The following is a 72,089-nucleotide window of genomic DNA, read 5'->3' as shown; positions in this document are numbered from 1 at the left end:
GAAAATCCCAGGGTAATGGAGGTTACAGCTACTGCTGGCTCAGAAGGGTCATCTGAAGTGTCTATTACAGAACTAGCATGTTCTTTCTTGCACCGGATAGCGGCGAGGCCCAAAATTCTTCCATACATGGACATGGTCAAATGGGTACTGGATAGCACTAATATCAAGAATAGACAGTTTAAGACTCAGAGCCAAGAACGTATGAAGTCATTCTTTCCACAAAATTTAAGGTTTATATTAAAAGGCGCACAAGAGGCAAAAAATAGCATCAAGGAAGCCCAGATCAAGAAACCGAGGCAGTTTCTAATGCATAATTAGTGCCTAGCGCTAATCGCGCATCGATAGGAAAAACCTCTTAAAATCGAAAGCCTCTAATTGCTCAGCCGCCTGTAAGCTCAGAAATTTGTAGGAAAAAGTGCTAAAGGCGAAAGGTAAAACTTGAACTCAAAAACCAGTGGTATTTATCTTCAAGTAGTATGTAGATATCTACCAAATGTATAGCATCTACAGACAAGCTGGAGACAAAAGGCTCATGAAAAATCAGAGTCTATCAAAAGGTTAACCAAGTTGAATTGGGATTCTTACTGGACGTACTTGATAAAACCACACAGCCAGTGCATGACTCTCAAATGTATCATTAATTCTGTCGAGAAGATGGCACGAGCTCTTGCCGATTCCGTTTTCGTAGGACAGCTAAAGTTGAAAGTCGGCCAGCCAACTCTCCTCAAGCAAATGCTGAACGCTTGTGACTACAAGGAACAGATACATAGATAGTTAATTGTTAGTTTTAGTTTTAGATTCAGTTTTAGTTTTAGTTTTTCTTTATTTTTGCCTAAAGTGAGGACAGTCATTTAAACCACCTCCTATATTTTTGTAATAAACTATTTTTAGGTTTAGCTAGTAGTATTTAAACCCTTCTCATGCATTTAGAGAAGGGTCCTGAAATTTATCAAAATCTTGTCCTCAGAACATGCACTTTTGCACCCTCTGAGGAGGTTTTGATGAATGAATGGAACAGGATTTATTGATATCTACGTTTAATATCTACTACTGATGTTGCACTTTTGTACTCTTAGTGGATGTTGGATTAAGAAGAGATAGATCATTATTGTTGGAACTCATGAGTAGGACTCATTCTAAATGGTACTTTTATCTCTTAACAAATTTTGCTTATGTGTTATGGTGATATTCATGTTCAGTTATTTATGTATGAATGCTTAAATGTTTGAGTTATCATTTGGCACTTTTGTACGGTGATAGCCATTTATTTATGCTTAATACATGAGTGACTTATTATGTGATATGTTTTTCACAACTGTTCGGCTAACTTTTTATACAAAATAGTTCATTTTTATTGAATTCTTTTCTTATAGCGATTGAATGATCTTTATTACCAATTGCTGTAGAAACTATTTCAAATCGCATAATTGAAAGATCAAATCCTGGAGTAGTTTTAGAATTAGATATTTCTAGTTATTAGAATACAATTGCATGTCATTAAATTAGATTTAGAATAAAATCATTTTACTTATAATTTATTAGAAACGAAATGTCAATTCTCAACACACACACACATAAATTGGGAAACTAGTCTTTTTAGCTCTGCTGCATGTTGCTGATGTTCGAGGAGCAGAAGTAAACTCGGTCCTTGGTTTTGCTTAGAAAAGGTCTACACCGGATATCCTCACCCTTCTCCATTTCCTCACCCATTTCCCCTCTCATCTCCTTTACACATGCTTATCGGTTAAAAATCATAGTAAGCACCCTCACTCTTAAGCCACAGTCATTAAAACCCAAGACCCCATATAGCTGCACGCCTTCACAAACCCTCTGTCATGACCTTAACCGCTGCTCTCCACCACCCCCGATCCAACGTTTCCCTGTCACATCAAATGAAACCTGCGTGGTTTAGACCCTGCTGTCTGACCACCTACCACGCGATCCAACGGCAATCACTCCTCCCGCATCCGCAAACCAATGGCGCGATGAAAAGCGGTTTCGCCCATACCCCGCCGCCATGCATCACAGGTTGAATGGAATCGCGCACTCCTGTACCTTTACCGCCCGACGGTCCATGGCGATGTGATCAATACCACCCGCTGCCATAACCACTTTCCCAGACCATTAACCCCGGCACGTTTCCTCCGCCCAATGACCGTTGGATCTGCCCACCCAAGATCCAACGGCTCACGATCGTCTTGCCCTGTATCCTCCCAATACCTTCTGCCAAGCCATACCCGCCGTCCATTTGCTCAATCCAACAGCCAACCTTGTTCTTCTGATCAGCTCGTCCACCTACCATGCAGTACACGACCTTTGATTGTTCTGTGCTCCCGAAGGACGAAGATAGCCAGTCTTCGGTACTGATTGCAGTAGTTCCTCAACAACCACATTCAAGAGACAGTAAGGCCGAGAAGAAAAAGGACAGAGCTCGATCAAGCAAATGTATTTAACAATTATGGGACTTCATCCCATATGAGACTCCACCTGCCCGAGAAGGACAACTAAGCACCTGAGAAGATCAGATTTGTTCACTGAAGCAGGCAAATTGCACCAGAGACTACATCAGATATTTAAAGCGGTTGGTGCTCAATTATGACCTCCCCATACTTAGGGTGGCCGAGTGCCTTTGTATTCAAACTCTATATATACCCAAAAACAAGATGTAATCAGGGTTGATGGTTGTTGCTTTGATGTAAGGTTCAACTTCCGGAGACTGTAACTGTTTTGATACTTGCAGCATCTCATCTTCATTTTCAGTTAATACAAGCTTCTTTTGTTGTTAATTGCTCACTTTCCATTCTTCTTCTGTTCCAAGTTGTGCTTGATATGCTGCATTCTTGAACTCTTGATGTTTAGCATTAGAGTAGTTGTCATCCTACCTCTGTTTTAAAATCCTGTATGTATCAGTGAAAGAGATATTCAGGTTTCTCTTCCACTAGTGCCAGAGAGCTGTCAACCTGTTTGTGCATTAGGGGATTGTATTTGCAGACTTCTTTACTAGTTGCATCCAACCATCACAGGGTCCTGTGCATCTACTGGTGTGGTCAGTATTCTCCATATTCACCCAATCCTTAAACTATGAGTAATTGGTGGTCTAAAGCCTTGTAGTCTGGGGGTGTTCACATATGTCTGGAGTCAAGCAAAGTAGAAGTGGTTATCTGGCTTGAACAAGCATCATTCCTTCCATTCATCCATTTCCAACATTAAGTTGAGTTCGTAATGTTCTCGAGCATCTCTGAGCTACAACCTAGGAGAGTTTCTTGGGGTGATAACATTAATTGGTGCTGTTGCCGGGGAAAGGAGATTGAAGCTTAGATTCCCTGGGAGAACGACACAGTTCCAGCTTTTATGATAGACAAGGTCTGGACACATTTCTGGTTGTGTTATAGCTCCAAATCTCACTCTTATGGTTTGTGATGCTGTACTCATGGCCTAGGGCAACCCCTCCTTCCAGACCTGGTCCTAAAATTTAAAAAACAATGTTTTATCCCTTATACACAACATTGCCCTGAGTTAAACGCGTGTATACACGGGTCTGTGTATACCCAACCCGCGTGTATGTATTAAAACACTTAAAAAAATATAAAATTCCTTCTTTTCGGGCGGAGATCACGGGTTTTACCTGTTGATCACCTGTTAGTGCCCGTGGCCCAACTGTTCCCAACCAACTCCTAACTAAAAAACTACTTTGGAGATGGTATAAAAAGACCTCAAAGGGAAGGCCTAAGGGAGGATAGAGAGAAATGTTATTATGCTAAGATTTTTCCCTTGACCAGGTCTGAAGTCCCTTGAGACTTCTGCACTTCCCCCATTTTGTACAGGAAACCTTTGTTTCCTTGTGTGTTGATGTTCATCCACCATTTATGACATCATGGAGAGAGTCATGGAAGGAGTTTTGTTAAAGGCTTGAGGCTGGAACGGATCCGGAAGGAAGCTTTGCTTGGAGCCTGCTGAAGGTGACTCAGGTGAACATATTCCTTTTTATGTACTTTATTTGTCTATAATAAAAGAAACACATGTCTTGGTTCCCGAAATGAATCTTCTTTATGTTAATGATATTCATGTTTTGAATTCATGTGTAAATGGTTGTTTGGATTTCATAACTAACTTCCTTTCTTTATAACATGAAGATGGTCTCTTTATAAGTTTTTGTCCATGTACTGCTGTGTTCTTTGAATTGGTTGTTTTGCAGGACAAAAGAGAAGAAGGGAACTCCAAGAAGGGTTTGGACCCTAAAGGTCTTCTCAAACGTAGGACCGAAGGTACGTACCCTTATCATAGAATTTGCTTACAATAGCATAAGGGCTGTATGAATGCATGTTTCTTTGAATAGACAAATTTCAGTCTGCTAGGGTTTCACCCAAAAAGCCCTAGGGGAGTAATTCCCTCTACCAGGTTATAATCATCTATCTAGCAACGCTACTGGAGAACCTACCTAGTGGCGACTCCACATTACAGTTCTGGCTCAGTTTGTGAGGCATACTTGGAGAAATCCTCAGAAATCACCCGCTGACCCAGTGCCTGACCCTGAGAAGATTGCTAAGCGAGGGAAAACATCACAGAAAACAGCATCAGGATCAAGTAAGCCTAAGAAAACTTTTGCATCTCTGAAAGAGAAGGTTATAGCGGAGAATATAGTTTGAAGATATAGAGCCTAGCATTGTTAGTAAAGGAATACCTTCAAAGATTCATAAAGCTCCTTGTTCAGTCAGTTCCCCTTTGGATCTCAGTCCAAAGAAAGCCTCCCATATAGTCCATCATATTCCTTTGTGTCTGTCATCTATTTCATTACTTCCTACCATTCAATCTGCCAGTATCCTTCCACCTATCCCAGTCATGGCAGGCCAGCAAGCTCCCACAAAGATGGAAAGAATCATAGCTGCTAGGTATGGACCCCTAGTCTTGCCTGTTCCTTTGAATGCCATGCCTGCAAGAGAATATCAGAAATATATGCCCAAATTCATTGGTACAGAGGGAGTAATAGTTGAAGAACACCTTGAATCTTTTTATAGCTATGTTGATAACCTAGATATCGGTGAAGACAATGTGTGGATGAGAGTGTTTGTCTAGAGCCTTGATGGAGAGGCTAGAAAGTGGTTCAGATAATTGCCCCATAGGTCCATAGCAAACATTGAAGCATTGGATGATGCATTCCTGAAGCAATGGGGGGATAGGAAAGATCTACTCTATTACCATACAGAATTTGGAAACCTAAAGAAGGAAAATGGGGAATCATTGCCTGATTTTAATAAAAGATTCAATTGTATGTATAGTAAGATACCAGCTAAAGTAAAGCCTACCCCCACCTCTTCCAAGCTCACTTATGCTAATGCTTTTGACTTTTACTTCTGCCTGCTTTTGAGAGAAATAAGATGTACCACTCTAGCTGATATGCAAGATGCAGCCCTAGAGGTGGAATCAAATATTATGGCTGGAGAAAAGTTTAAAAGTCATGTTGATAGAAAGAAGCAGAGATGTGAGGCTTCTTCTTCCTCTACTTCATCTTTAGAACCTAAACTAGATAAAATGACTAAGATGATAGAGTCATTGGCTGCTGAGATATCTAAGCTGAAAGTTGAGAAGAGTTCTAGAAAAGCAAGGTTTCAAAACACATTTGCTCTAAGAAATCCAAATCCATTCAAAAGAGAAAATGAACAGTTGCAAATCATTCAAAGGGGTAAAGAAGAAGAACAAAGAGTAAAGGCTCCTTTCCAAAATGTAGTCATGGAGGAGGAGCAGTGTGAAGAAGAGGATGAAATCCATTGCATGGAAGACAAAGGCAGTGCTACCTTTTGACATTGACTGCATATGAAGAATCATTACTACAGGACCAAACCAGTCAAGAGTGGGACAAAGAGGCTATTCTGCAGACTGGTGAACAGCAAAGATATAATCTGAGGTCAAAAGCAAATATTGTCAAGGAGAATCCTGCCCAAAGAGCTATTGTCCAAACAGAGCTACAGAATATCAGATAGAAGAAGCCAGCAGCTGATCCAATCATCCTCAAAGCACCATCTCAAGAGGTAAGAGGTCCTGATAAGTCCCCTTCCCCTTTCAGCTTTGAATTAGAAGTCCAGAAGTTAAAAATATCTGTGCCTCTGATAGAACTTGTAAAGAGTGAAGTTTTTACAAAGCCTATCCTTGAGGCTCTTGAGCTGAAAGCCACACAAACCTCCACCGACTGTGTCAATTTGCAAGATGATAAGCCTACAGTCGTGCTTAGCCCAATGACTGAACCTGCTGATGATAATTCCCCATCATTTTATCTCTCCTTGACCATTCATGACAAAATCCTCCACAATTGCCTATTAGACACAGGGGCCAGCCACAATCTGATGCCTAAAGCTATCATGGAAGAGTTAGGCCTTGATATCACTAGACCTTATCATGACTTATTCTCATTTGATTCAAGAAAGGTAAAATGTCTGGGATTAATAAAAAACCTGGCCATTACCCTAACTCAGTTGCCCATGAAGAGCATGATGATGGATATTGTGGTAGCAGATGTCCCTCCCAAGTTTGGCATGTTGTTGTCCAGAGGGTGTTGTTGGGAAAAGTATCCAATACGGAATGACCCTATCCCACTCTAAGGGTGATAGTACCTCAGCAACAACTGATTGCAAAGCTATTCAAGATTACTTCTTTATGAGATGAGAGAGAGAAGAGAAAAGGGATCCACTAACCATTATCTTCCGCTAATGGTTGATCCAATCTTCCCTCTTGCTGCTTGCTCCTAGCTCCTTGCTCTTTCACCAGCCCAGCTACACAAAGATCCTGCAAAAGCACAAAGAAAGGAAACTACAAGAAGCATACATCCATAACTGATTCAAGGATTAGAATGAATCAAATATACAAGCATCAATTCACCATAGAGACACATGCATATAGAAGAACCTCAAATACTTTATTAATAGAAGAAGTAAAGTTCTGAGAGTGTTACAACCATAATAGGCCCAATCTAGCAACACCTCCCAGCAGAAAGAAATCTCCTCTTCACCTCCTTCAAAGCAATCACCCAATAGTTCTATGCACAAACCAACAGCACTTCCTTACATTCACAAGATTCCAGCCTCCTTAGACCTCATGAGAGAGCTCTATATATAGGAGTTTTGGAGAAAGGATGAGTCAGCTTGAGGCTGGCATGAAGCTGACTAGTTTCCTCTCCCACTTCAGTTATACTTCAGTTCTTGAGTCCACTTGGAGTTTCTTGCTTCCACTTGGAGATCTAGATCCTCTTACTCATCACAAGGCGAATTCCCTAATCCAAGTGTCATTTTGGAAGCTTCCTGGGCATTTGACACCTTGCAGAATGACTGTGCCACTTGGCCAAACTCGCCCAGCGCAGGTAGCCTTCATTGCTTTTGACATTCAGCGTAGGTACAGAGTGGAGCAGTTGACATTCAGCGCAGATGCTCAGTGGAGCAGCTGACATGATCCAGAAATAGCTTGTTTTTGAGTGTTTTCAGGTGGAGAATTGATTTTCAGTGCTGTGGTTTGCTGACCTTGTTCCTCTAGGGGTAAGAACAACATGTTTAGGGACTTTGGATCCCTCAGATTATCGACATTTCATGCTTCATGCTGTAAGGCACAAAAATGTCTATAACAGTTGCCCCCTAAAGTATGAGGTCGTTTATCGGGTGAAATGCTTTATCAGGAGGATCCGAAGTTCATTCAATCGCTGAGAGGTGCCCTGTAATAAAATACAATACAATACATTATTTTTTCATTCTGCTTTCATGATCTAGCTGAGGCGGGCATTCCCATGCTCAGCTTTATAAATTCATTTTGGTACATAGAACAGACGATCGTCTGGTGGTAGACTGATAATTCTCTGCTGAAATTATCATCCTTTGAGTAGGATGATCATCTGCTGCAATGATGTACATAACAAATGTCTTTATATCCTGAATATATATCGCAGCCCGGATGGATGAAATTAGATCCGGGGTCTTCAAACTCGTTCGATCTTCACTCTAAGTACAAGTCGATCCATGTGAGAATTGCGCTGAAGTCGAACATGGAAAGACATCGCTTGATTACCGGTCAATAATGTAAACCGTTAACAAGCACGAGAGGAATCACCGATAATGATAATGACCCTCAAGGTACTGCAGTACAATTCACGTGGCGTGAATAAAGGACTTGGCGTCGAACACCACGCAAAATCTTCTGGTCGAAGGTCATTGATGTATACCTGTCGCCGGAAGTGAGAAACTTGCCATTGAGGCATGCAAGCTTCAAAGTACTGGGGGTTTTGTTCCTAGATCAACTTCTTGGATAATGAGCTGAAGTCGACAAGAAGCGATCCGTCAAAGGAGGGCCTTAATGAATCCCACATCAGTGACACAGAACGGAGCTAATGACTTTAGTGGAGGTGAAAACAATCTGTGAAATATGATTCAGGGTGGCGATCATGGGTGGATGAAGGATAATGTATGGCAGTGGATGGGACACGGTTCACTCTTTCTGAACACATCTCTTGAACATATAACGACACTGATGTGATGGATCGGTAGCATTACCCCAAATGTGGATGGTTTGGCGAGGACCATGGTGATGAGACCGGTGAATGAAACAACCCAACCTGATGTGATACGGAGGACAAAGTGTCATGTTCAAGAGCGACTTGCTACCATTAAAGCTTTGAGGTTCTCCCAATTTTTCCCCAGTCATTTCTGACCAGTACCTCTTTATTTTTGTCAAGCTTGAGGAGGATAACATATGCTTGTTCTATAACCTGCCCTTCGGGCAAGCCCATCGCTATGTTTTAATGACCTTAGCGATAGGGAAACTCGCTCTCGTCTAAAGACAAGTTTGTCGCTATTTAATCATTTTAACGAGTCTAACGACAAGGAAAACTCGGTCCTTTTCATTTTTAGAGAGTTTGAAAAGGTACAGAAAGTTAACTCCAAAATTCCTTTTTCGTCATCTAATCCCTTAAGTCTGAAAAAGTATAAAACAATACAGAAGGGATGAGTTTTCGATAACTTTAACGAGCCGAATAAAACAAGCGCTCGACCTTTTTGTGCAATAATCCCTCAGGTCCAAAAAGATTAAAATTTAGAGGAGGGATAGCTCTTCCGGTCACTTTAACGAGCTGGAAGGCCAAAAATCGGCAAACTTTTCATATTTTACGAGTCAGGAGAAAAGAGCTCAAAGAAGACTCGTCTTTTGAGGAACGAGTGATAAACAGGGATAGCAGCGGATTCCAGGTACAGGTTGGAATTTTCCAATCACGGCAGTGTCACAAGGATGGCTAAGTGAAATCACTCTTCGCAGCTGTTCCTCAAAATGGGTAAACAATCATATGGAGGTGAACGATTGGCCAAATGAAATGGAGGTGGCGGGTGCAAACACGACCAAGGCTTTTTATGGCTAATTATTTTACGGTCACAATGGTTATTTACCAGAATAGGTTCATTTTTTAATGAGATTGAACTCTGGAGGAAACTCTTGCTCAAAAGCTTATGTTTATTTTTTAACGAGCATGAACTATGACGCTAAAACTGCTCGGATCTCGCTTTTCTATTTTTTAACGAGCATAAATTCCGCGGTAAAACTGCTCGAAATACCAGTCATAAGATAAGAAATGTCTCCTGTGAGATAGCTATTTTTTATGGAGCTTTATCTCACGAAGCTATGCTCCTCATTTGGCAAATTTTGACTTTTGCCCCACATCCTTTCTTTATGCAAGTTCGGAAACGATTAATCCAAAAAACAGATAAATAACCGCTCTTTGCTTGCACTCCAAAAGGTTCGCATGCCCCCAGGTGTAAGATACAATTTCAAGGCTGCCCCTCCTCTCTTCCACCTCTGCTTTTCTTTGGGTGTTCACAGCTACTTGTCGTCTTGCTAGTCTAATGTTAACGATACTTGTCTTCTCATTATTTTTAAACGGGTCTTACGCGGTACTTGTCTTCCCGTCGGCCCAACTTTTGACAGCTCTTTTGCAAGATCGCAAGAGAACAGCTACTTGCGACAAGAGAGCAGCTACTTGCGACAAGAGAAGAACACTACTCAAAGACAAAACATTAATGTTATTGAGGGAGGCTTGCCTCTTTCAGGTTATCCAAAAAATGGTTTTATTTGCTGCCGCAAATGAAACTCTTTCTTCGGCGATGTCTATCATTAGGTTACTCAAAGATGGTTACAATTTGTTGCAGCAAAGGAATCTCTTTCTTTGGAGGCTGCCCCTACTTATCCTTCAAAACATTTGTTTTAATGGGTGAGGCTTGCCTTTTTACCCAAAGATGGTTACAATTTGCTGCCGCAAAGGAATCTCTTTCTTTGGTATTACCTACCTATTTAGACAAAGGTGAATGACTAGAAATCATCAAACACATAACTTTGACAAAAGAATCTTATTCTAGAACAACCCTCTCTTCCTTCCACGGACGGGGTACGGACTAGTCATATTCCTTCGCGGAAATTCTACCTTATACCCAGGGTTTCCTCTGCCCGAAGCAGACCAGGATGCATGCCCCCTGGGTTCCAGTCCCATCTTTCTGAATCACCCGCATTCATCGGGAAGGAGGACTGGGGGTGGAGACATTTCTTGGGTGAATAGACCATTCAGGGTTGGTATTTGACTATTTGCGATGCGTGATCCCGGAAATGAAAGTTGGTCTACGAACTTGACCATTCTTCCTTCATGTGGAAAACACATTACTCTAAAGAGTGAGGAGACTATAGCTCCCATGCAATATATATAGTCTCGTCCAAGGAGTAGGTTATAATCCAAGGGTCCTTGAACGACCATCACGTTCATTTGAACGGTCTTCCCTTTCAATGTAACAGGTACATTGGGGAGGATCCCTAACGGTCGACTGATTCCTTTATCAAAACCCGAGAGATTTCTTATCTCAGGTAAAAGCTCTGGGGAACCCAGTGCTTTCCAAGCAATAGAGGAAAGGATACTCACAGATGCCCCTTCATCAATGATAGTTCCAGCCATTACCATTCTGTAGATTTGGACTATGATTCTGAATGGTATAGTGGCTGGTAACCGGGGTCTGCCTAGCTGGTTCCAATCAAAAGACACAACCAGGTTGCTTGGTGGTGGGACCGAATACACGGCCGGATACGATCCTAACGATGTTCCTTCCTGCGATAAAGGAATGGGCGCATTGCCCTGATGCTCATCAGAGTCGGTGTTGACGAAAAGAATCTGGATGGTGTCATCCTTATTCTCTTCAGTGAGGGTGTCATTTGAAGATGAATCTTCAGTGACGGTGTCATTTGAGGATGAAACCTCTGAAGGAAGAACCGGGTCAACTGCCGTATCGACCTTTAGACTTTCGTCTGGTCTGGATTCAGTAGGTTCATTTTCAATGACTGACGCTTCAGCTGACCACTTGAGCGGGCCAGCTGTATTTTCAACCAACGAAGGACTTGGCACGAGTTTTTTGTATCCAGGAGGAAGTCTCAACGGTGAAATCGGGCAGTCTTCCAAAACTCTCTTCGCCTCGTCTAAGAAGGGACAACGGTGGATGGCGTGACCTCCTTCACACAGTCTGCAGGGGGATCTTGCTCCCCCTCTTTGTCTTGAACCTTCACTTTCGCTGGTTGACGGTAAGCAATCAACATGGCTATCAGAGGTTGATGCTCCCGAATTGTGCAAACGAGGGGACCAGTCCCTTAGTATCCGGGGAATACAGGGACAATCTCTATGGAAGTGGTCTCCTCTACATATGACACATGGCGATTTAGGCCCGGTCTGTGCTGTGTGTGGGTTTTTGTCAGATGTCTTTTGCTTCCCCCCAGTCGCCTTAGGTTCCTTCTTCTTCTTCTCCTTCTTCTTCTTCTCCTTCTTCTCCATGGGAGCTTGGCTTTTGCCGGCTCTACCCTGCGAAGATGAAGGATTGGAGGAAGAGTTATAAGAAGTAGAAGGCTGGTGGGCAGCTCTAGACTGATCTAACTGTTGACTCGACTGTTCAGGAGCCATGGTGGTCTGAACTACATTAGTTGAGAAAAGCCAAATAGGCAGGCCGATTGTCAGTCCTGGAAGCGACAATGTGGCCATGTGGGGCGCACCAACTTCTCCCCAAGAGGAGAATGGACTAGGATTTCCATCATGTGGAGTTCCTTGGTTGGGGCGTTCCATGTTCTCAACTTAAGATCAACGTGGGAATAGGAGGTGATTATGTTCCGTTTAAAATAAATTTTATAACGACGCTTAGACACAACTTGCTTTTTCACTTTTTAAGAGTCGAGAAAAAGCTAAAGATGACTCTAGTCTCCTTCGATGTTTTAACGAGCCCGAAGTGACAAATGCTCGGATGGACTTTTTCAGTTATAGAGTTTGAAAAAGGCCAAAAGAAACTGCTCTGGAGTTCTAGGCAGAGGGTGTGCCAAACTTTTCGCAAAACCACAGAATACGTTTTACGGTACGAGTGGTCGATCTTCGTGAATGCTGTGTTCACTGCATTGCGATCAGTAGGGCGGCCGACACGGTTTCCTATTGGATAAAGGCTTTATTCCTATAGGGGTCTCCCAATATATACGCGACGGTACGTGGGAGCACAAGTCCGTATTGATACTTATCGCTTCACCGTGGAGGAATCACCCAACCACTCAACGCTAAGATATCACATTTAACGACGCCGGAACACGTCTCTAGCTTAGACCTCTATGTGTTTGCGTTATGTTTCAATGCGTTGTTATGTAAATTCAATTTATTTTAAGGTTGATCTTGTTTAGCAGTTTGCCTTTATGGATCACCACGAGATGTATGATAACACTCCTAAATGCAGTCTAAGATGATAAGCAAGCTTTTCAATCTTTCAACTTTGAAAACCTTAACTACTGAGGGAAAAGAAAGATAACACCTTTTCACACAGATCATAGAGCACACACTAATGCATTTTTCCCTAAATCAACATGCAAACTGTCATAATGTATATGCACAATGCAAGTATTTCTTTTCTCTTTCTTAATGTTGGTGCAATACAAAAAGAAAGCTGTTGTATAATTTTGAATTCAATTTCAAGTGAAAGCAAACAAGCTTGTCCAAAATCGAAAGACACCTTAAGATTTACTTGTTTCGACACTAGAAATATATAAACTCAAACCAAATGACGAAAGCAAAAGCTCAATCAGCTATGAACAGCAAACAAACTAACTCTTAAGATCAAAACGACACTTTATCACAGGTCTAGATCTAAGAGGTCACAGCAAGACTAGTTCGCTTTCGTTATGGGAAACTGTAAATGTACAAGAAATACACAAAGAACAAACATAGTTTCTTTATACAACTGAGGCGGAATAGTGACAAGGAAAGTTGGTTTCAGATAGGCCCACTGACTGGTAACAAACAGCAAAAACAAGAGTGAAAAACAGGGCAAGAAACAGCAGGAAACCGCAGCAGCACAAGGCAGGACTGGTCCAGCGCAGGTGGAACACTGCCTGTTTGACCTTCAGCACAGGTAGCCCCTTCGGGAACTGCGCTGAAATGCAAACAGCCTTTGTACAGCTTGCACTGAAGAACGAAACTTTCGTTTCTGGTGGTTTCCGGGTCACAGATTGCTAAAAAATTCATAGTTTTTGCTCAAATCAGAAGCTATCAGTCAAGGACACACTAAGGGATGACAAGGAGGATGAAAAGCTATCACTAAGAGCTTATTAGAGTCCTTGTGGATCAGCTCTTCAAATCATGAACTTGCCCAGAAACTGAGCTAGAGTAGCTGCCCTCTACTTTGTATTTGAATGATTCAAACATAGTTCGATTCGGTACTCCCTTTGTTTATGAAATGAATAGCAAAAACACAAACAACCAACAAGATACGATCCCCAGTGGAGTCGCCAATTTGTTGTTGGGAAAAGTATCCAATACGGAATGACCCTATCCCACTCTAAGGGTGATAGTACCTCAGCAACAACTGAATGCAAAGCTATTCAAGATTACTTCTTTATGAGATGAGAGAGAGAAGAGAAAAGGGATCCACTAACCGTTATCTTCCGCTAATGGTTGATCCAATCTTCCCTCTTGCTGCTTGCTCCTAGCTCCTTGCTCTTTCACTGGCCCAGCTACAGAAAGATCCTGCAAAAGCACAAAGAAAGGAAACTACAAGAAGCATACATCCATAACTGATTCAAGGATTAGAATGAATCAAATATACAAGCATCAATTCACCATAGAGACACATGCATATAGAAGAACCTCAAATACTTTATTAATAGAAGAAGTAAAGTTCTAAGAGTGTTACAACCATAATAGGCCCAATCCAGCAACACCTCCTAGCAGAAAGAAATCTCCTCTTCACCTCCTTCAAAGCAATCACCCAATAGTTCTATGCACAAACCAACAGCACTTCCTTACATTCACAAGATTCCAGCCTCCTTAGACCTCATGAGAGAGCTCTATATATAGGAGTTTTGGAGAAAGGATGAGTCAGCTTGAGGCTGGCATGAAGCTGACTAGTGTCCTCTCCCACTTCAGTTATACTTCAGTTCTTGAGTCCACTTGGAGTTTCTTGCTTCCACTTGGAGATCTAGATCCTCTTACTCATCACAAGGCGAACTCCCTGATCCAAGTGTCATTTTGGAAGCTTCCTGGGCATTTGACACCTTGCAGAATGACTGTGCCACTTGGCCAAACTTGCCCAGCGCAGGTAGCCTTCATTGCTTTTGACATTCAGCGCAGGTACAGAGTGGAACAGTTGACATTCAGCGCAGATGCTCAGTGGAGCAGCTGACATGATCCAGAAATAGCTTGTTTTTGAGTGTTTTCAGGTGGAGAACTGATTTTCAGTGCTGTGGTTTGCTGACCTTGTTCCTCTAGGGGTAGGAACAACATGTTTAGGGACTTTGGATCCCTCAGATTATCGACATTTCATGCTTCATGCTGTAAGGCACAAAAATGTCTATAACAGAGGGTGGATTAAGAGATTAGGTGGGACACTACAAAATGATTTATCTTATGCCACTGTCCCAGTCTTTGGAGCAGAAAGCAAGAGATTGTACAGAGAAGCACAGCTGGCCTACATCATTAGTGATGAGAAGAACCCTTCTAATCATCCCATATATGTCGTGGACACTGACTTTGGAGATTGTATTCTCCAAATTGAAGAATCCCAGAAGGCCTCAATGCAGATCAAGAAACCACTAAATCAGGCTGAGGGAGATCAAGAAAGTCAGGTTTGGGAGATGTTCTTTGATGGAGCATGTTCTAGGGAGACTGCAGGAGCAGGAGTGGTGTTGATATCTCCAGAACAGGAAAGCACACATCTGTCTTTTAAGCTAGCCTTTCAAGTCACAAACAATATAGCAGAATATGAAGCTCTGATATTGGGTCTGAATGCAGCTAAAGATAGAGGAATCAGAAACATAAAGGTGTTTGGGGATGCCGATCTTATCATCTAGCAAGTGAACAACACATTTCAAGCGAAGCACCCAAGGCTGAAAGCATACAAAGATGAGGTATGGAGACTCAAAGATTCTTTTGATAATTTTTGTATCTCTTATATCCTTAGAGTAAAAAATCAACTTGTCGATCCCCTTACTGTGTCTGCTAGCATGTTTATCCCTCCCATGCCTCCCAAACTAGTTTATGAAGTTCAAATGAAATACAGACTATCCTTGCCTGATAATGTCCAGCATTGGAAAGTCTTTAAGATGATGATGAAGTAAATAGGTTCTTGCAAGTCATTGATGAATTTTCTGAAATGCAAATTGACCAAGAAAATGAAGCCTTGGAAGAAAATACCCAATCCCAGCTTAGAAACAAAATTGGCAGGGATAACATTGTCCAACTACACAGCAATCATATACCTAAGGGTCTGGTTCCATTAGAAAATATGTTTGACCAAAATGATGTGCCTTATAAGGCTGCCAAAAAAGAAGACCAATCTGCAGTCTGTAAGCATAATATAGGGAGTCCATGACAACCAAGATATATAAATCTATCCACCCATCTGTCTGCTGCCCAAAATTCTAAATACTGCAATTTGATGAAGCAGTTTGCCGATGTCTTTGCCTGGGAATACAGTGACCTGAAAACTTATGACAAAAATATCATTTAGCATAAAATCCCTTTAGAGAAAGACACATCCCTTTTAAGTAGAAGCTGAGACCAATAAACCCTTTGCTCCTCCCTCTGATTGAAAAAGAAATAAAGAAGCTACTGGCTGCCAAAATCATAGTCCCTCTCAGATATTCAAAATGGGTAGCCAATTTGGTAGTGGTGAAGAAGAAAGGTGGAGAAATCAGACTCTGTGATGATTTTAGAAACTTGAACAAATGCTCTAGAAAAGACAACTATCCTCTACCCAAGATGGAGCATTTGCTGCAATAGGTCTCAGGGGCCAAAGTGATGTCTTTCCTGGATGGATTTTTAGGGTACAATCAAATTGTTGTACATCCAAATGACCAAGAGAAGACTATGTTCACCACTCCTTAGGGCACTTTTATGTATTCCAAGATGCCTTTTGGGTTGATGAATGTTGGAGCCACCTTCTAGAGAGCTATGGATATAGCATTTGTTGGAGAGAAGGATAAGTTTGTCCTTGTTTACCTTGATGATATAACAACTCCAGTAGCCATCAAGACCATTTACAGCATTTAAAGGGAGTGTTCCTGAAGTGTAGAAGGTTTGGGATTTCAGTCAATCCTAAAAAGTCACAGTTTGCTTTGGAAGAGGGCAAGCTGTTAGGACATGTTGTTTTTGCTGCAGGGGTCAGAATTGACCCAGAAAGAGTAAGAGCAATGCAGAATTTGTCTGTCTCGAGATCAAAGAGAGACATCCAGTCCTTTCTGGGAAAAATAAATTTCATAAGGAGGTTCATCCCAAATTTTGCAGAACTTGTAAAACATATTACCTCCATGTTGAAAAAGGGGTCAGAAATCAAATGGACTGATGCAGCACGAAGATCCTTTGAGTCCATTAAGAAAGCTATTATGGAAGCTCCCACTTTAAGAACTCCATATTACAACAATGAGTTCCATATATTTTCATTTGCCTATGAAGACACCCTTGCAGCAGTCTTATTGCAAGTAGATGAAGAAGGCTTAGAGCATCCAGTGGTTTTTTTCAGCAAAACATTAAGGGATGCTGAGCTGAAGTATGATATCATTGAAAAACAAGCTTATGCTCTTATCAAGTCTTTGAAATCTTTCAGAATTTACATTCTGCATTCCAAGATAATTGCATATGTACCCTCTGATTCAATAAAAGATGTTCTAATGTAGCCTGATGTTGATGGAAGAAGGGCTAAATGGATTGCAAAGTTGATTGAATTTAATATAGAATTGAAGCCTACCAAGCTTGTCAGAGGTCGGGGCCTTGCCAGACTAATGGCTGAAGAAAATTGCAGAACACTGGACATAAATCATGTGATGCAGGAAAGTGTTCCCTCTGTGGACAGAGGCAACCCCTCTAGCCCTAGAGTGGGTCTAGTCACAGCAAAGACAGATCAACAATAAATTTCCTTAAAGAGTCATAGTTGGAGGCCTACCTCAACTGGTGGTCGATGGAGTTCTGTTGCGCTGCTCCAGCTTCCACTTCCTTCTCCTCAATGAGTGATTAACCTGCAACAATGCAAAGGAAAAACAACAAAGCACGTAACAGAAACAAAACAATGATATATTTACTCACAAAGTCAAGAAGTCATGAGCTATCAAGTAAATTACATACAAGACATAGGAAAACATCATTGATTGTATTAATAATGAAATAAGAGCAAGCTTACAACCCAAGTCTTGACGTCGCAAGCCTTCTCAGAGGGTCCAACCAGTGTTTTTCTCAAGCATTCACTCTTTGAAGATGGATCTCCCAACATACAAAGTTCTCTCTCACTCATAAGCTTTAGACAAAGTTAAGGGCACTTCACAACCTTCCTTAAGCTATCAACAATCCCACACTTGTCACACCCACACCAGCTATCTAGCAAACTCACAAACACTAACAGCACTACTCAATCCAAGAATTTACCAACTAGCTGATCATAGCAAGGGTGAGTGTTTAAATAGGAGAAGGAGTCTCCTTGAAAGGTGGAAGAGTGAGCTTATCCCCAAGGAAGGTAGCACAAATGACGGAACTGCCATACTAGAGGAAGAAGGGCGACACAAACTATGTCAACAACCAGGTCTGGAGACATCCAGAAGGCCGATTGTTGGAATGAATTCGCCCAATCTGGATCATCGTGAGCTTATAACTAATCTTTAGCACTGACATCGCTAGTAGACAATGTAGCCATTCAGACCGTCACTAAAGATAGCAAGTGGCCCAGCACCGGAGCATGAAATCGGATAAGTGCGAGAAACAAATGTACTTCCACGCTGGAAGCACGACTGGACTATGTACAACCACTATTCATAGCGTATATTAAGTACATAGTTGTGATGAGGCAGAAAACTTAGGAAAAGTGGGTCATTTGGCAACATAAGAGAGCATTTGTTCAGCATGAGCATGTTTCATTGGGACACATGAAACAGCAGAAAGACTGGGGTGAAGGGAGTGACAAATTACTGTGTAACAGATGGCCCCTAAAGTATGAAGCCCGAGAGAATGGGAGGGGTGAAATGCTTTATGAAACTAACTGAGCTGGAACACCATCTGGAAGAACTTGCAAGCGCCAATACAACTGATATCTCTACTAGTGAAATACATGTAGTCTAGGCATGGGCGCAGCCATCCAAAAGACATACGGACTAGGTCTTGTGGTATGGACGCAGCCATCTAGCTAATAAGACCATGATAGTGATAAATTTACAGAGGGAGTCCTAATTCATTTTTCTTGTCATGTAGAGCATCATGGCATTTGTTTTGTAGGAACGAACTCACGATGTCAACGATGAGGAAGCTTTTGCCGATGTTTGGTGCCGAAATGCTTTACGTGCATGTGGGTTGCTAAAATTCTTCCTTACTCTGCACCTTTGGGCCCAACCCGATTTGTTAGAGCTGTTGATTCGTGCTTGGAACCCAACAGACGGAAAATTCATCATCCGTGGCAGAAGCATTGAGTTCGATGCTACAGACATATATTTCTTGACCAGATTGTCCCGTCGCGGTGAGAGGCCGATTCTAGAGGGCCAATGGACTGGGAGCGAATCACTAGAGATGATGATGGCACGAATGTGCCCACGAGCACGCAAAATGAGAAGGGGGAAGGTGGCAATTCGACGGTGGAAGACTTGGCTCTTCATGCAGTTCTATTCATGGTGACGAGGACAGCAGGCTTCCAAGACCAACATAAGGCATCAAAGACCCAACTCCAGTTGGCTCTTGAATGCCTCAACCCGACCATGTTCAACTGGGCGGAAACAGTGACAACGAACATGAAGAGACAGTTAACCAACTGTCATTGTGGGGAGATGAAACAATTTCGCTACGGGTCTATCTTGATCCCGCTCATGCTGGAGTGGGTGCCGGCGTTGTAGTTGCAGGACTTGGACTTGGACTTGCCCAGACCACAGGAGACCAAGATCACACGGTGGGCAAATGTTATGCCACGAGGAGGTGCCGGATGGCCAATGTCGTGGGGGACACTATTCCGTGAGTGGCTGGATTGCCAGATGATCTTCGTTGAGGACTGGCCATATGCTGGTATGGACTTTCGTGGAGACCCCAACATGCAGCTGCCCACTGGCGAGCAGTGGGACGATGGTGGTAAGACACTTGGTCACATTTTTGCATTTTATCTTTTATGATGTTTTTTTAGATTTTTTCATGTATATGTCCTACTATTGTACTCTATGGTATTTTCAAATGTGGGACCGCTGAGGCCTGTAGGACTGGCTCTAGAGGCATGGAGGGACCCACAGGGCATCAGAGAGCTGGCCTTGGCTCCCCTAGCTAGTGATCCGGTGGAGACAGTGGCCCAAAATCTTGAGGGCCTGGCGGCAGGGATCCCTAATTACATGGGGGTCGAGGAGGTCCCCATAGAGTTCCAGATACACACAGTATGAATGATACCTAGGGTGCACCATCTGTTGAGACGAGTGGCACAAGTGGTGGTGTGCTATAGGGAGCATAACCCACCACAGTAGATACTTAGGTTTTATTTCCTACTGATTTTTTGAGAGACATGTGTCTCATATGTATGGAGAACACAGACTCTATTTGGACATATACACTTATTTTTTAGCACCTCGGTGCACCACACGATATATATATATATATATATATATATATATATATATATATATATATATATATATATACATATACATATACATATTCCTATGGTTCATTATTGTGTTTTGAATGCTTCTATATGCTGTTTTGATTACATGTTATGCAAATGTCTATCTAATACATGGTTTGCTAATGCATTAGTTAACGTGTTTAATCTTCCGGGAATGTGCTAATATGTAATAAAATCAAAATTCCTTTCTAATAATTTAACACGTAAATACAACCTTAAAATCCAATGGTCTCTGACGAAATAACGCCCATTAAGCTGGTGGACAACAAGCTGAGAATCCAGATTCACAACCAACGTATGAATACTGAGGTTGATAGCCTTGGTTAGTAACTCAATAATAGCACTATATTCAGTGACATTGTTTGTGGTATAACCCAGGCAAACACCTTGAAGGTCTACTAACTCACCGTGAGGATCGTAGATCACCCATGCTGTAGAATAAAGGTTGCGGGTATTGTGGCAGGCACCATCAGCGAAACCAATGTAGGGTGTACCAGACATATGCACAAGAAGCAAAAGACACAATAAGCAGCAATTATGCCTACACACCAAGCCAAACACGAAAAACACACACATGGCACACCTGCTGAAAACACACGTATGTATAAATCAGAGTGCATGGGGTTCATGCATAATATTTTTTCAGATAAAGCCCATTTCGGGGCTTATCTAGTGGGTTCCCTTCATGATCAATCAACTCATAGGCCCTTTTTTGCAAAACTTACTTTACAATATAAGGCCCGTGCCACATGGGCTCGAATTTGCCTGCCCCCAGCTTATCATTTGCTTGATCATAGATCAAGTCTAAATATCTTTCAACGAAAGGACAAGGATGAACAGTATGATCGAAGTGAGTTTTCACTCTCTTCTTCTGTGCTTCAATAGCTAGAGAGGCTAGTCGACGAGTCTCCTCCAACCGCTCTAGGTAGAGAAGACGTTCTTCTACCAGAGTAGTGTTGGTGAGTAATTCGACGGCTAATTTCAAAGAAGGGATCTCACACTCAATTGGAAGGGTAGCCTCCAGCCCGTAAACCAATTGGAACGGGGTGAACCCAGTGGCATCCTTCACAGAAGTTTGGTAGGCACATAAGGCAGAGAACAACATCAAGTGCCAGCTCGACTTGTGCATGCCAATGGTGAGTTGAAGCATCGTAACTAGAACTTTGTTGACGGCTTCTACTTGGTCATTGGCCTAAGGATAGTACGGTGTCGAGCTATCATGCCGCAAGCCTAGTTGGGTTGTTAACTCAGTCATCATATGATTACAGAAATGTTTGCTGTGATCAGTGACGATATCCTGAGCAAATCCGAACCGCGAGATAACATGATTAAATAAAAATTGTGTCGTTGTGTGACCATCTTCAGATAGTGTAGGCATCGCCTCGACCCATTTTCTGAAATAATCAATCGAAACGATGATATACCCATGGCCCCCAGTCGAGCGAGGGTTATAGGTCATATGATCAATGCCCCATTTGGCAAAAGGGCCGATGGTAACGACAGGGTGCAATGGAGCGAGAGGCGCGCGCATCTTCTGTTGGTAGATTTGGCACTCATGACAAGAGCGGACGTCAAGAATGCAATCCTTGAATATGGAAGGCCAAAAGTAACCAACACGGAGGATCTTCTGAGTAGTGGCATACCCAGACATGTGACCACCACAGGCGCCAAAATGGCAGTCATTGAGAACTCGTTTTGCTTCCTCGAATGTTAAGCATTGGCAGAGAATAGAGTCAGCGCCGAGACGGTACAGGGTGTCCCCAATAATACGATAGGGTTGAGAATGATGGCGAATCCGTCGTCGAGCATCCTTGGACAAATCGGGATGAAAAGAGGACGTCTGAAGATAGACAATAATATCCCCATACCAAGGATCAAGGGTCCTAATTAAGAACAGAGTTTCATCCGAAATATGGTCCTCTAACCGAGAGGGAGTAGTAAGAGATGGCAGAGAGCAAAGCAACTCAGCAAAGACGAGGGACTTCTTAGACTTGGCAGTGGTGAACTCTAAGTTGAACTCTTGGAGGATGACAATCCACTTTGAGTATTTCCCCCCAGTAACTGACGTGACAAAATGTACGTCATTGGGTTGCAATCAAAAACCACCGTCGTGGTGTGCAATAAAATATAGTGGCAAAAACGTTGAACGGCACAAACAGTGGCCAATGCCAACTTCTCGACATAAGCATATCAAGTTTCCATATCTAGTAAATTGCGCCTGAGATAGTGAACGACATGCTCAGTGTCATCATCATCATCTTGAACTAGAACCATGCCAATAGTGGTATCGGCAGCAGCTAAATACAGAGTGTAGTCACGATGATAATCAGGAGGACACAACAACGGAGCAGAAACAAGGAGAGCCTTGAGGCGCTCAAATGACTCTTGTACAGCGGCATCCCAAAGAAAAGGGGTATCCTGCTTTAATAACCACGTATAGCCTTTGGCAACTTCGGCATAGTTCAGAATGAATCGTCGTAAAAAAATCGCTTTACCCTGTAAACTCAACAATTGTTGTAAAGAAGTAGGGGGAGGGAGATTCAGGATGGCTTCGAATTTAAGGGGATCCAGACGGATACCCTCTTGGGAGACGATGAACCCGAGAAGTCTACCTGACTCAAGGCAGAAGACACACTTGTGCGGATTAAGCCAGATACGATAGTGTCGACAGTGGAGGAAAATTTCACGAAGGTGAGCTGGATAGTCCTAGCGCTTTGCTGAATGAGCTAGCAGATCATATAGGTAAGGTTGCATAATGTGTCGAATATCATGGAATGCATAAGACATTACGTGCTGTAAGGTGGCACCAGCATTCTTTAAACCAAAGGGGAGATTTTTAAGGCGAAAGTGCCCCACGAACAGATGAATGTGGTCTTGTGTTGATCTACAGGTGCAATATTAATCTGGTTATAACCAGAAAAACCATCCATGAATGAGTACATTTCACTCCCGGCACACTCATCAATGAGCTGGTCAATGAAGGGTGTAGGGTAGTTATCTTTGGGACAGGCCCGATTGATATCACAATAATCAACACATACCCTGATAGTGCCCTGTTTTTTAGTCACAGGGACAATATTAGAGACCCAACCTGTGAGTGGGATGGGGTAAATAAAACCAACCTTAAGAATCTTTTCAACTTTCTCTTTAGTAGTTGTAGCCTTTCGGGGGTGTATGGGGCGTAGACGCTGCTGTGAGTCTATCACCACTCATACTGTCCTCCTTTGCAAGTCTTAAACCTTAGCTCTTCATGTCAAGCTTTAAAAATGAGAGAAAGTCCTTGAAAATCAATAAAACTCTAGTTCCGCACTTTCTCTTACCATTACCTGCGGTCCTACACCCCTTGGTCATGTTACCTGCGGACCTGCCCGCTCTGTCTCTAAAGGAGTGGGTGCGGACCCCTGTAAAAGTCACAAAGGCGCAATTTTATTCTTAAAACTCACTTTGGGTTAATTCTGGACACTTCTAGAAGGAATCTTGACGTGGATGGTTCGCTCCTAGGTGGTTCATGCATCCCATAACTAAAGGAGCTAACCCCTTGATGAGAGGAGCTTATCCCTTTGAAGGGGGGATCTATCCCTTTGAAGGTGGACCTAGTAACTTCCCTCCTCTGCACTATAAATTGAGGCATTGGGCTGGTTGCTAGAGAGGTTGAAAGTTGAACATTTTTGAGGGTAAATGTTGTTGGAATTGAGACTTCCTAGTTAAGCTTGAGAGGAGAGATTACATACCTTTTGGCTTCATTGGGAAGAGAGTGAAACTTGTCAAAGTAGAGTAGATTCTTGTTCGACCCTGGGAGGAGCTTGTACAACATCAAGGCACCAAGGTTGTAAAGTTCTTCTTTGATTAAAGTTAATACAATCAGATTCATTTTTCTCAATAAATTGTCTTCTATGGTTTATTTCATGAATTCCTTGATCATCATGATAAATATGGTTTATTATATTGGCTATGCAGGTGCTATTTGATATGTGTGCTTGTTTGTGTTTGCAGATTCTTTAAAAGGGAGCTCATTTGGACAAACGAAGCGTGGCTTCCACAAACTAGCACTGGACTTGAGGTAGGCCTAAAACACCTGTTGGCCTTTATTTATAAATTGCATATTTAGATAAAGATAGAATTTTTTTGGTTTGCTTGTCGCTAGATATCATTAGATACTAGGGAGATCGGTCTTGTCCACAAGAATGATTTATCCGGCCGACAAAATGGCAACTCCACTGGGGACTTGAATTTTTGGTTTTTTGCCTTTGCTTTTACTTTGACTTGAGAAACTATTTCTCTGTTTCTGGTTTTGCTTGCTGTGTGGGATTGGGTAGGTTTTTAGATTTTGAATTGTTTTTGTTTTTCATGTTTTTGAGAGTGGACCGGACCTGCTGTTTGTAACACAGTGCGGACATACCCGCACTGTTTGTTTACTACACAGTGCGGTACCGCACCTGGTTATACCGGGAGCCTGCGGACCCTGTCAAAATTTTGAAAAACCTAAATTGTCTTTGTCCAGTTAAATTTAGTTTTAATTTTCAGCTTTTAGTGTCTACCCAGATCTGCATGTGTTCTATCAAAAAGCCTTGTTTATGAGTTTCTTTCAGCAAATTCCTCATCTCATCAATCTCCATTAAGTTAATTGGGTGTTTTGAGTCTCTCTTTTGAGAAATTCCTAATTTGATTTCCTTTGGTCAAAATTTTGTCGGCCGGATAAATCGTTCTTGCGGACAAGACCAATCTCCCTAGTATCTAATGATATCTAGCGACAAGCAAACCAAACAAATTCTATCTTTCTCTAAATATGCAATTTATAAATAAAGGCCAATAGGTGTTTTAGGCCTACCTCAGGTCCAATGCTAGTTTGTGGAAGCCACGCTCCGTTTGTCCAAATGAGCTCCCTTTTAAAGACTCTGCAAACACAAATAAGCACACATATCAAATAGCACCTGCATAGCCAATATAATAAACCATATTTATCATGATGATCAAGGAATTCATGAAATAAACCATAGAAGACAATTTATTGAGAAAAATGAATCTGATTGTATTAACTTTAATCAAAGAAGAAATTTACAACCTTGGTGCCTTGATGTTGTACAAGCTCCTCCTAGGGTCCAGCAAGAATCTCCTCTACTTTGACAAGTTTCAGTCTCTTCCCAATGAAGCCAAAAGGTATGTAATCTCTCCTCTCATGCTTAACTAGGAAGTCTCATTTCCAACAGCATTTACCCTAAAAAATGTTCAGCTTTCAACCTCTCTAGCAACCAACCCAATGCCTCAATTTATAGTGCAGTGGAGGGAAGTTACTAGGTCCACCTTCAAAGGGATAGAGCCCTCCTTCAAAGGGATAAGCTCCTCTCATCAAGGGGTTAGCTCCTTTAGTTATGGGATGCATGAACCACCTAGGAATGAACCATCCACGTCAAGATTCCTTCTAGAAGCATCCAGAATTAACCCAAAGTGAGTTTTTAAGAATAAACTTGTGCCTTTTTGACTTTTACAGGGGTCCGCACCCACTCCTTTAGAGACAGAGCAGGCAGGTCCGCAGGTAACATGACCAAGGGGTGCGGGACCGCAGGTAATGGTAAGAGAAAGTGCGGAACCAGAGTTTTATTGATTTTCAAGGACTTTCTCTCATTTTTAAAGCTTGACATGAAGAGTTGAGGTTTGAGACTTGCAAAGGAGGACATTATGAGTGGTGATAGACTCACACTGACTGCAGAAAGTCATAGTGACAATATTTTGTGTAACAGCTGCCGAACAGGTTTAGCACCCAGATATGTAGGTATCTCATGCACCACGATGCTAGGATCAATGCCCGGGCATCTCTTCATAAGACCAAGCAAACACATCACCAAATTTGTGAAAAAGATCAGTATAAAGTTGAATCTCCTCCGGAGTGCAAGTTACTCCAACATGGATGTGCTCGACAATCCCTGGTTTAACAGAGATGTCAATTGGCTGAGTTTGCGTGATGTTTCCCATGTTCCCTTCAAAAGACACTTGATTAACTTGGATGGGTGTCTGAAGGGGTTGGGATGGGAGACAAGGAGCAAACCGCTCGAGACAGGTAAGCATTTCCCGGTGGGCAAGGAGAAACGAGGAACGATGGTGATGATTGGACCAAGGGGGTTCCTTGAAAGACATGGTCTCAATAATTGCTTCATCAGAAGGAAAATTTTCCTTTAAAGAGTCTGAAGAAGCGCCATCTCCAAGCTAATGGGAATGAGTGTACGAGTCGCGAGCTCTGCTCAAAGGAGCAGATTCAGAGGGTGGAGCCGATGCAGAAACAATTTCGACGTAGTTGAGCTTGGCAGGACTCAACGGCATCACATCGCCCCAGGATGCTATCTGATCAGCGAGGGGAAGAACCCAAGAATCAGAGTGAATAGAAATCATATTAATAGGAGCGAAGTTCGGAGGCAGGAGCAAAAAAATACCCATAAGGGTAGGATCTTTAAAGAGTCCAGCTCCCACACTCTCACATGGAACGGAGGTATGCTCCACAAAGGGCATGTTGCCATCGGAAGAGGAGGAGGTGAAGAAGGACAAATAGTCTACGGTGACAATCTTTCCCTGATGAGGAAAACGAATGACACGAAATATAGATGAAGCCATGGCTCGCATGGCATATGTCTAGCTTCGTCCCAAAAGGAGGTTGTAAGTTAAATTGGCATCAACAACTTCAACCTCCACTTTGGCTATCTTCCCTTCCAAAGTAATAGGCAAGCGTTGGAATATACCATGAGGACGAGACTCTCTCCCATCAAAGGCTTCCAGGGTCATAGGAGACTGGCTTAGAGTCAGAGAACCAATAGCCTTCCAATAAGCAACAGACATTATGCAAGTAGAAGCGCCTTCATCAATGATGGTACGATGAATCATTTTAGGGTTGATGATGGCCTGGATAAGGAAGGCAATTTGGTGAGGCAGTCTCGGTATATGACTATCTAGGTCAAAAGTGATCAAATCCGAGTCGGCCAGGTCAATGCCACCGATAGCTAATAGCAAGGACTTCCTCTGAGAGGGGCAGCTCTGGAGAACTTCTAAAGCGGACATACCTGATGGAGCCTGGGCTAAGTCCTCAACGATGTTATAGTGTTGAGCAGCACAAGCTTTAGGGTTGTAAGAAGACTTCCGGAGTACCCCTTTAGGAGGGGGTCAAATGGTCATTTCAGTACTAGGTCTCTCGATATGGAGGGGACCAGAACTGGATGGGGGAGCGCTAGAGGGGACCTCAAGCTCTTTCCCGACAGGCGACGGATACTCTTTTTCCGAGTACTAATGTGGATGGGAATCGTCCCAGCCATAAATACCTAAGAACCAAAGGGAGAGGAGGATTGAGATGGATCAGCCACCATTTGCATTTGCTGCGAGGGAAAAGGATCTTTGAGCACGGCAAGAGTCCCGGGGTCACCTTTCAACAAACAACTAACTTCGGACCACCTCGGGCAGTCTTTGGTATAGTGATCCTCGTCCCAAATAAAGCAAGGATACTTAGGCTTGCGTTTGGAACCTTCCTTAAGTGGAGGTTTAGGGGAATCCTGCTTTGATTGATCAGCTTTATTCTTTCCTTTTCCCTTCTTCTTTCCTTTCGAGGCTTTGTCTGCCATGGTGGACTGGACAGCATTAACCTCGGAAGTATTACCGGAATTGGATACAACTTGAGAAGTGTTTTCATTCGGAGCATTCGAATTTTTCTTCCCAGGGTTCGCGGAAGATTTCTTAGAGGAAAGATTAACATAACCAATGACACCATCAATAGATGGTGTTGGCAGGGCTTTGGAAGTTTCGGGCCTTGTGGCATCAGGCAAATAAGCATATAGTGTACCAGACTGGGAGTAAACCAAGTCAAGGTACTGAGCACGTGCAATAGCCTGCTCTTCAGTTACACATGCCCGCATAGCATTGTCCCGCACTATCGGACCAACAAATGAGGTCGTGAACCAGTCAGTTAGAAGTTGATTGAGAATCCAAAACTTAATCAAACGGCGATGTCATCTCCATTCATGGATATGATCGGAGATATGCATAGCCGTTGTTTGTTTTAAGGATGTCAGGAGATGTGTGCCCGTCTCATATCAAATCGGCAACTGAAAATGAGTTAAAAATGCCATAGCCAATGAGTTAAAGTCCTGAAAAGATCCAAGAGCTAACTCAATATACCATTTAGCAGCAGAGCCAGTGAGGGTCCAATGAAAAAGGTGGAGCTAGATTAAATCATCAAGCCACGAATTTGACGAACACCATAGATGATAAGTCATGACGTGGGCTTGAGGATCTTCTCCAGCTTTACCGTCAAACTTGGGACAATCACCGGGAATATTAGTTGGAACCAGCGGCCAATAGGGATTATGAAGAATAGGATTATTTGTCAGTTTGGACACATCCAGTAATTCCAACGTTGCTAAAAAGGGTTATTGAGGGTTAAAGGACATTTGAGGCCGTGGGTAGGAGGTAGCACTAGAGTTCTAGCCAGCTGCTTGTTGCCCCCATTGATTTTGTCTGGACAGAATTGGTCCAGAAGGGTTCTGTCCATAGGGATTTTATCCATAGGGGTTATAACTGTAACTAGATGGCTGACCCTGGATCTTCCCTCCAACATTCCATTGATTACCAACTTGGCTCGCAAGAGCAACATACGATTTTTGGTAATTCTGGTAAGGACTCACCTACAGTTGTTGATAATTTTGGTATGGGGAAAATTGGGTTTGCCCTTGGGATTGCTAGAAACCATAAGGTAGCTGGGCTCCAAACTGAGCCTAGGGTCCAGGTTGCATCTGATAAGCAGGTTGAGGTTGGGATCCAACCTGCATTTGAGGACCGGATTGGGTTTGGAGTCTAGACTGGGGCTGAAAATCGGGTGAAGCGTGAGAAGCAGCACTCATTTGAGTGCCCGGTTGAGCAAGCCCAGATGGATGTCCTTGAGAGAGCTGAGGCTGAGTCATCTGGCTAGAAGGTTGACCTAGTTGAGATTGAGGGTGACCCATTTGCTTAGAAGGTTGAGTTTGCTGGGTATTGGGTTGTCCTTGCACAACTGAGGGTTGTCCTAATTGGCCAGATGGCTGAGCAGACTGGACAGTTGGTTGGCCTGGTTGGGTTTGAGGCTAACCAATTTGTCCAGAGGGTTGAGTTGACTGGACAGTGGGTTGGCCTTGTTGAACGTAAGGCTAACCGACTTGCCCAGAAGGGTAGCCTTGCTGGACACTAGGTTGGCCTTGTTGTATGTAAGGTTGTCCCGATTACTAGAAGGTTGCTCGAAATAGGTAAAAGATGAACCACCATAGGCCGAAGGTTGTCCCTGGAAGGGTTGTCCTTGTGGACCTCCAGGTTGTCCTAGATAATTTTGTCCATAATACTGATGTCCATTAGAGGCTACACGTAAGACGACTGACCTTGATAGGGTGGTCCTTGAAAATTTGCAGGGGGTACTTGGCTACCATGATAAGTGGTGGTACCCCAAGCAACGGATAACGGAACCGAGACCTCAACGGCAGGTTGAGATGGCAAAGGTCCGAGGTAATAAATATGAGCTCCTCAAGAATCGTAATAATGAAACAGATCTTGGGGATCCAGATTTTGAAGAGCTGGTAAATATTGATAGTATGCCCCCCTTGCTGGAATGGAACCAGAAGAAGGTGGGGCATTTAGTGTAGGATCAACAACTCCGAATGTAGATGCCGATGGGCCACTATTTGTAGATCCGGACAAAGGTCCAACAACAGTGTTCACAACTGAGGATGTAGTGACAGTGCTAACAACAGGGGCTAAAGAAGCCACACAAACATTTGGAATAATCGGGACTAAGGTGACAGACACATTGTGAATTTGAGGGGTAAAAGGCTCCGAAGTCGGAGTGACGGTACGAGACCACATGGAACTCGTAAGGGGAGTTCTAGAACCCATAATATCCTTCAAAGCCTTATAGCGTAAAGGCAGTGTGACACCGAGAGGGGTGACACGGAAGGGTGAAGTTTCCATTGGGATAGGAATTTCACCGCTCGTCACAAAGGATTCTTCACTCGTGACGTGGGATGTGTCATCCATGTCAGAAGAAGACATTGGGGCCGAGAAACTCGGAGAAGTAATGGGAATATCATCTTCGGAAGGCTCCCAAATGGGGTTCCAATGAATATCATAAGACTCGTCTTCTAGGGCGCGAGAGTTAAGTGGTTGGATACTCGGAATAATAGGGAGAGTATCACTAACAACCGATGCCTCAGGAGCAATAGAAGATGGAGACCCTTGGTCACTTGGAACGGGAGACGGGATCGATGATTCCACCAGGATGATTCAATTCAAAAATCCTAGGAAAACTTAACGAGAAAGAACCCTACACAAGCTAAAACGCAAACAAGATCTAACAGGGTAAATGTGAACGTGGCCGAATAAATTTTAAGAAACAGGAACAGAAATTGACCTTTTCATATTTAAAGAGTCGAGAAAAGGACGAAAATATGACTCTAGTCGCCTTCGAATATTTAATGAGCCTGAAGTGACAAGTGCTCAGATGGACCTTTTCTTTTAAGGAGTCCAAGAAGGAACAAAAGTGAATACTCTGGAGAACTAGGCAAAAGGTTTACCAAACAACCCGTAAAACTGCATATACACCTTGGCAGTCGTATGAAAACCAAGGACTTTCCATACGACAGTCAATCTTCTCGAATGTTGTGTTCGGTGCATTATGGTTTGCAAGGCGGCAAACACGACTTCCTAAGGATAAAGGATGATAACCTAGTGGGGTCTCCCAACATATACTCGACAGTACATGGGAGCACAATTCTGTACTAGACCGCTATTGAGTCACAGAAGGAGGAATCACCCAACCTTGAGTGCAAACAATAGTGACTAGGTTTAATGATGCCGGAGCACGTCTCTAGCCTAGACCTCTAAATAGTGTGTGTTATGTTCCAATGCGTTGTTAGGTTTATTCAGTTCATTTTAGAGTTGATCTTGAATTATGTTTCAGTTTTCAGGTCTTACCGTATGTATACAACAAATCCTAGGATGCAGCTAGAATGAGCAAAATATCCTTTTACTTCAATGAACACCTACCTACGGGAGGGTAGAGAGATCATTCCCAAACCAAGGAAACCAAGATAAACAAGGACAGTCACTCAATGCATACAGACATCAATTCCTAAAGTGCATAGGTACTACTAATGAGATATTTTATCATTCTCTTACCAATATGCAAACTTGAAATGCAAATTCACCTTCACTTTCGTATACTAAATGAATGCAATATTTTGATTTTGATGTATTTAAATCTATAAGAAACAAATAAGCAAACAAGCAAGTGTAGAAAAAACTCGGTTGATCCAAACAATCATGATCTATGTTTAGTAGTGAAAAGAAATCGAATCAATACCAAAGACTGGTTCAATAATTGTCACTAGAAATCAACCCGAAACAAGCAATGGGAAAGGCTTAATCAAACCAACAAGAAAGTTGCAGATGAACCTTAGGAAACTAGAAACCAAGCCAATTGATTTCAAAAACTTGAAAGAATAAACTAGGTCACACATGCCAAAAGCAAGATTCATTCAACAAAGCCAACAAAAGAGTGCTTTAACCATAAATAATCAAAACAAGCTTCTAAGCAAGAGGAAAAAGCCAAGGATCAATAGGATGGGTGAATTTAGGAGGCAGAATTGAAAAAATCAATTCTACAAGAATCGTCGTGAGTACAACACAAGCAACTAGTGTTGATCAGTGATTAACTATAGCAACAGAGCGATATCATCGCAAAAGTACACAACTTTAACGCAACGTACCAATTTGCACAGTCGTCACGACTGTGTGACGTTTTTCAGCGATGCACAGGATTTTACAAAAGAGTGAACGCGACATCAGTGTGACTATTAAACTATTATCCATGATGATGTTCAAAAACAATGACAGGCGAACAAAAACTCCCAAACCAAAACCAGTCAATCCTTCAATCAAATAGAGGTATTTCCCAGATCAACCCAGGAAACTCAAAAGACTGATAGTTAATCCCCAAACTTCAAGAGAGGACAAATCAAAATCAAAATAAGAGAAAACAAGAGAAAAACATAGGCCAAACTCCCCAGTGGAGTCGCTAACTTGTGATGCAGGAAGTGTTCCCTCTGCAGACAGAGGCAACCCCTCTAGCCCTAGAGTGGGTCTAGTCACAGCAAAGACAGATCAACAATAGATTTCCTTACACAGTCATAGTTGGAGGCCTACCTCAATTGGTGGTCGATGGAGTTCCGTTGCGCTGCTCCAGCTTCCGCTTCCTTCTCCTCAATGAATGATCAACCTAAAACAATGCAAAGGAAATACAACAAAGCACGTAACTGGAAAACAACAATGATCTATTTACTCACAAAGTCAAGAAGTCATGAGCTATCATGTAAATTACATACAAGACATAGGAAAACATCATTGATTGTATTAATAATGAAATAAGATAAAGCTTACAACCAAAGTTTTGACGTCGCAAGCCTTCTCAGAGTGTCCAACCAGTGTATTTCTCAAGCATTCACTCTTTGAAGATGGATCTCCCAACATACAAAGTTCTCTCTCACTCATAAGTTTTAGACAAAGTTAAGGGCACTTCACAACCTTCCTTAAGCTATCAATAATCCCACACTTGTCACACCCACACCAACTATCTAGCAAACTCACAAATGCTAACAGCACTGCTCAATCCAAGAATTTACCAACTAGATGATCATAACAAGGGTGAGTGTTTAAATAGGAGAAGGAGTCTCCATGAAAGGTGGAAGAATGAGCTTATTCCCAAGGAAGGTAGCACAAATGATGGAACTTCCATACTAGAGGAAGAAGGATGACACAAACTATGTCAACAACCAGGTCTGGAGACATCCAGAAGGTCGACTGTTTGAATGAATTCGCCCAATCTGGATCATCACGAGCTTATAACTAATCTTTAGTGATGACATCACTAGTAGACAATGTAGCCAGTCAGACCGTCGCTAAAGATAGCAAGTGGCCCCGCGCCGGAGCATGAAATCAGATCACCACGGGAAACAGATGTACTTCTGCGCGGGAAGCGCGACTGCACTATTTACAACCACTATTCATCACGTATATTAAGTACATAGTCGCGATGACGCAGAAAACTTAGGAAAAGTGGGTCACTTGGCAACATAAGACAACATTTTTTCAACATGAGCATGTTTCATTGGGACACATGACACAGCAGAAAGACTAGGGTGAAAGCAATGACAAATTACTGTGTAACAAATCACATAGGCACAATTTTAGAAAATGGTTAGATAGAAGAAGAAACAACTGAACTAGGGAAAAACCAGTCATTGGAAAAAAAATTTAGCTTTTTGTGATTGGTACTCTGCAATAGCTCAATTTTTGCTGAAGCTAGAAATCCCTCCAAGCCTTAGTTCAAGCCAAGCCAGAACTATTAAGTTCAGGGCAGCTAGATATTTCATCCATGAAAATCTGCTCTACTGGAGGGACCCCTCTGGAATTCTTTTGAGGTGTCTGGACAAAGAAGAATCCATGGAAGTCATGCAACAGTTTCATTCCAGCGTGTGTGGAGGGCATCATTATTGGAAAACTACAACCCACAAAATCCTCAAAGCTGGATACCATTGGCCCACCTTGTTTGCTGATGTCTTTTCATTTGTTAAATCATGTGACAGGTGCCAAAGATTTCAAGGAAAGCAACAGTTGAATTCCCTGCCCTTAAAACCCATACATGCTAATGGCCCTTTTCAGTAGTGGGGCTTGGATTTCATTGGAGAAATCAATCCACATTCCAGTGGCTAGCACAGATGGATCTTAGTGGCCACTGATTATTTTACTAAGTGGATTGAAGCAATCCCTTCCAGAAAGGTTGATCATCATGTAGTTATGAGGTTTTTAACAGAGAATATCTTCGCCAGGTTCGGTTGTCCACATAAATTGATCACAGACAATACAGCAGCCTTCAGGGCAAAAAGAATTGGTGGACATGTGTGACTCAATGGGCATTAAGTTGGTTCATTCCACCTCATATTACCCTCAAGGCAATGGTCTAGCAGAATCTTCCAACAAAAACCTGATAAGGATAATCAAAAAGCTGTTGGAAGATAACAAAAAGAACTGGGATGCCAAACTCAAATACGCACTGTGGGCTGATAGAGTGACCACCAAGAAATCCACCGGGAACTCTCCATTCAAGTTGGTATATGGCACTGAGGTTGTATTCCCAATTCACTTAACCCTCCCTGTGGCAAAATTCCTACAAGAAAAGCAGAATAAGGAAGAGGACATTGCAAAAAGGATAACTGATCTAGCAGAGGTACACCAAATCAGAGAACAGCTGGTTGAAAAGTCTGCAACACATCAGAAGAAGATCAAGGATGCTTTTGACAGGAGGACAAGATCAGATAACTTTCAGATGGGAGACTTGGTTCTGAAGTGGGATGCACTGAAAGAGAAGAAAGGCAACCATGGGAAGTTTGATGCTTTCTGGACAGGGCCTTTTATCATTTCTCAGATTCAAGGGAACAATATCTTCATATTGCAAAGTATGGGAGGGAAGACAGTTTTTGATGGCCCAGTTAATGGGAATTTTCTGAAAACTTATGTTATTTAAGGTCTTTTGGCCTTAAAATTGTAAATATGTTGTTTCATCAGTTTTAGTGTAAGCTTAGTTAGACTCCATGCCCAATGGAACACTAGGAAATTTTGCTAATTGGTTTTCATAGGAAAGGCATTGATCTGCAAGTTCTTGAGACCTCAGAGGGAGGTTCTCATCCCCAGAAGGAGCTAGTGTTAGCTCTGCTACATGTTGTTGATGTTTGAGGAGCAAAAGTAAACTTGGTCCTTGGTTTTGTTCAGAAAAGGCCTACACCGGATATCTTCACCCTTGTCCATTTCCTCGCCCATTCCCCCTCTCATCTCCTTTACACATGCTTCTCAGTTAAAAAATCATAATAAGCACCCTCACTCTTAAGCCACAGGCATTAAAACCCAAGACCCCATATAACCGCACGCCTTCACAAACCCTCTATCGTGACCTTAACTGTCGCTCTCTGCCACCCCCGATCCAACGTTTCCCTGTCACATCAAACGAAACCCGCATGGTTTAGACCCTGCTATCTGATCACCTACCACGTGATCCAACAACATTCGCTCCTCCCGCATCCGCAAACCAACGGTGCGATAACTCACGATGAAAAGCAGTTTCGCCTGTACCCTGCTGCCACGCGTCACAGGTTGAATGGAATTGTGCACTCCTATACCTCTACCACCCGACGTTCCACGGTGGTGCAATCAATACCACCCGCTGTCGAAGCCACTTTCCCCGGGCGTTAACCCCGGTGTGTTTCCTCTGCCCGATGACCATTGGATCTGCCCACCCAAGATCCAACAACTCACGATCGTCTTGCCCTACGTCCTCCTGATACCTTCTGCCAAGCCATACCGTCGTCCATCTGCTAAATCCAATGGCCAACCTTGTTCCTCCGATCAGTTCATCCACCTGCGATGCAGTACGCGACCTTTGATTGTTATGTGCTCCCGAAGGATGAAGATAACTAGTCTTCGGTACTGATTGCAGTAGTTCCTCAACAACCGCCTTCAAGAGATAGTAAGGCCGAGAAGAAAAAGGACAGAGCTCGATCAAGAAAATGTATTTAACAATTATGGGACTTCATCCCATATTAGACTCCACCTGCCCGAGAAGGACAGCTAAGCAACTAAGAAGATCAGATTTGTTCACTGAAGCAGGCAAATTGCACCAGAGACTCCATCAGATAGTTAAAGCGGTTGGTGGTCAATTATGACCTCCCCATACTTAGAGTGGCCGAGTGGCCGAGTGCCTTTGTATTCAAACTCTATATATACCCAGAAACAAGATGTAATCAGGGTTGATGGTTGTTGCTTTGATATAAGGTTCAACTTCTGGAGACTGCAACTGCTTTGATACTTACAGTGTCTCGTCTTCATTTTCAGCTAATACAAGCTTCTTTTGTTGTTAATTGCTCACTTTCCATTCTTCTTCTTTTCCAAGTTGTGCTTCATATGCTACATTCTTAAACTCTTGATGTTTAGCATTAGAGTAGCTATCATCCTACCTCTGTGTTAAAATCCTATATGTATGAGTGAATGAGTTATTCAAGTTTCTCTTCCACTAGTGCCAGAGAGCTATCATCCTGTCTATGCATTAGGGGATTGGATTTGCAACCTTGTTTACTGGTTGCAGCCGGCCATCACAAGGTACTGTGCATCTGATGGTGTAGTCAGTATTCTCCATATTCACCCAATCCTTAAACTATGAGTAATTGGTGGTCTAAAGCCTTGTAGTCTAGGGGTGTTCACGCATGTCTGGAGTCAAGCAAAGTAGAAGTGGTTATCTGGCTTGAAAAAGCATCATTCCTTCCATTCATCCATTTACAACATTAAGTTGAGTTCGTAATGTTCCTGAGCATCTCTGAGCTACAACCTAGGAGAGCTTCTTGGGGTGATAACAGGTCCCATATCCCTAGTCGGACCCACTACACCAAAATAGAAAAGAAGCTGCTAACCAAGGTCCAGACCGGGTGGGTATCCCCCTTGTTGTAGACCTGATTTTCGGGGCTTCAACACAAGGATACGCGACACCAAGATCTTCTGGGTGCTCATGGAGATGACCATCCGAATGTGGATCAACCGTAAGCTGTGGTTGTCACCCACGGCTTACAACAATCTGCAAAGTTTTGTAGAATTTAAGGTAGACATGCACAACGTCTTTATCAGGGAGCACAAGGATCCGACGAAGTAGTGGACGAAGCTACCTTTTGTAGCCATTGACGACGCCATTTTCACTGTCTTGGAGGCATGGCCTCTGGAATGGTGCACCCTAACATTACAGAGCTCGAGAGGTCGGTAGCGCAAAAGAAGAAAGACGATACCAGGCTACACATTGCATAGTTGGCCGAGAAAAGGCAGAAGGAAACAGCAACAGCCGAGGTGCAGGTAGCGCGAGAAGCAGCACAAAAATCAGTCGAACAGGAAAAGGCTGTAGTAGTAGCACAAGAAGCAACTGAGAAGGTGAGCGAGGGCCAAGCAACACCTTCTCAAGGGCAGGTAGCATAGGAATCAAAAATAGAAGAAGGAGGCGCGGACCCACGAACCGCGTCCACATAGTTGAAGCACCAACACCTAACAAAGCGATCAGGACTGAGGAAGAAGGTCAAGGCCTCGAAATTGTAGATTGACCCGATCACCCTAACCGAGGGTGATCTGCATGACATCGGAGAGATGGTGTGCAATGTCACAAATGAGGCTCTTCAAGATTTCATGCAGGAGCACTAGACGGTGTTGGGGGCCCTCTGAGCATAGTTGCGGGACTTACAGGTGTGCTCCCCTCAAGTTGGTACCTTTTCAACCAACCTTGCAGTCGGATCCACTGCAGCAGAGCAGATGTTGGGCGCGTGGATGATGAACATAATCATGTTGTTGGAATGGGCTTAGTGACATCAAATGAGGATGATAGGCTTTCAGTTAGCACGATGAAAGGCCTGGGGGTTAATCTAGATGCCCTTCCATGCGAGACATTATATCTATTGCAGGATGGGATAATGACAGAGTTTCATGCTAGGGAGAGCCACACACTCCAATTCCTCAGTAGCAGAAGATAAACATGGAACAACTCAGCTTGCAACGCGACGAAGTGGTGTCGCAAAATCAACAGTTGGTGCAATTGATAGGCGATGCTTAATGAAGCATCCTGAAGCTGGCCATCCCAGCAGATCTACCAACGGAGGTGTGGATCAACAGGTTAGCAGTAGGAGTCCACGAGGCCAGGGAAGAAACGACAAAGGTTCAGCTGGAGTTGAATCTTCAGATCATCGAGCTGTGATTACAGGCGTAGCAATCCACTCCCTTAGAAGTCAGAGAACAACGTGCTAGCGCTATCACAATAGGATTGGAAGACATCAGAGGTGTAGTGTGAGACTGCACCAGCATGTTGGAAGAATCACTTGAGGTCCTCACAACTCTGTAGGAGGACCCCAACATCCAACGCTTAGATACAGAGGTGCGAGAACTCCAACAACAATATGATAGTGTTCGAGGAACTGCACAGACAGTGGTCCTCACCCAGCGGCTTGCAAGGATGCAGCAAGCTAAAGCACTAAAAGAGTAGGTGGATGCGACACGACACAAGGAGTTAGTTCTCAAAGCATGTGTTCAGCCTTGGATCAACGAGGCCTTCACCATCATGGTGGACATCGAAGGCAAGCTCGCGAACATATAGGGAATGCACACATTGATGCAAAGAAGCACCCCAGACACAGAGGTCTCGGAACAGTGCATGCAGCAGATCCAATAAGAAGCAGCTCAGTGTGCTGCTGACCTCCGCATAGTTCGAGAACAGTTGGAGGGACTCCGTGCCAAGATCGTCGCACCAACAAAGTGACTCGAGGGTGAGTCATGATGTTTGTTTTGGGGGCCTCTTGGGCATGGAATCCCCCCAAGGCATGTTTTGGGGCTCAAAGCCCAAGTTTTGACTGAATTTTGTTATAAATCTCCGCGAATTGTGGGCACAGGGCACGAAAGTATGTTAGAGTCACAGGGTTGTCCAACCTAGTTTTGCAATGTAATGTCGGCCTACCCATGGTCCGCGGACCATGGGATTGTATAAATATAGCGAGGCTCTAAGTGTAAAAGACAAGGAATAGAAGAAGAGAATAAGAAGTCTAAGTGATTGAGTCGCAAGTGTAAAGTGTGTCTTTGGGTCATAGGGTAGGAGAAGGCTTTGCCGCTGAGTGTGCAAAGGCCTAGTAGTCTGCAGCTAAGTGCACAGACCCCTGCAGCTAAGTGCGCAGGGCGGATTCGAGTCTATAACCAAGGAAGAAATTAATAAAGAGAAGTTTTACCATAATTCTGTGTATCTGTTCTTGGGTTAATGCATGTTTGATGTAAGTTGCAAATATACTGTTTATTTACTGTGCGCACATGTATGAATGGTTTATATTGTTAAGTATACTTAAAGCATGCAGGTAGGCTAAGATAATCAACTAACATTGGAATATCAGTAAAGTCTTGGGTAATAATGTAGAAGAACAATGTTCAGCCCTTGAGTAGGGCTGCGCAAAGGCAGTATCTCATGCTGTGAGGGATGGGAAAGTGCGTGAAGAGATTTGCGCACAGGGTTGAATGTCAAACCAATTGAACTCATCGGATATCTACAGGGTGTGGAAACCTGGTTCTAACACCCTCCCATACTACTTCAGGTGAGACCTCAGTTCATGTTCCGCGAACTGTTATCGAAAGGGCCAGTAGTACCAGGATTTGTTTGGCTAAATCAACTCTAAACTTGGGTTAGGCCCCAATAAGCCAACACCCACTATCAAATAGTGTGTCTATTGTTGTATGTTTTGAGATTACCCTCACATGAAATAATTCAATCCTTGTTTCTTTATTTGGAGTGCTAGTGTAACAATTTGATATACTAGTTCTTGCAATGGATTCTTTTCTTTTTATACCCATGGCTATAATTTTAGTTTCATCACCCGAATCAGATCCCAAATCCTCTTGGAATGATTGCAGTTGTCTTTGCTTTTCCTTTGTTGTTGAATTTCTTTGATTTCATCTAGGATGAAGCTTCCAACAATGATCTTCATCGTGACCCTGTTTGGAACAATGTTTACATATTGTTTTCTCTCCTTCCCTTTTAATGGTTGCATTTTTCTTTCCTTTGAAACCCTTTTCTTTTTCCTTACCCTTAAATAGCTTTTTACTACCGTCTTCTGGAGTATTTTTCCCTCTTTCCTCAAGATGAGTGACTTGCACACACACCTCATCTAGATTATTGGGATTAAACATAGGGATAGTATGCCTAAGGTAACTGTGTAAACCCCCTATATACTTCAAAAATGTGTCTTGTGATTACAAATCTACACCTAACATTAGAGACCTTTTTCTAAATTCTTGGGTGTAATCTTGCACATTTTGACCTTTAAGTTGTCTAAAGTTATGCCAATTCATGATGGCTTTCTGCATATATGCTAAAGGGTAGAATTGTCTTTTCATTGCAGCAATGAAATAAGACCAAGAAACTGAGCTTACTGTGTTTTTTTTTATCTCTTCTTGTGCCTTTGATTCCCACCATACTAGTGTTGCACCCTCCAGCCTCAAGGAAGCTAGCTGAATCTTTATGTCATCCTCTTGAAGGTTTTGAATTTTGCAATAGACCTCCAACTGACGAACCCAATTATCAAGCTTCTCTACATTCACTTCACCATTATACATGGGAAGTTCAAATTTAACATCAAGTTTTAAGAGGGGTGATTTACCAGTTCCTTTTGAGGTATGTTGATGAGTATGAGTAAGGGTTGTATTATTGGAAGAGGGTGAAGATGCCTGTGAAGATGAAGATGAAGAAGATGGTGGAGAGGGTGGAGGTTTACTTCAATTTCCATTACCTCCTCCTCCTAAAGAACCTTCTCCTTTGGGAGGCTTGGAGCTTTCATCCTGCAGTTTGGTATTCCTCTCTTTATAGAGGACCTCCACCATCTCTCTCATATCAAAGAAAGCCTTCCTAAAGACCTCATCCTCTATCATGTTTGTAGGCACTCCTTCATGAGACATGCTCACTCAAGTCTCAATTGCAGCTTGAGGAAGAACTGGTGGTGGAGATTGTGGCAACTTGCACTTCTTCTCCTTGACTCAACTTCAGGGCTTTCAACCAGCTTATCTTCTCCTCTCTTGAGCTTCAACCTTGTAAGCATGACATTCACTTGCAAACAATTAAATCCTCTTCGCACAAAGAAAACCAAGAGCTTTGATACCAAACTTGATCTGATTGGGAAAATTAGTTTTGATGTGCTAAATTCCTTTTCAAAATATGTCAAATGTTCTTAAGGATTCATAAAATTATTTTCAAATTTAAAACATGAGTTTTTGAGAGCTTTTATGTAATTTTTATGTGTAGATTAACATAAACAAATGACTGAACAATAGCATATAAAAGACATAAGCATCACCATAAACAGTATCACAGGAACACATGATGAAGGAGTTCACCCTTCCTGGGCTACGTCTCCTTGGTCCAACTTCCACTGGCTTGGCCTTCTCTATTATGCTAAAAAATGTGAATACATCAGTTTACAATGCTCAAAAAGCTCTGAAACCTGTTCCAATGGCTCCATAATGCCTAAAAATGCCCGTGTAGCCTCTTTCTGCTCCTGATTTTGTCAAAAACTAAAGAAGTTATGGCCTTTCCAATTTTTCTGCTAATTGCACCTCAAATTCCCCAAAATCTCGCACCATCCTACAATTTTTCCCCAAAATGCGCTAGCGGAGCAACAATTTCACCGATTTTCGAGTGAAATTGTCGAACGCTTTAAATGTCCTCTAATGCTTAGAGTCCAAAAATCGTGGCCATATGGGGGCCACGTGCCCGGGGCTAAGGCCAATGGACCATCCCCATCGGCCGGGCCCCCGCTCCCCTTCCGTTGGAGGTCATATGGTGATTGCGCAACTAAGGGCCGACCCTTATGGGTTGGTCCCTCCGCAGAAATGGTGCTCATGTCTAATTCAAATATAACCCGAGTTGTTATATGGTTAAGAACTAATGCTATGGTGTATTGGTGGAGGCTTTGGACTTGTATTGTGATGTCACGGGTTTGACCCCACTGCTGCTACTCGAACTTCGACCCAATATTTTGGTGGCCCTTGGGCTGCCATGTGGCGGCCTCTGGCTAGGCCATGTGTTAGCCCATGGTTGGGCACCAACTACCCAATCAAAAATCATCAAATTGCATCCAATAAGAATGTGCCACTTGGCACAATACGATTCGTTGAGCTCGTTGACCAGTCAAACCTGCCACATAGACCTGCACAGTCAGTGCCATGTTAGTAGTACGGACTGCTGACTCAGCCATCAATTTTTTACAAAATTCGCCTGTTTGGGAAAGTGAACAAAACATGATTCTTAGAGAATACGGTGTCTGTTTCGCGCGAAACAAATTGTGTGAGATTTAGGATGATGATCACTACGTCGTCATTTAGGTTCCACACTGATCTCACAACTTTTAATTTTGAGCTATTTTTTGAGCTCTTGATCACCTCATAACTATGCCAACTCTTTGGGAGTCCTAAAGGAGCAAGACTCACCATATCATCCTCGGCAACCATGATTCCAACACTTCCAAGTTCATCACGACGCAGAGTGAACTTGGTTAAGTATTTTGGAATCATCTCACCTTTCTCCATTTCGATTTTACGAAATTTGTCCTTCAGTGCCAATTTCCTTTGGTCACTGTTGTTTTGATACAAGCTCGTCAACGTTTTCCACATAGCATACAGAGTTTCATTTCCATGGAGACTTAAGACAATGTGGTCTCGAACTCCCTCAAGGATTATCCTCCTCTCCTTTGCCACACACTTCTTCCATTCAGCCAAATTCTATGCATCCGATGTTGTTGGCTTAGGAATTGCTTGATCAACGAATTCCTTCAAGCCATTATCCTCTAGCACAACCTCGATCCTATCCCTCTGGGCTATAAAATTTGAGCTGCCTTCCAAGGCATACTCGAGCCACAAACCGTAAATGCCATTTGTCGATCCTGAAATATGTATTGCAAATTCGAATTTCACTTGTAACCCAAAACTAAAAACTTCGAAATCTCCTCTAGTATACTGTTCTCAGCTCTGATACCATGTAAAAAATCTTGTAGATTTACAAGCTCATGCAATTTACTAAAGCACAAGACAAGAATCTACTTCTACTTTCAACCAGGGGAAGCCAATATATCGATGAAAAGAATATGAGCAAGAATAAGATAAATCAATGGCACATAACACAAGATGTATCTGGGGAAAGCCATTGCTGAAAACCCCGCTATCTGTATTTCATATATCAGAAATATGAGTGAAGATACAAAACTTGTTCTGACTAGAACAATTCCGCACAAGTATGCTCAACTCTCTTAGCTCACAAGCTTTCTCAAGCCAAATCCTTAGCCTATTCAACAACTCTCCAAGCCCCTATTTCCTTGCTCCATTCCTAGGATGAATAGCCCGTATTTAAAGGGAATTCATGCTTCCAAAATTGGGCAATCCAAACATAGGTCCTTCTCTGATTTCATGCATGATCTATACAACTCAGTAATTCATACAACTGATAGTACATTGTCCCTGCACTCTAGTCTCAACTGTGTCTTTCTCAGAATCGACATGCATTAATTTATGATGAGGGAATCTTCAGTTAACTAGAGTGACACTTGTGGATGCACTAGTGCACCAAGTGACTGTTAAATCTCTATTAGTTCCTCAAACAATTTGGAACTAATTTAACTGAACATAACTCAGTAAGCCGAGTTATCTAATTTACAACTCAATTTAAACTCATACTAGACCCCTAAAATTTAGGGAGAACATATACATGACTTTAGAAAGACATCCAACTCGAAATTCCAGTAATTTAATTAAGTTAGTTAAACTTAATTAACTATTTACAAGTTGATATGAGAATAGAATTCGATATTAATTATTAGTTTAATTCAAGGACAAATTCAAACTGGAATTTCTTGATGCCGTTTTTCAACATTGACAACATTATTATTATTCACATCTTCTATCATTCAACACTGTTACATTGTCACTTTGTATTCAAAATTTTTATTTCATCAATTTTCATCATTCAAGTTATTGATAGTCTTTATCATCTCAACAAACTCAGACAATCAGAGAAATTTAAAATGAAAATGACCCAATTAAGCTTAGAAATATTTAACATATTTAAAATGATAAGAAGAATTAGATGTTCCACAAATTCTCTATGGCCAAGCATGACTGAAACCAACTTAGATCCATCTTAACCCCAGATTTATCAAGCGCTGAGAGGGATCAATTCTCTCGAGGTGCAAACCTCTTTTTAGAGTGCCAAACTTAAGTAAAGGTTTGCACCCGGAGAGATTTGATCCCTCTCGATGCTTGATAGATTTGGGGTTAAGATGGATCTAAGCTAGTAGTTAGTGAGTCAATGACTAGAAAATTAATGCACGAGAGGGATGGTAACCTTCTTTTTTAATGAAAAGGATAATTGAAAATTTGGGTGTGGACTTGAGAAAAACTATGTAATCATTTTATGGATACTACATGTTCAAGATTTGAATTGAGTTTATGTATGAGTTGCAACTTTGTAATATGTAAATCAATGTTTCTTTTAACATACATGCTTATTATGGAAATATGTTTCTCTTCAACTAAATTCATTCTTGCATTCAAGGTTTAACTTAATTAACTTGTTCTCACCAGGCTCTCCATGAATAAATAATGCATTAAATTTTCATTTAGATCTATCCCGAGGCACATGTATTCGTATGAGATTACGGTGGAAATCAAAATCAATGAAGCTCTTTATATATAAACTACCATAGAATTGTTGCAGTCTTCAAATATTTCCATGAAGGATTAACATTTTTTTAGAGGATTCCATTGTGGTGCCGTGGTTGCATTTTTTTGGGGCAATCTCTAATGAAAGTAAGTCCCATCACCAACTCTTGTCTCTGGAGTTTTGGTGTTTGGAACAGATTTGCAAGAGTCCCACTAGTGTTCTATTGAATGGCTTTGAATATGTAACAATTTTGGATGTGATTTAGGAATGTGGCCTACACACATTTGTTATCTGAATCAATGACTACATAGGGTTGTTATGAATCAATGACTACATAGTGTTGCAAACCCTACTACAATCCCTATTGAAAGAATTAGATAATCACTCTTCCAAAAAATTTAAAATAAAATCATTTCTCTTCCAAAAACATTTAAAATAAAAATCAACATTATAATTAATCCAGTAAAAATTTTAAATAATTTTTTATTATCAATTATTATAACTTTATAATTAATCCATTAACATTTTGAAATAAAAAAATTATTTATTAATTAATAAGTAAGTAATCATCCATCTTTTTAGTCACCACAACCAGATTTATAACTTTTCACTATTTATTTTCTAAAAACTTAAAATAATAAAATGATTTTTTAAATATGTATTTTAACTACATTAAGTTCACATAAGATCAAGTAGTAGAATTATGATAATAATATTAATTTCATTTACAAACACTTTAAAACCAGTCTTAGTACCATTTTAATTCTTTATCTAGCAAGCATCTATCTCTTAAGATGAAGTAAACAGAAATTTGATCCATCTCTATTAATGTACCATATTTTTAATAAAAAAATACGTTGTATTTGGATTTTATGGAGTGAAAGTGCTGGCAATTGTTTCATTAAAAGACAACCTAGTTCTACATTCTGTAGGTGAAGATGAGAAACCCAACCAAACAGAGAGGTGGACATAGATGATAGGTGGACATCATCATCTATGGGATGGAATGGATGGAATGCTGGATTCCATTGTGAAAGATAGTGGAATGATTGCCACTGTAGCCCTAGCAAAAACCCACCATACCCCAAGCGATTTCAGGAGAGATGTGTCTACCTATGCCTGCTTAGATGGAGAGAAAGCAGGTGGTTTTGTTGAGGACCTAACTGCATTTTATTTGGTAAGCGATCTCCCACCATTGTTCTACATGATATGTAAGTTCTTGGGAGCCCTATGTAGTTTTGGAAGGATTTTAAAGGGCGGGTACAAAGCAACTTCGATGCCATTGATATCTGCGGTACCAATTTCCCACGAAGTGATCTCCATGTAAGGACTTGTTAAATTTCCTTTGCTTATGATTCAAAAATGTCTTAGAAATAGAAGGAACTTCGCTCACTGATTATTTTATGATATCATCCATGAACCCTTGCTATTGTTATGCTGGTACCATTTTCTACAACATATGCATGACGCAGACTCTAACTTGGTCATGGCTTAAGGTCTTAGAGGCCTCCAATAATGACTTCTGAGTATATTTGGTCAGGGGTTTAGGTAGAAAATTGGACCCTGTGTCTGGGCGCGTCTGGAAACGGGTAACTACGGAAGTTTTCATTTAATATGCTTCCATGGCAGTTTTATTTGAATTGATGTTCGAACCTCTGGAATGTGTTGGAATGTGTGGCAATGGGTGTCTGAATTATTTTATATTTTTTTAATATTATGTTTTTTATGGGGCAAGTTCAATTCTTGTTAGGGCTTAATTCTGAAGTCATGGATATCTTGAGGCAGTAGTTAAACCTATGGTTATACTAATAGATCAAAGCTCATCTCATATTTTTCTTTATAAAAGTTTATTAGGTTTATCTTGAGTGATTAAGAAGAATAATAATAATTTTCTTCATCCACTCTGTTTCCTCGAGCGAGAGTGCAAAAGTATGAATCCAATAATTACAATTAATTCAACTTTTACAAAACCCATCTGTAAGTTTACAGTAAACCTGTAAAAATATAAAATAAATATAAATACAAACCCGTAAAAATGTAAAATAAATATAAGTACAAGATTTTATATTCAAATCTTTGAGATATTAACCCGTATAAGATAGATTCAAATTCCCTTAATGAAAAATAAAAACACAAAACAAACATTATGCTCCTCACTAATTCTCTGTTAATGAAAAAAAGAAATTAGACTATTTATATTGTTAACATCGCTTATTTACTTTTCCAGGTTCTGTTACTGTTGTTTTTATTATTGTCACTTTGTTAAGGATTTTCTAAACTTTTATATCTTGAACAGACTTGGAGAAAGACATCACTCAATTGTATATCCATATACTAAACCCATATTCTTGTCCACGTTAATTATATCTTTGCTAAATTGGTCATGGTCATTGAGTCTATTCTTAAAATGGCAGAGATATGATCTATCTGGTGGATTTAGATTCACAAGACATAAACATTATATCGTTCAGAAGCAGTGAAACCAAACCATGAGAACCAGCCTCCAGGGCACAACCTATACCAGCAAATTTACCCTCAGTTTCAGTGAAGATTGTTATGAGAGCTTCAACCTTGGGTGATAGAAGGGTAGTAAGTAGGGTCAATCATAAGCATCCAACTCATTCAACGCAGCAAGAATATTTTTAGATGATCCACTAGGGATGTTTGCACAATGTAGGAGACTATTCAATAGGGCTTGGTCATGTTTTCACTATAGGTGTTTCATTGGAAACTTGATTTTATGAGATTTTATATAGATTATAATCATTTTACATTTGAATGGGAAACTTGATTTTATAAGACTCAATAGATTATAATCAATTTGTTTGTTTTTTATTAAAAATAAAAATATATATTTTTTTCTCAAATATTACTGGTCAAAAACCAACAAAATAGAGTTTGTACATATTGTTTAATTAATATTGACCCACTTTAATATCACTCAAGAAATAGACCTCCTATAACAAGAAACTCCGAAATAATTAATGAGAATGTCTTTGAATGTCTCACTCTGGCTCAATATTAACTTACAAGCATGAAAGCTTCACTCTTGACACAATTTTTATATTGATAGAAAGATCATTTTCAACAATCTTCAAGTATATGCATTCTTATATTTCTGACAGTGATGCTTAATGCAATGCCTTGGTTGCAATTTACATCACCATGTCTATATCATCTTTGGACATTTGTATACATAAAGTTCCATTATTTCTTTCTCCTGAGACCAAAAAGTTGAGACATGTCAATGGTGACTGTAATGAAGGAATATCCTTTTTCGGATACCTGGGATGCAATAGTGACTGTAAGGAATATCCTTTTTCGGAGCCCTGGGATGCCATTGTGCTTTGGAAAAACATTGAATAAATGTTGGTTTCCTCAAATTAGAACATTATTTAGATATAGCATGAAACACAATTATTATTTTTCCATTGAAATTCACAGGAGGATCAGTATTTTTTAAACCATGACCATTGCAAGTGATTCACTTCCACGCTGGTGTATTTGTAATGTCGAAATCTATATTTTAACATTCAAAAAATGTTAAATTAATTTATTATTAATAATGTAAATTAATAAAAAATAATATTGAATAAAATTATTTCAAATTCCTCTTCTAATAGTTAATATTATTTTAATTCATATTTTTTTTAATAATTAAACTTTTCCTTTCATATAGCATTTTATTAGTCATTTTATATACGCAGTATTTCAACCTTGGAACAGGCGATGTTACAATAACTCCGTGACTTTTAACTAGCAATGACTTTCTTCTTTGCTATAGTAGAATTTCCTGTAGGTTTTCTATGATGTGTAGTTGTGATAGGATTTCTGCTGATGAAATCAAAGAGAAAAATGGTTAAGAATTTGTCCGAGAGTATAGAATTTCTTAAACTTTTATTGTGAAATCAAAAATATTTTGGTGATTGCTCTGTTGTGTTACGTGTATTTTATTTGAAGTGAGAAGTAAAATATATTGTTAAAAACTATTTGATTAACTATGGTTTTATATTTGTTTATTTTTTTAAGAAAGTAAAAGATTAGCCAGAGTTTTTTTTTTTTTTTAAAGAAAGTGAGAGAAGTGTTTACAGATCATCATAGTTTTGTTGATTTAAAAAGTTAATAAAGTTGGTAATGTGATAAATATTTTGAAAATTTGATTAAATGTGATTATAAGATATACAGTCTTTTTTTCCAAGGAAAAAAAACGAACTTTTTATTAAAAAGAAATAAAAAGTTACAAGTATATGCATTAAGCATTCAGTTTGGCTGTGTGAAAAAATATCATACAACCCACAATGTACATTACTGCCTAAAAGCAGCAAGAGAAAGAGCTGCTCCAATTTTCCCGAGAGCAGCCTAACGGAGAAACCATCTGGCCTAAGTTTTCCTGACCTTCTTCTTCTCCACTTTACGCCAACCATCCATGTTGGGTGCGGAGTCAATAATGGCTAATTGGTTTTCCGACGTAATCATTGGTTGTTCCTTATCTGAATCTGATCCTTCAGGGTTGTGAATCTGATCCTTCAGGGTTGTGACTTCGTTTATTACCACTTATTTCCAGCTCAAGGTCTTGGTCCTTTTCCTCATTAATCTCCTTGTCCTGATTTTTATCCTTTTCTGTATTTTGTTCTTCTTTTTTTGCTGTAGATGCCTTCTTAAGTGCGGCGTCTATATTCTGCCATCCTTTCGGCTTTCTTTGTTGTTGCTTTCTCTTGTTGTGGCTTGGACATGCATTGTACAAATGACCTGTTTGTTGACATCCCCGACATCTGAATGCTGTATTATCATAGTCCAAAGATTGTTTCCACTGTGTATTGTTGAAATTCAGGATGATGCTCTCAGGTAGTCCTCGGCTGAGATCTACCTCGACACATATTCTGGCATAAGTAAATATTCCTTTTATGTGTCTCTCTCCATCTATCTTTAATATTTTCCCCAGGGTATTTCCAATTGCTATTAGGACCTTTGAATGCCAAAAATGTAATGGAAGATTATGCATCCTAACCCATACTGGCATCCTTGAAACCACCATGGTGTTAGCATCAAATTCAGGAAACCAAGGGGTAATAAACAGTCCAGCACTGCCCCAGAACCATGGCCCTTGGTTGAGAACTTTTTCCTTTTCTTCCTCTGTATCAAAACATACTATGAAAAACCCTTTAGGGTATAGGTAGATTTGGCACTTTTTTGTCCAAACCGAGTAGATCCATTGATACAGTGCATCAGTTCTAGGCCAAAAACCATTAAATCTACAAATAACTGCATTTTTTTGTAGATCTGAATAAATGTTTTTTACCTCTGGTATTTCGATGGAGATGGATGGGCTCTCCGGCATTTGATCTACAATGTACTGCCCTGGAGGTTCAGTGCCAGTTGTGGTGTTTTTTCCTTTGCCCTTTACTGCTTCCTTGAACCACCCTTTGCTTTGCGAGCTAGTTCCAGCGTTTTCGGCTCCTCCTCGTAATCTCATATTGAGAAAGATTGTAGATCCTGGCTTGATGTTGTATTCTTGCATGGTTTTGCATTCCTGCAAAGATCTGCCCTCGTTTAATAGGTGTTGTTCCTCAGCTGGGTAGCCAGTTTGATCGGCGATATTGTTCTTCAGATCTGAAACTCTGTCGCTGTCATATGTCCAGATCACGATTGTGGTTCCTTTTGGCATCTTAACAAAAATTTGAAACCCCGACCTGGCACTCTGGGGCGGCTCGATTCTTGTCGGATCTGAGCCATTCAACTCCGTATCCGAGAGAGGTTCCAGAGAAAACCCTGGGTCGAAAGAAACTTCCCCCGCGCTCTCCATTTTTCCCTTTTCAGTTGGCCAGAGGGATGACTTAGCGCATGCATGCCTCCCGATCTGGGCTTGGGACGGGCCTTCCGGCCTGCTGTATGTCTGATCTGTCAGATTGAAGGCGGATCTGAAGAGAAAAGTCCTTTCCCTAGTAGAAAGAGTCTGCCCGGTTCCATACAAACGCCATGCAGGGGCATCATTTTCAAACTCGGGTTTTGTAACGGCGATCAGCGACTCGCAGGGGAAAGCGTTTGTCTCAGGCGTGATAGATCTGAGTTCGTTCTTTACCGCGCGGTGGATCGGGTGGTTCAGAGCCCCGTCACCGTCAAAGACCCCTTCAATCATCATCGTCCTTTGCTCTGAATCCGTTAGGGTATCCGACCCTAACAGATCTGATTTTCCCTTCAGGCTCGCCAGGTTAATCAAACGCTGCTGGGGATCTGACGAGATACGGTAGCCGTTGCAGAGCTCCGTCATGATATCGCGTTTTCCCAATTTCTCTGCCCACATTTCTTCCCCATTCCGCCAGGAAGATTTCGCAGCTGGTTCATTTTCTTCCCCTGCGGTGATGGAGGTGGAGGAGGCCCTGGGCGAGGCCGTCACAAGAGCTTTGGGCCTTCTGCGACCCACATGCATCACAGAGAGCGACGACGCCGTGAGAGCCATGAAGCGGCAGGTTTACAGTTCGAATCTGTTCGTTGCCTCTGCGAAAAAATACCTCACCCTCTCAACCAACACTTAAGGTGGGGCACGCTTATCAATCTAGGGAGGATAAGATATACAGTCTTAAAAAAAAAAGAAAGTATTTTTCATCTTTAATCTTCTTAGGATCACACATGTAAGAGGCTCTTTAATTCCATATGTTTTGGGAAGTGACCAACGCCATGTTTCACTCTGAAGCTCATGAGAATTAATTCATCTTGGCAATGTTCATTTTCTTCTTAACACTCGTTAGGACATAAATATAATTTTGGTCTTGGAGATTAGGGTTAATCGCCTCCTTATAATATCTTAGTTTCCTTTTTGCCTCTAAAGCTTTATCACCCCACAATTTTTCCTTAAATTTGGAAGTACTAATATTTTTAATATTATCAAGATTTGTGAGATGATCTAGTCCATTATTCCCGATGTTCTAGCCAAGATTGAAGATCCTTATATTACCCTAGTTTGAGTAGAAGATGGGGTTTTTTCTAGAGTTGGAAGTAATTTTAGAAAGCCTCTTAGCGTCCATGTTGTATAACTTCTTCTTATACATAAGTTACCTAGTCATAGTTATGATTTGGAGAAATGCTTGTTCGAATCAGGAGGATAGGCTAGAGAGTATTTCCTTTAATCTTAAGGTTGTAGGCTATAAACTACTTATGGATTTGTTCAATCTTCTTGCATGACTCTCTGGATATATTTCCCCTCAAAACTTCACATCCACATAAAATAAGGAGTGACGAGAGTATCAAGGAGGAGTTGCAAAGATCTTCTGGTTTACAATTGTTTTCAAGCCTATAGTAAGCTTTCCAATCTCCATTCATAGTTTTCTCAATGCTATAATTCCAATTGAGCATATCCAAATATTTGTATGAAGGAACTTCCTCTAAAGAGAAGTTGTAATACATTAAAGTATCATAGGTGATTTTTTTGGATTTAGTTATCATGACTTCAGTTTTATTAGTATTAATAGTCATACCCATCCTAGAGCAAAAATCTTGGAGGATTCTCAGTGGCTTGCCAAAATCTTGGAGGATTCTCAGTGGCTTACCAATATGGTAATGACTCCTTGCCAAAAGAACAATATGATAGGGATAAACTATATGTGCATAATTTAGTTTAGAAACTATATTTCTAAAAATAAAAATAGGATGTCTGAATTAAGTTCTTATCTTTGCTTTTGAGATTTAACTTTGTTTCTGAGATTTAGCATGTGATATTTGTGAAATTCAACTTGGTTTGTGTCAGATTTAGTTCTCATCAAATTTAGAGTTCAAAATTCATTGAAAAGTTGAAAAAAGTTATGAGTGAAAGTCACTTGTGGGCAAATAAACTGTACCGTGGAGTGTCTGGGCTCAACTGAGTTTTGAACAACCCTCCTGACAGTGTTCCACCAAATAAACTGTACCGTGGAGTGTCTGGGCTCAACTGAGTTTTGAACAACCCTCCTGACAGTGTTCCACCGATCAATAGATCATCCTTCAAGTTTAATATTAGGACTGTCCCTGAGCTTACCTCCACCTGAATGGTTTAAAAAAACGATTTAACATATTGTCTTGTATTTTGTTTATTTTGATCCTCAGATGTCGCTTCTTTGCATCCCTACCCCTGTTATGTTATAGAAGAAAATCAACCATGAGAGCTTCACCCAAATCTGAAATGAGTTTCCACTTTATAGGTAAACTCATTTGTAATATCCACTGCCCACAATTCACTGGCATTAGAGTGGTTCGTTTTCCCTTTACTTTACTGTTTCTTGTGGGGCAGGAGAAATTGCAATCAATTAAAAATTGCCAACAGTTTTGTGACCAAACTTTGAAATGCCATGTATATTTGGTTTCAAGAAAGTTTTGGCCGATTCAGTTTTGGAATTCATGTTGTTATCATCATGTCGTTTTATTTTTTACGAATATCGGTCCTGTAACAATACCATGTTTGCAAATTTATATCACCATACCTGTTGTGATGACCCATCAGCACTATTTGCAATGTAGTTTTCATGTCTTCAATACTTCATTGCTGGAATTTGGCTTGAAATCCTAATTAATAATTTCATACTTATGCATTTCTGAATTGGCCATGACGTACTACCTAAATTTAGCTTTCTTTTGGCGTTATTTTTAAGGCTTTATCATTAGGTTCGGAAATTGAAGAGATTGTGTTAAAAAAGTTTATCACTACAATAAGATTTAATCAACTTTTCGCTTGTGTTAAAAACGTTTATCACTACAATAAGATTTAATCAACTTTTCGCTTTTATCTGACAGCTTTTAGTGTTTGGTCTAAACTGATAATAAGGTTTCTTGAGAATTGTGTCAATCCTTTTTATTATCTATCTCCATCTAAATTAGAGATGATAGGACCCTTCTCTTGCTTGAGAATTGAGTGAATCTTTTTGTTATATATTTCCATCTGAATTAGAGAAGAAGGAGCCTTCTATCTTGGATGCTCATTCAAATAAATAAAGGACCCTATCTTATATTTGCTTCACATCAGCAATAATACATTATAGTTTGTTTCTTTGATAGTGTTTCCTTTACACTAATAATTTAATTTTAAGGTCATAGTTAAGCTAGACATAAATTGATATATAAGACCCACTTATTTATGGCACAAGAGACTTACTTCATAAATTTTTTATATAAGACACATTTGTTTATGGGACAAGAGACCCACCTCTATGTAGAGATTTGATTGCTAAAGTCTATAGAGGTGTACATACTCTACCCACCTTTGGTTTTGAACCCATGACCTCATAGGAGGAAACACATTTCCTTACCATTAAATCCACTCAATAAGTGTTCTACTAAATTCAATTTCCAATAAGACAAAAATGCACAACCTCCCAAAAGACATTCTACTACTAAATTGACATAAATTGGGGAAAAAGAAATACCTAGAAATGAGGCTCTTATAGTTGGTTGCGTTATTGTGTATTTTTGATTTGGGTTATTGAGAAAAACACTCTACCAACAACAAAAGTCACATTGCTTATGGTAAAACTAAGGTTCAAACTTCAAGCCATACAAAAGTCCATCTTTGATGAACCTTGGGTAAAGCCATAATTTTGAATGGTGTACATGACGGTTGATGTTACATATGGAGTAACATTCACAACGTTTTAGATATGTAGACATTAAAATCTTTTTGGATCTATGTCACTTTGGGAAATGCCTATGGTTTCCAACACAATTATGGACATTGGAATCAAATTTTAGAAAATGGGGAAAGCAACGCACAAAAATGTGTTATATATGTATATATATAACATGTAGTTACCATTATAATGTGAGGCTTCATATGTTTTCTAAGTCATCTTTTTGAAAAAGGCATTACTTTGGTTTTAGAAAGTAATGCAATGTCTTGTGGATGTTTTAGTCGAGATAATAAGTTCACAACTTAATTGGGAAAACTGATGTGTGAGGGAGGATTAGAGACCAATGCAAATTTATCTAAACTTCAAAGATATTCTATGTCAAGAGGGATCAAATCCCTCAAGGTGTAAGCCTTTCTTCAATTTTTTTCAACATAAAATATGTTATCACCTTGATGGATTTGATCTCTCTCTCTCTCTCTCTCTTTTATATATATATATATATAATCAATCTATGAACTCCATGTCGAGAGTGGAAGAAATTACACATTTCTCTCATAATGGATTTCTCAAAAGAGTCTCTTGGTGTAATTAGAAGGTGAATAAATAGTCCATTATTATTTGGTAATCACTAAGCTTTATTGAATTTTTGGGCCAAAATGATTCCATTTAACCATTTTTTCTCCACATATAATAGTTTAGAAATGACTTTTTATGTAACATACCTAGTCCACTCTACACCTCCTTGAGGGAATGGGGTGCACATTCCCAACTAATGAAAGGTGATTTTGGGGTAAGGCAAAATCCCTTTCATATCAATTTTTCGATCCTGAGGCCTGTGGGTTATGGGCCACAAACCTATCGGAAGTGTTATTGAGGCCTTAAGCCTTTAAACCCAGAACCACACTTCATATTGGAATACATAGGATACACGGGGAAACCCCACTACTAAACACTTAGCCAGATCTCAAAAATTATACATCCGTGTTCATAAATCACTGGGTCCGCACATCAAAGACACCTCTGCAGCGCTGCTCCTTCCTTTCTCCGATCAACCCTTCACCTCTGCGATTAGCATTTAAATCGCAACCATCGATCTAGTGCTCGATCTGACGGTTGTCACTTAGCCTGATCACCAACCAATCCGCTCGATCTCCACCATTGATCTCCTTCTATCAGATCAACGACTGATTCCTTTTCCTGATAAATCAACTTGCACAACACTTTGTGACCATTGATCTAACACCCAATGGATCCGACAGTCCACGACGATATCGGGTGAGTCACAAGCACGGAGAATACCCGCCTGATAAAGCAGTTTCCTCTCTCCTCCTTGCTGCTACGTGTCACTCGGTTAGTGGAATTGGGTGACTACCTTTCAATAGCACTTACCACTCAGACCTCACTCGAAATACCACTTCTTCGCTGATTATCTTTCGTGCTCTTCCACCATACGATGACTGTTGATCTATGAGATCCAACGGATCCTGTGCACTCTCCATCTGTTTCCTCCTTGACTTGATCTCGCTTATTTTGATGGATTTATGCCTCATCCAGGGTTCCTGCCATACTTTGTCAAGACTGCCATATCACAATCAACTCGATATCTTTGGTTTATTATTGGATCGCCATCGATCCATTAAGTGATCGATGGTTGATCAACAATCGACTAACACTGGATTCAAACCATCATCACATGTATACATAGATAACACAAAAACGCATTATTACATAAACACACACAGAAATCCACAGAACACATAATCTATTCACTATACACAGTACGATTACATCCTAAGGCATTTCAGCCTTAGTCACAGTTCTCCTTTCGACTACATTGTGAATACTCTATGCTTACACAAATTCTATTTGTTACTGTCCCCCTCTGTTGAACACGCACGTTCATTATTTATAAGAACATATTAGACCAGATCACTGGAAGTATCCGATCGAATCCTCTCCATGATTTCCTCAACAACCCCTAAATCTCTCTATTCGTATACATATGGCATATTACATTAAATAAGTCTTCTAGAGACTTTATCCATTCCATCATTTTAGCCCTGTTTTAATAGAATTTGCCTCCTGGTTTGCACGTTTGTCCACATCTCCTCCTTCTCAGCTTTGGATTCCTCGTTTAATTAAGAGTGCAGATGCTCCTGCATTAGACTCTCGAGGCACAAAAATATATGACCTCCTAGTCATATGCTTCTCCTTATCCTTAGCAATTCTATCCACTTCTTAGTGGAACTGCCTTCATGATCTTCTGTGAGCTACAACCAACCTCTGCAGTAATAGTCTTCTCTGCTACACGATACCTCACCAAGCTTTCTCCTCTGAGCTTTAGTCTTTTGGCATCCTTTTGGTTCTCTTCTCTGGAACCAATTGAGCACTCCTTGCTCTAGGTTGCTGCAAGTCTTGTCACCTTCCGTTGTCGCTATCTGCACGACAGTAAAGACCATAAACTCACCATACTTCAACAACTGTACCTCTTTCTCTTTCTTCTTGCACTCCTTCCTCCTTCTCGCAGGAAAACTTTCCTTACTCTGATACCAGATGATGAAAGGTGATTTTGGGGTAAGGCAAAATCCTTCATATCAATTTTTCGATCCTGAGGCCTGTGGGTTATGGGCCACAAACCTATCATAAGCGTTATTGAGGCCTTAAGCCTTTAAACCCAGAACCACACTTCATATCAGAATACACAGGGTAGATGGGAAATCCTGCTCCGAAACACTTAGCCGAATCTCAAAAATTATACATCCGCGTTCATAAATCACCGGGTCCATGCATCAAAGACACCTCCACAACGCTGCTCCTTCCTTTCTCCAATTAGCCCTTCACCTCTGTGATTAGCATTTAAATCGTGACCGTCAATATGGTGCTCGATCTAACGGTTGTTGCTTAGCTTGATCACCAGCCAATTTACTCGATCTCCACCGTTGATCTCCTTCCATCAGATCAACGGCTGATGCCTTTTCCCGATAAATCAACTTGCACGACACTTTGTGACCGTTAATCGAACACTCAATGGATCCGACGGTCCACGACAATATCGGGTGAGTCACAAGCATGGAGAATGCCTGCCCGATAAAGTGGCTTCCTCTCTCCTCTCCGCTGCTACGTGTCATTCGGTTAGTGGAATCGGGTGACTACCCTTCAATACCACTTACCACTCAGACCTCACCCGAAATACCACTTTCTGTTGCAAAACCACTGATTATCTTCCGCGCTATTCCACCATACAATGACTGTTAATCTATGAGATCCAATAGATCCTATGCACTCTCTGTTTGTTTCCTCCTTGACTTGATCTCGCTTATTTTGATGGATTTACGCCTCATCCAGGTTTCCTGCCATACTTTGTCACAACGGCCATATCACAATCAACTCGATATCTTTGGTTTATTATTGGATCGCCATCAATCATTTAAGTGATCGATGGTCAATCAACAATCTACTAACACTGGATTCAAGCCATCATTGCATATATACACAGATAACACAAAAAGGAATTATTACATAAACACACACGGAAATCCAGAGAACACATAATCTATTCACTATACACAGTACGGTTACATCCTAAGGCATTTCAGCCTTAGTCACAGTTCTCCTCTCGACTACATTGTGAATACTCTATGCTTACACAAATTATATTTGTTACTATGTCCCCCTCTGTTGAACACACAGGTCCATTATTTATAAGAACACATTGGATCAGATCACTGGAAGGATCCGATCGAATCCTCTCCATGATTTTCTCAACAACCCCTAAATCTCTCTATTTGTATACATATGGCAGATTAAATTAAATAAGTCTTCTATAGAATTTATCTATTCCATCATTTTAGCCCTGTTTTAATAGAATTTGCCTCCTGGTTTGCATGTTTGTCCACATCTCCTCCTTCTTAGCTTTGGATTCCTCATTTGATTAAGAATGCTGGATGCTCCTGCATCACCAACCCCCAAGGCCCTTTATGTAAGTGGGGTATCCAAAATTCCTCTTTTTCTAGCCATATCAAACCTCTATTCTAAGATTACCATCGTCTTCTACTAGTTGAGATCTTTCCAACGATATAAATTTCATTTCATTCTGAGCTCTAGGCATAAAGTTATGGTTGTTCTAGAAGATTCATTATTTTATGTCACATCAACATACTGTACAACTAACACATATCTAAAACGTGCCCATGTGTCACCACCATATAACACCACATTTGCAAGGCAAACACACCGGCGGCTAAGTCACAACCAAATTTGGGTTTTTCCTTCCACATAGTCATTTCCAATTCTTTTGAATTCCTAGATGTTCAACTTTTCTAGATTCATGAATATTCAACTCTTTTAGATTCATCCAAACCTTGACAAGGAGCTAAGTCAACAAGTCAAACACCCAAATATTCAAATTTCTGGATATTTAGAACATCTAATTTCCAAAAAGCATTTTAAATCAAAATGTTATATTTCTCGATTTCAGATTATCAAACTCCATGTCAGTGTCCCTAATGACTACCACATGGGCCTACATCTCAGCACTATCATGCTCCTATAACTACGTCACTAATGAGATGTCATCATGCTACATGGGCATTATCAACACTGGTCAAACATCTACACTTTTGAATATTCAGATCCTTCGATATCCAAACCATCTGATATAAGGAAAAACCCCAAAATACCATTTTTTGAAATTTTGGATTTCAAATTTCTAGTCTCCATGTCATGCACCATGTTAGATGCCACATCAAATTCCACATAAGCTCATTCACACCATGCTCCATTTCATCACACCATGTTGGCAAGCCACATCAACATTCCATGTCTACATGCAACATCACCAACACCTAGGGCCAAACTGCGATGTCAGTAGTGACACATCAACAACCACATCAATTGTGATGTCACCATAATCTATTAATCCTTGTACATTAGTAGTGGCACCTTGGAAGTCATGACAATAATAGCACATTGGTAGCTGTCAGGCCAGCTTAAGTATATAAACTAAGACATGATATTTATAACAATGCGGGTATTCCTAAACTTGGAAGCAAAATACAATTTGTAAAGAGATAGGCTAGATTGGATGTCACTTCTAGGATTAAGTCCTAAAGTTAGCTAATAAAATCAAAACTCTGAATTCTAATCAAAATTCAAATTTAAATCGCATGAAGCAAAAATTCTAAACTAAACATGGGGTTGGAAACGTAAAGCACATTTAAATACTTGTAATTGAGTGAAGTTGAAACAATGATTAAGAGGTTTTGGTTCAATGAACTCGTAATTCATTAAGGCCTCTCTCGCTAATGAGATCAAGTGGACACTCTGGTAGTCCTTTATTGAATATAGTAAACTTCAACCCAACATTATTTAAAAAGGTGAGAATGCACTATGGCCTTCTTTCATGCCTTCTCCATTTATGAAAGAGAAAATGGATGGTCACTCAATAGTCTTCTTCTCATCTTCTTAATTGGTGTATTCTTGATTCATTGGTTTAGTTTGTGAAAACAATAAATGAATAATGACATCAAAGAAAGCAAGGAACTATGGTGCTTATTAATATAATACTAAGTGAAAAGATGTGAAGGGGTTTAGGCCTTCCCACCGAGAAGGGTGGTGTATGGAATTCTCGATGCTTTTCTCAACTTTTCAAATAGCTTATCCTCATAAGCAACAACTACACTATGCTAAATAAAGTTCATGAATAGTACTTGAAATCATGAAATACAAACAACAATATGAAATAAGATATGGATAGCAATATGGCAATGAGATCACACATAAATTATAAGCATAATTTCATGAAGCAATTTGTATGAACAAGGTTAGTAAAAATACATAAGAAAAACCAAAATTTAAGGAGTACAACATAATAAGAACATATATGAATAGGTTATACCAACATCTACAAAATGACTGAACAACGCATAAAAAATAGTGCACAAACTTTGGTTTGTGGGGGCCCTCCACACCTCAACAAGCACACCAAATGTATACCAATTGTTGGAAATCGAAGAAGCAACATATATTAAGTGAAATAAGCTTGGAGCAAGCTTCAAAATACTAAAGTCTAATTTACAAAATATTTCTTTAATGTTCTCTAATTACAAACATGTTTTGCAAGCACTATTTTCTTTCTTTTATAAGTAAAAGTCTATCAAAATAACCTAAAATCCTCTTTGTTGGTATTTTTTCCTATCCTGGAGATGTGATTTGATCAAATTGACTTTGTTTACTATTCAAAATCGTGGATAACATCAGGAAGAATCATATCTGGGCAAAATTACCAAATTGTCTTGTGTTTTCGTTATTGAACAGAGTCCATTCACCACACGTTGACTAGGCATCCTAGGACTGATTCTTGACAAGTGGTTGGTGTTGGGTGTGAATTTTATACCTGTTTCCTACACTTTATTTCCCCAGTTTTGATCTTCTTTTTCTACAGGCCCACGAAACTTCACATGTTAATCACCCTTTTTCTCATTTATACAGCCTATTTCACTGTCATGTTATTTTGCCATGTTTTGTTAAATATTACGATACAATATTCCTTTTTGTGGCTAACTGGGGCAAGCACTATTTGCTTTCTTTTATAAGTAAAAGTCTAACAAAATAACCTAAAATCCTCTTTGTTGGCATTTTTTCCTATCCTGGAGATGTGATTTGATCAAATTGACTTTGTTTACTATTCAAAATCGTGGATAACATCAGGAAGAATCATATCTGGGCAAAATTACCAAATTGTCTTGTGTTTTCGTTATTGAATAGAGTCCATTCGCCACACGTTGACTAGGCATCCTAGGACTGATTCTTGACAAGTGGTTGGTGTTGGGTGTGACTTTTATACCTGTTTCCTACACTTTATTTCCCCAGTTTTGATCTTCTTTTTTTCCAGGCCCACGAAACTTCACATGTTAATCACCCTTTTTCTCATTTATACAGCCTATTTCACTGTCATTTTATTTTGCCATGTTTTGTTAAATATTACGATACAATATTCCTTTTTGTGGCTAACTGGGGTGAGCATTGGAGAATTATTTTGGACCCTCTTCTCTTTTTCAAGTGTTGCTTGTGGGGACGAGGTTATGGAGTAAATTGGCCACATTGATAAATTTCAAAGTAGGGTAGAGCAGATTGTTGTTACACCCTATATGTTGTTACAGGGTGCTGTTACAAGTCGCTGTTACACCACGTGCTGATACAGATGACCACTGTTACACCAAAGATGTTGTTACCTAGTGATTGTTGTTACATCTTGAACTGTCATTTGACCGCAGGATGTTGTTGCATCGTAGCTAGCGAAGTCATGGGTTCTATTCCACACAACAGCTGTGGGGGGTTATGAATTGTTTATTTATAAGCAACAAATCCAAACGATTGAGATATTAACCAATGTATCTGAGAAGTATTTGTATTTAGAAATAGGTTATAACTACTTCTATTTGATGATCAGCATGAGAATGTGAGATTCTCATGACTGATATATTCCTAATTTGGGGTGTATAATAATTATAAAAGAAACTCGATTTCTCATGTACAGGGACAACATATAGAAAGGAACTGTTACTCTGATCTTGTAACTTTTAATTATTTTTAATATTGAAGTCACTACGGTGATGTTGTTACTTCTCCTCATCTAATTCTTTAACTAATCTTGTGTTTTATTCCTACACCCCTGCTAGGGAGGAAGGGTCCTCCTATTTAGCAGGGACTACAACGGTAGATGATCCGGATTTAAGAAGGAACGCAACAAATTACAGATATAACCATAAATACAAAGATGCAGTAGAAATAACACTTCATTTCATTAATATCAAATAATGAAATATGCTTAGAAACAGAATGGAAATAAGACTAGCTCGGGCGAGGGTAGCTTATCTCTGAGAAGAGATGTGGCAGCTACATGCCTCTAAACTGTGTTGTTGGCTTAGTGGGGCCTGACCCAAGTTCAGAAGTTATTTAGCCAAGCAAATCCCGGTACTACTGGCCCTTTCGGAAACAGTCTGCGGAGCGCGGACTGAGGTCTCACCCAAATAAGTATGGGAGGGTGCTGGAACCAGTTTTCTGCACCATGGGGATGTCTGATATGGGGCAATAGGTACGTGATTCAACCTTCGCACTTACTAGGTTACGCATACCAGTGAGCTCCTTGCGTCCTGTTGTACTACCTTTGCGCAGCGCTAGCTGTAGTGCAACCAGTGTTAATTACCCAAGTCTCCCTTAATTAGGTTATGTTCACTAATTACTTAGAAGGTTTTCATACATAAGCATTCATACAAGTGAGCGCATATAAATAAAGAGATACCATTAACGCATAACATCAATATATAGATCTACGAAATAGATGCACAATATGCCAAATCAACTTAGCTTTATTAATAATCCCTTTCAAGTTTAATTCAATACAGACCCGACTCCACCCTGCGCACTCAGTTGCAGAATCTACTAGGTCTCTGCGCACTCAGCTGCAGAGCATCTACCTCCTACTACGACCCAATACACTTCAGATCCGCTTCTATCTTCTAACCATGCCTTCGCATCTATCTATTACTTTTTCTCCAACTTTTTCCTTTACACTTAGAGCCTCACTCTATTTATACAATTCCATGGTCCGCGGACTATGGGTAGGCCGACTCAACTTTACATTATTTTACAATTCTTAGGGCGGACAGCCCTATGACTCATCCTATACTTTCATGCTCCGCACCCGTACTTCGCGGAGTCTTTGCATTACATTGACCAAAGCTTGGGCATTAAGTCCCAAAAACACGCTGTGGGGGGATCCGCTGCCCAACAGGCCCCCAACACAATCATTGTGACTCGTCCCGAGTCACTCTGCTGGTGCGACGATCTTTGTGCGAAGTCCATGCAATAGGTCTCGTTTAGCTTGGGTGTACGCTACACACTGTTCCGCTGCCTATTGTACTTGTTTCACACGTATCTCTGAACTTTCGTGAGAAGGGTCACATTCCTGTCCTACCGCATAAATTTCTTGCATTTGCGCTAGCTTCACATCAATGGTAGCGGTAATTGTGAAAGCTTCATTGATCCATGGTTGGATGTGTCCTTTAAGCAGGGCTTCTTTTTAGCACACGACGTCTAATTGGTCCTTAAGTGCCCTTGCCTGATGTACTATGGTGAGTCGTTGAGTAAGGACAGCCGTTTACACGGTGCCCCGGACACTGTCGTACTCTTGCTGCAACTCACTCGTCTCTGTCTCTAGGCACTATAAATTCAGGTCTTCCTGCAAGTGCGTAAGTATGGTTAGTGCTTGCTCCAACATCATGGTGCAACCCTATGTCACCTAACCAGTATGTTCCAACCTCATCGAGATAGCACGGGCACGCTGCTCTCTAACTTCTGAGGGCGTAGAGGGTTGCGCCTTCAATCACAGCTCGACGATCTGCAAGCTCAGCTCCAACTAAACCTTTGTCATTTCCTCCTCGGCCTCGTGGACTCCGACCGCCAATCTATGGACCCGCTCTATAGCTGGTAGCTTCGCCGGCACAGCCAACTCTGGAACGCTCTTGCATGCATCCTCTACAGCCTGCTCTAGTCCACGATCCTGCGCAACCAACTCATCTTGCTGGATGCTCAGTTGGTCCATGTTGATTTTCTGCTTATGCAGGACCTGGATTGCTCGACCTTCTTGGGCATGGAGCTCTATGATGACCCCATCCTGCAGCTAGTACAACATTTTGTGCGGCAGGGCGGCCTAGTTCAAGCTGACGCCTTTCATGCTGCTCATCGCAGCCCGATCATCCTCGCTTGTTGCTGCTAGCATGCCTTCGAGTAACATAAAGGTGTTGGCCATACCAGCACGCAATGTCTATTCGGCCTTGGCGGTTCTTGCTGTGACGTGCTAGGCCATTGTACCTGTTAGGGGGGTTGTACCTGTAATCCTTGTGGCTGCATGCTGAGCGCCCCCAACACAGTGCTTTGCTCCATCCTTAGTTCCTGGAGCGCATCCTTTGCGACCTCACCCGACAACGAAACCATTTGTTGGCTTAGTGGGGCCTGACCCAGGTTCAAAAGTGATTTAGCTAAGCAAATCCCTGTACTACTGGCCCTTTCGGCAATAGTTTGCAGCGTGCATACTGAGGTCTCACCCGAGGTAGTATGGGAGGGTGCTGGAACCAGGGTTCCGCGCCGTGGGGATGTCTGATATGGGGCGATAGGTACGTGATTCAACCTTCACACTTACTAGGTTATGCGCACCAGCGAGCTCCTTGCGTCCTATGGTACTGCCTTCGCGTAGCTCTAGCCACAGTGCGACCAATGTTAATTACCCAATTCTCTCTTAATTAGGTTCTATTCACTAATTACTTAGAAGGTTTTCATACATAAGCATTCATACAAGTGTGCACATATAAATAAACAGATACCATTAATGCATAACATCAAAATATAGATCTACGAAATAGATGCACAATATACTGAATCAACTTAGCTTTATTAATAATCCTTTTCAAGTTTAGTCCAATAAAGACCCGACTCTGCCTTGCGCACTCAGCTACAGGGGTCCGCGCACTCAGCTGCAAACTTTACTAGGCCTCTGCGCACTCAGCTGCAGAGCCTCTACCTCTTACTATGACCCAATACACTTCAGATCCACTTCTAGCTTCTAACCATGCCTTCACATCTATCTATTACTTTTTCTCCAACTTTTTCCTTTACACTTAGAGCCTCATTCTATTTATACAATCCCATGGTCCGTGGACCATGGGTAGGCTGACTCAACTTCACATTATTTTACAATTCTTAGGGCGGGCAACCCTATGACTCATCCTAGACTTTCACGCTCTACGCCTGTACTTCACGGAGTCTTTACATTACATTAACCAAAACTCAGGCTTTAAGTCCCAAAAACATGTTGTGGGGGATCTGCTGCCCAAAATGTGTTACAATGAGCCTCAAGGGCCTTTTTATTATTGAACAATAAGAGAAAACCTTAAACAACCAAAACCCTAACCCGTGAAGATGTAACACCAAGAGTTTATGGGCCCCGTTGGGGTGAGTTGGACAACCAACTTCCCGGGGTCGCGACTTGGTCATATTATCTCCATTTGATGTGCATGATAACCCATTGGAAAGATCTCTCCGAGGAATACAATGGAAAAAACAATTTTAGAAAGAAAATCATTGATGGTAGATTGCCAAAAAACTTCATTTAGGGCCTCAAAACGGCACCGAAAGCTTAGGACTCGAAAAAATGCTAAAAATAGTCAAATGTGCTACAATTAAGGAAACTAAAAAACTAAAAGAAACAATGGTGGGGGTCCAAGTGGAATTGGTGGGTGGCCACCAATATCCACCTGGATCATTCCTCCTCACTTAGGAAGCAATGGTGGCCATTGCGTTGAGTTCCTCCATGAGATGAGGAAACTTATGCTGAACTGGGTCCCTGGTGAGCCACTTGCCCTGGTGAAGGAGTTGGCCTGCTTTGACAACTTGATACAGTTGGATCTTCTGCTAGCGAGTGTTCTTGATCTACATGTCCATGATCTGATCAGTTGTGGCTTGCTCCATGTAATCTGGATTTAACTTTGTAGGTGTGAGTTGTTCTGCAATGTCTAATGTGTCCAACAATGGTGGGAAGTATGGTCGAAGGTGGTCCACATTGAACATTGGGTGCAGGCCAAGGAATGGGGGAATGTTGAGCTCAAATACATTGTTGCCCATAGCCTTGGTAATGGTGTAAGGACCATATGAAAGTGGTTTGAGTTTACGATAGGCTCCAGTAAGGCATTCCTTCTACAAATGCAACCATACTTTGTCGCCCACCTGAAACTTGTGTGGCACTCGATGTTGATCATGTCGTTGCTTGTACTTGGCATTTGTTTTCTCGAAAATGTCATGGACTTGCTGGCGGATATGTTGGATGTGCTCAATGAAGTTGTTTTCCTTATTGACTTCCGACTAAACATGAGCCAAATCTACCTGAGTAGTTGCAAATGGTATGGCCACATCAATGGGACATAGTGGCTGGAATCCCAAGCCCACCTGAAAAGGGTTGTGGCCAATTGAGCTGTGGAGAGCCCGATTATAGCTGTGCTGGACATAGGGAAGGCTCTCATCCCATGTGAGTGGATGATTTGAGTTGTACATGCATAGAATGTGTACAGTCATCCTGTTGACGACCTCTATCTAGCCATTAGTTTGGGGATGGAAAGTTGTGGATTTAGTGAGCTTGGTGTCCAGCATCGACTAGAGACTGGACCAAAATTCACTGAGGAACTTGCCATCCTGATCTGAGATGATAGACTGTGGGATCCCAAACTATACCCACACTCGTTCAAAGAAGAGTTTAGCAGTGCCTTCTATTGTGATATTCTTCTTGCCGGCCGACAGAATGGCCATCTTCGAGAATCTGTCGATGACAACAAAAACATAGTCGTTGCCATGCTTAGTAGAAGGAAGGCCCAACATGTAATCCATGGAGATGGATTCCCAAGGTCAACTAGGGGTAGGCATCGGAATATAGAGGCCTTGCTTCTTGATGGTCAGTTTGGAAATGGTGCAGGTAGTGCAGGATCTGATGTATTTCCCGACATCCTGTCGAAGATTCGGCCAGTAGAAATACTTCTGCAGTATTGCCATTGTTTTCTCGACTCCAAAATGACCAACAACCTGACTGTAGTGCACTTCCCAAATCATCTTGGCTCACTCTCTTGAAGGGACACAAAGGTGTCCCAGGTGGCATAGCAAGATATCCTGGAGGTGAAAATCTGGAACTTTCTGACCCTCTAAGAGCATCTCATATGTGTGGCCAAACTCTTGGTCGCTTTTGTAGAGAAGTGGCCAATCATAAGTCTTGTGCCTACAAGTGTTGAGTACGGTGGTTAATGCCATGATCGATGGTCGGTTGAGGCAGTCTGCAACATTATTGGTGATACCCTTCTTATACTTGATATTCAAATGGAACTGCTGTAGGTATGTGGATCACTTTTGATGGTGATCATTCTGTAACTTTCCTTTCACTTGTATGAACTGCAGGGGTTGGTGGTCTGTATGGATGATCGTTTCCTTCCCCAAAATGTAATGCTTCCATTGTCAGCAAGGCTGCACAATGGAATACATATTTTTTTCATAAGTGGTATACTTCCGGACTATGTCTGAAAGTGTTTCACTGTGATATGCCATTGGATGCCCCTGTTGAGTAAGGACTACCCCAATAGCATAGTTAGAGGCATATGTCTCGATCTCAAATGGTTGTTGCAAGTCTGGTAAAGTGAGCACTGGTGCATAGCAGAGGTTATGCTTCAACTCTGCCAATGCCTTCTGTTGAGATTCAGACCAAAAGAATTTTTCTTTCACTCTTCACTTGGTGACTTGACTCAAGGGCCAAGTGGTATGAGAGAATCCCAACACGAACCTCCGGTAGAAATTAGCAAGACCTAGAAAGATACAGAGCTTTGTGAGAGTGGTTGGGGCTGGGAAATCCTGAGTGACTTGGATCTTGGCTGGATCCACATGCACCCCTCTTTCATCAATAATATATCCCAGATACTGAACTTGGGTCATGCCAAAAGTTCATTTCTCCAAATTGGCACACAACTTGTGCTGACGCCGTGTTTGGAAAACCTGTCGGATGTGGTGGAGGTGCTCTTCCCAACTATGGCTGAAGATCAGTATTGCATCCAAGTATACCACTACACATGAGTTGGTGAATTGCCGCAATATGTCATCCATCAGCCTCATGAAGGTTGCAGGAGCATTCATCAACCCAAAAGGCATAACCAACCATTTGAAAATGCCCTCTTTGGCTTTGAAGGCAGTCTTCCACGCATCGAAGGGCTCAATTGGTACCTGGTGATAGCTGGACTTCAAGTCAATCTTGCTAAAATATTTTCCCCCCTTCAGTTGGTTGAGAAGGTCATCAATCCATGGGATCAGGTACCTATTCAGAAAGTGATCTTGTTCAGCGCCCAGTAGTCAATACAGAGTCTCCAAGTCCCATCCTTCTTCTGTACCAACACGATTGAGCTCCCACAGGGTGATGAACTTAGACGGATGTGACATTTCTGGAGCAACTCTTGAATATACCTCTTGATTTCGTCATTTCCCCGAAAAGAGTGATGATAGATTGGTCCATTGGGCAGCGGCGCACCTGGGGTCAAATCGATGGAGTGCTTGACCCGACAATGCAGAGGCACCCCTATGGGGGAGGTGAAGATGTCCTCATACTCCTCCATGACCTTGTCCATCTGTTGTTGCCGTGTGGAGGGGCCCTGTTTGGAGGTTGTGGCCACTGTCTTCTTCTTTCCCCGAGGGCGTATCATCAGGAAAACAAATTTCCCAGTTTTTTAAACAAGCTTACTGCATTGTTTTGCAGTAACCAAAGAGATGGCAGTAGGCAGTGCTACCTCCAGTATCCTGTACAAATTATTTCCCAAAGTAAAAATAACAATACGAGGCCTTGAATCATACACAACATGTTGTTTCCATAAGTATGGTTGGCCTAATAATACATCACAAACATCAAGGGGAGCAATGTCACATAATACCTCATCCGTGAAGGGCTTGATGTTGTATGGAAGGTGACACTGCTGGCTCACACGAAGATCTCGTCCTTAGTGAAGCCACCGGGTGGTGTATGATTGTGGATGTGATATGGTCGGTAAGCCCAATCGCTTCACAACCTCTGCCGAAATGAGGTTTCTTTGGCTTCCACTGTCAACAATTAATTGTAGCGGGGAACCCTTTACCCACATTTGGGAGTGGAAGAGGTGCTCCTCCTCCTCTGGATCTTTGGGTTCCTCCTTCTAGATCTTCATGGTGGAAACAGTGGCATTGGGCTCCACATCGATATCTGCTTCCCTTTTTCATTCCCCTAGTCAAGTTTTGACTCAAAGTCGTAACATGCATCTGATTCCGAAGCCTTTAGGTCGGCCACCTATGACTGCTTGGCCCGACACTCACTTGTGTTGTGAGTGGAGCTCTTATGGAACTCACACCACCTTCCCATGTCCTTCTTCGGATTTGCGGTGTTGTTCTTTGATTGCAGCTTTGGTGGGTTGTCTTGGGCTGCCCTGCCTTGGCTTTGTCCTTTGTTCTGTGGTTTGGTGGCACCTTTCCCTTGCTTCGAATTCGCAGATTCAAAGTCTCACTTCTTCTGTTTAAACTTTTGCTCGATCTTGACTGCATTTCGGTATGTCGTGCCAAGAGAGGAGATTACCAGGAATTCCATCTCATCCTGGATGTAGCTGTGTAGGAAACTGAGGTACTTGAGAACCAAATACTTCTCAGAATCCTTGATACCCAACTTCGTGTGAAGGGTATGAAAAACATTTGTAAACTCTGGCACATCTTGGTCCCTTCCCTGTCATAGCATTATCCACTTTATGTATTTATCCTCATAGCTCCTGACAGGGTAGTACTACTCCTTGATGGCATCTCGGAATGAGTTCCAAGTGGGTGCAACTGAAAATAGTGAGTTCGTACTTTCATCCTTCTACTCACAGTAGGTTTCCCACGAGTCCTTGACATGGGGGGTTTCTTTGAGAAGTGCAAAGATGATCTTTTCCCAGACGGAAAAATCATGAATAGAAAAATATCCTTCTAGCAGATTTAACCATTTATCTACATCGTGTGCATCTATCTCACCCTCAAATATGGGAATGTCAAATTTAACTTGTATCTTAAAGGGTGTGGCGCTTCTAGAGTAGCTGCCGGAAGTAGATGCATCAACCCTGGGTAGCCGCTGAAGGATCTGGGCAAAGTTGTCCATCATTGCATTCCTTTGTCACTTGAGGGCTTCCTAAAGGAGATTTTGATAGGATCTCCCGCCTCCTCGTCTTTCTTTTCATCCACCATGGGAGGTTGTCGGGATTTGCGAGGCTGGTCTTGCAAAGGTTCGGCCAATTCAAGCCCTAACTCCTTATATCCCAACCTCTGTTGGCTTGTTGTAGCCTGACCCAGGTTCAGAGTTAATTAGCTAAACAAATCCTTGTACTACTGGCCCTTTCAGCAACAGTCCGTGAAGCACGGACTGAGGTCTCACCCGAAGTAGTATGCAAGGGTGCTAGAACTAGGTTTCCACACCCTTGAGATGTCTTAGAGGTTCTACTAGTCCACTGTTGGCTCTTGCACGCAGGTTGCTTCGCGCACTTTTCCATTCATCATGGCCTGATACACTGCCTTTGCACAACCCTAACCATGGGCTATGGAGCTCCCATGCCGCGCTCTGTGCTATTACCCGAGATCTTACTTATCTTCCAGTATTAGTTAATTACCTTTGCCTACCTGAATGTCTTAAGTTATAATTATTTATACAAAACATTCATACAGGTTTGTGCATTGAATAAATAGTATACTTGCAAATTATATCTAATCATGCATTAACCTAGAAAAAGATACTTAGAAATATAGTAAAACTTCTCTTTATTGATTCTTCCAACGGTTACAGACTCGATCTGCCTGCGCACTTAGCTGCAGGGGTCTGCACACTCAGCTGCAGACTACTAGGCCTCTGTGCACTTAGCTGCAGAGTTTTCTCTTACTCTATGACCCCCAGACACACTTTACACTTCGATTCAATCCCTTATTCCTCTATTGGTTATCTTATACACTTAGAGCCTTGCTCTATTTATACAATCCCATGGTCCGCGGACCATGGGTAGGTCTATCCAGTTGACATTACATTACAAAAACTAGGGTGGACAACCCTTTGACTCTACTATGACTTCGCCCTTCGCGCTTGCAATTCGTGGAGCTTTTACAAAAGGATTTGGTCAAAACTTGGGCGTTAAGCCCCAAAACATGCCTTGGGGGGATTCCATGCCCAAGAGGCCCCCAACACAAACATCGTGATTTGCCCTCGAGTCACTCTATCGACGCGAATATCTTTGTGTGAAGTCCCTCCAATTGTTTTTGAACTGTGGAAGGGTCAACAACGCACTGAGCTATTGCTTGCTGGATGCGTTGCATACGTTGTTCCGAGACCTCTATGTCAGAAGTGTTTCTCTGCATCAGTGCATGTATCCCCTACATGTGTGCAAGCTTGCCTTCAGTTTCTGTTGTGATGGTGAAGGCCTCGTCGATCCAAGGCTTAACGCGTGCCTTCAGGACTACTTCCTTGTGTCGTGCCGTGTCCACCTATTCTTTCAGCGCTTTGGCCTGTTGCATCCGTGCAATCCTCTGAGTGAGGGCCACGATTTGCGTAGTTCCTTTGACGTTTTCATACTGCTGTTGGAGTTCTCGCGCCTCTCTCTCTAAGCTTTGGATGTTGGGATCCTCCTGCAGATTTGTAAGCACCTTAAATGATTATTCCAATAAGCCGGTGCAGTCTCACATTGCTTATTGCCAATTTCGTCCAATCCTACTGTGATAGTGCTAGCGCGCTGTTCTCTGACCTCCAGAGGGGTGGACGGCTGCACCTTTAATCGCATCTCAGCGATATGAAGGTTCAGCTCTAGCTGAGCCTTTGTCATTTCCTCCCGCACCTCACACATCCCTGCTGCTAACCTGTGGATGCGCGCCTCTACTGGAGTGTCTGCTGGGATGGCCAGCTCCGGGACGATTTAACAAGCTTCATCTATGACCTATACCAGCTATCGATTCTACGACACCACTTCATCGCACTGCAAGCTTAACTATTTCATATTGATTTGCTGCTTGCTGATGACTTTTAGTGCACGACTCTCCCTAGCCTGCAGTTCTATCGGTATCCCATCCTGCAAAACATATAAGGTGTCCCGCGGGAGTGTAGTGAGGTTGATGCCAAGACCCTTCAGCATGCTAATCGTAGGCTTGTCGGCCTCATTTGCTGTCACTAGTGCCCCTTCTTGCAGCACTACGGTATTTGTCACTTGAGCGTGTATCATCTTTTCTGCTGCCGTTGTTCCGACTGCAAGGTTGGTTGAAAGGGTACCAGCCTGAGGAGTATGCACCTACAACTCCTGTAGCTGTGCTCTGAGGGCACCCAACACAATCTAGTTCTCCTGCATGAAATTTTGGAGGGCCTCGGAGGTGACATCGCGCACTGTCTCATTGATGTCGTGCAAATCACCCTTGGTTAGGGTGATTAGGTCACTAGACAACTTCGATGCC

This window comes from Pinus tabuliformis, chromosome 9, assembly GCF_031772625.1.
Source record: "Pinus tabuliformis cultivar Carrire ecotype Pingquan chromosome 9, CPIR1, whole genome shotgun sequence".
Lineage (NCBI taxonomy): Eukaryota > Viridiplantae > Streptophyta > Pinopsida > Pinales > Pinaceae > Pinus > Pinus tabuliformis.
Note: the sequence above shows the minus strand (reverse complement) of the source record.